The 72,089-nt window shown below is 35.5% G+C and overlaps 4 protein-coding genes across 4 annotated transcripts; 2 read left to right on the forward strand and 2 right to left on the reverse strand.

The window, feature by feature from the left end:
- Positions 1 to 20,859: 20,859 nt before the first annotated feature.
- Positions 20,860 to 21,348, reverse strand: LOC138906457 (uncharacterized). The gene has a single exon (XM_070195274.1). It carries the CDS (start codon positions 21,346 to 21,348, stop codon positions 20,860 to 20,862), a length of 489 nt encoding a protein of 162 aa, XP_070051375.1.
- A 4,456-nt stretch (positions 21,349 to 25,804) lies between these two features.
- LOC104120113 (uncharacterized) lies at positions 25,805 to 30,579 on the forward strand. The gene is made up of 6 exons (XM_009631811.4): positions 25,805 to 26,315; positions 27,349 to 27,890; positions 29,112 to 29,304; positions 29,541 to 29,605; positions 29,710 to 29,920; positions 30,084 to 30,579. The coding sequence occupies exons 1-6, from the start codon at positions 26,127 to 26,129 to the stop codon at positions 30,435 to 30,437; spliced, it is 1,554 nt and encodes a 517-aa protein (XP_009630106.1). The 5' UTR covers positions 25,805 to 26,126; the 3' UTR covers positions 30,438 to 30,579.
- Positions 30,580 to 38,333: 7,754 nt separating this feature from the next.
- On the forward strand, positions 38,334 to 41,215 carry LOC104120114 (uncharacterized). The gene is made up of 6 exons (XM_009631812.4): positions 38,334 to 38,816; positions 39,082 to 39,581; positions 39,692 to 39,884; positions 40,182 to 40,246; positions 40,377 to 40,587; positions 40,681 to 41,215. The coding sequence occupies exons 1-6, from the start codon at positions 38,688 to 38,690 to the stop codon at positions 41,023 to 41,025; spliced, it is 1,443 nt and encodes a 480-aa protein (XP_009630107.1). The 5' UTR covers positions 38,334 to 38,687; the 3' UTR covers positions 41,026 to 41,215.
- A 696-nt stretch (positions 41,216 to 41,911) lies between these two features.
- Positions 41,912 to 44,115, reverse strand: LOC104120116 (actin-depolymerizing factor 10-like). Its single transcript, XM_070182494.1, has 3 exons — positions 43,959 to 44,115; positions 43,044 to 43,303; positions 41,912 to 42,332 (listed from the first exon to the last, which is right to left on the reverse strand). Exons 1-3 carry the CDS (start codon positions 43,959 to 43,961, stop codon positions 42,182 to 42,184), a joined length of 414 nt encoding a protein of 137 aa, XP_070038595.1. The 5' UTR covers positions 43,962 to 44,115; the 3' UTR covers positions 41,912 to 42,181.
- Between the last annotated feature and the right edge of the window lie 27,974 nt (positions 44,116 to 72,089).

Genomic DNA, 72,089 nt, shown 5'->3' on the forward strand with positions numbered 1-72,089 from the left:
TCAAATCCAAATCGTGCTATAGAGCTGAGTCATAAGAGTTCGAGCCAAAGCTTATGTTTGCTAATGATATAACGATACTTTCAATTAGAAAAATTATAGCTAGCTAAATGGCTAATACAACAGCATGTAAAAGCATTAGTAGAGAGAGAATTCTTGACTACGTGGCCCTGTTTGGGACCCTATTAGATCGTGCTTACCATATGTGCGAATTTCCCATTTACCCTAAGACGGGAATATCTAACATACCCCGTGAATAGTAGGTCATGGGAGTATCAGAAGGTAAAAGTATAAGTTTCAACAGGTAACAGACGCAAGGTGAAGAAGGGTACGAGGTACCTAGTTAATAAAGACGGTCCGAATTTCAACATCAGGTAGAGAAATAAAAGGATTCTAAGTTACCTTCAACAGAAATAGAGGTATGTACAATTGGCCACACCCATCTCAGTTATGCCATATGGGAGCTAACATATATTGTTTAAGAGAAGGATGGGATATCAAGATCCAGCTTGGGTTAGAGTAACCCAAAATGGTGGATTGAGCCAAGGGAGCTAAAAGTGAAACAATGTTTTGTTGAAGTTTTCAGAATAATGCGATAAACAACAGTATTAGCAGGAGAATAAGAAGAGAGTAAATGAAGTATTATGAGTAAGATGTGATAAATAGGTGATAACAGTAAATCAAAATATGATATGATGACATAGTCTATAGTCAAGTGAAGGAAAAAAAAATAATAATAAGAGGTGGCAGGTCTTGAGACAATAAAAGAGTATAGGCCAAAAGTCATATCCTCATTTCGAGAAATGAGTTGGTGCGTCCAACGTGATTACCAAAATAAAAAAAACATTTAAACCCCCAGAGTAATAGAAATTAGCATGGGCTAGTGAACAAGATAAACTGAACATCAATTAGGGATCAAATGAGGTGATGATAGTCGACATCAAGAGAATTTCAAAGTTCGCATTCCGGCAATAATACAATAGACAACAGAAGAATAACCTTTAAAGGTCACTCAGGAAGACGCTTCCCTAAAGCAAGAACTTTGAGCAAAGTTAATCTTAAGGGACTAAGTGTTCCAGTTACACTAGGTATCTTATACCGTCGTGTGTAAGATATTTAACTATCCTTGTTACATAAGGGTTACTGCAAGGCAAGTAAGAGTCAATAAAGACGTGAAAATACGTCGAAGATGAAGAGGTAAAATATTTATAAGTAAGTTTTCATAGCATTACATGTTAATACTCTCCTAAAGGGGGGAAGATGGTGTAATATGGTATTAAGTTAGAGTTAAATGGTTCAGGTAACTATGGAATAGTAAAGGAAGAATGCAGTAAATAGTGAAAGGAATGATATTTCATTTATTCAGATCCTACAGACATGATACGAGTCCAGAACATTATGCAAGCACAACGCCGAGGGGAGGCAGTAAGGGTTCCCACACTAGATGTTATTGATAAATAAGAGCGAATGAACACTTGATGCATTAGGAGCTAGTGCAAAAGTTAAGTTAAGGTAGAAGACATAACCCAAGAGTGGTTACCCAGAAGGTAAATATGAGCATGTACTGATGAGTAGTTAGTAGTTCATTCAGGAATTCAGGAAGAGCCTAGTCATGGCTAGACAAGAGGTCTCAGATAAATCAGTAGATTATGCAAGATAAACGAAGTGAAACCCAGCATAGGAAATTTGGTCTCGTAGATACGACATCGTAATCCTTGAGGAATATTCTGATAGGAGTTGGGCAGTAAAAGGTACCGTATAAGTGTTATGGAAATAAAAGAGAGAGTGCCACTGAGGAGATAATAAAAATTTGATTGCAGAAGTAACCCTACGAGCATAAGGGCTCAGAGATAAGTAACTAAGGATAATTATTGGCGAGTCAGTACATCAAAATTTTCGTCGGGTATACGATGTAAAAAGCTCCCAGCTTTACAATTGTCAGAGGGTCTTCCCTAAGTGCTACAATGAAAGACTAGCTGAGGAAATAAGGAACAAGGCTTCAACATAAGCATAATGACCTAAAGAAGAAATGATCTTGTAACACAGTCTCACTACAATATTATATACACTCCATAAGAAAGTGGCACCTATCGTGGCTAATGAACGGGAAGTAAAAATCAAAAGTAATATTTGAGATCATATGAGTTGCACAAAATTCCAATAGGTGTGGGCACTAGGATAAGCGAAGTATTCACGCAATAAGTGGCAGAACGACCAGGAGAAGTAATTGCGCACTTTTAAAGAAAACTGAGAAGGCACGAAAGGAATTATTAAATCAATGACCCAGAGTTAGTTATGTTATGACCGCAACTTAATATTTCAGAGTATTATCATGCAGCATATATGTTGACATTCCTACAACTATAAGAGACGCCGATATAAAGTTAAAAGAAAGAATTGAGTCCACCTCACAGACAAAGGCTTGAATTGTTAGAAGATTATATATTATGGATGTTCCATGGCGTCCACCAAAGGAGAAAGTAATAATACCCTGAGCAGCAGATCAGAAGATAACTTAAGCCTACTTAAAGGCTGGGAGAGAAGAGGAAACTAACGAGTTACATCAGGTAAGTAAATCAGGAGTCTGATTATTAGACCAATATAATTATAGAAATCATAATTCTGAACATTGCAAAATCACTCTTAAGATTAGAGGTACAAGAAAGATAGTACAACGGCCATATTCTATAATGGATTTACAATAAAAACAGATTAAAAAAAAAGTACCAGTCTCATAAGGAGTAAGTATAAAGCTCCCACCGGATTATGTACGCACTAGAGGTGCAAGTTTATAGTAGAGCTTCAAGTTGTGGATGTGAATTCTACCTATGTGGAAGAGAGGTTATGAAAGAGATAGAAGATACAATGCGAGATTAAAAGCTAAGTAAGGTAAAGGTTAAGAAGGTACGAGATGCACAAGTGTAGGAGGTTGTGAATAGTCCATACATCAGATAGAGGGCTAAAAGCACCGTGATTCAGTATCCACAAATGATAGTGGTGTTGTCAGTGGAATATCTTCTAGCCTATAGTTTCCAAGTACCGAGAGGTCTAGTTAAGAGATTAAAGAAGAGTTAGAGACAGTTTGATGTCTCACTTGAAGTTCCAGAATAACATAATAAAATGTATGGTGCTAGAAAGTTAAAGGAAGGTTGTGAGTACTATAAATAAATATGTGTAGGTCGCAAGATAAAGTATGGTAGAGCAATAGGGTTTTAGGCTGACATGAGTAAGGATAAGCAGAGGTGATTGAGAAGCTGACGAGAATAGGTAAGGCCTCAAAATTAAGCCCATCAAAACAAGAGAGCTGATGGTTTCCGTAAGTTATAAAAAAAACTCAGTATAGCCTGAATGAACTCAGAGGAGTCTAAGACTATGAGCAATTTGAAGAGATAAAATGTTGCCCTAGTAGTAGAATAAGGGTGTAATTGTGATAGATAAGAGGATGACGTTAAGGGCATTGATTGGTTAATGATTCAAAAAGAAGGGATTTCATGAATTGCATGAGATTAGAATACCCCCCATAAGATGAATCACGTTGGGATGCGATGAAATACGGTTATTGAAGTATAGTATCACCCCTAGGTGGATCGAGCAAATAACTTGAGATGTTCTCTGATAAGACGTGATCCCTAAGGACAATGTATTACACAAGAGGTTTCAATTTATCAGTGGTAGATTATAGATTAACATTAAGGTGAATCAACAATAGGCAGATAAAAGTTCCAAAGTATGAGATGATATTAGGCCGTCATTCTTAAGATGAACAGTAATGAGGAAGAACTAAAGGACTTAGATTTATACATATACGATAAGCAGCGAGAGGGTAACCTGGAGTTGGGTAGCAAACCTCGACAATAATAAAACGAAGTAAGTGTGATGGTGTAGTATAACCTATCTAGATGTAGTAAAGCCATAAGGATATATTTAGAAGGCTACGAAACAAGATATCGCAACAGTCGTAAGTTTGACAATGTACCGAGCAAAGAACTTCACTACATCTATATACACCGGGAGGAACAACTTGTCATAGTTCTATATATGTTCCCAAAGTGAGGCCTAGAGATTGGATAAAAGCTGGAGGAAAAGAAACAGAAGAGTTGCATAGGCGCACATACAAGGACAAAGTCGTACATGCTGCATGACAGAATGTCGCAATAATTACGAGGTTGGAAGGATTCAGACCAAAGTCGTGGTGTAAGAAAGAGGCCTAAATGGGGGAATGCCCTGGCCTATGGATTTATTCATAGAACAGTTGCCTAGATGGAAAGGCCAGCAATAAAGTATTTATGAGAGCGATAGGTTATGAGACTGATAAGTGCACCAGTCAACATTCGAGGACGAATGTTCCAATGGGGGGAATGATGTTACAACTCATGTTTTCGTACGTATGAGTACGTCGTAAGTCAATTGATGTAAGCTCAGAAATGAAATCATGTTTGAAAAGTTTACAAAGTAAGTTAATCATATTACCTCAGAGGTTACAAATATTGAAGATCATGAACAACAAGTACAAAGATGGTCGGAAGGTTCAGAAGCTAAAGGAATTGAAAAACAATAATGTTTTGTCGAAAGTCGACAAATTGGAAATATTATAACATGTACTTTGGAGTGAGACCAGGGTGTTTAAATTGATAAGGAGGTTATGTTATGAGTTATGTTAGTCGTATGATAGTCGTGTGTTATGTTTTAAAGTCAAGCGAGTGGTGGAACAAAAGTCGATGAAAGTCATCACAAGTTACGTTCATAAGTTTTACTGAAACTTTGGGTCAAATATAAATGCTATTTTCTCCCAATATACGTAGAGTTATGGGATGTTCCACCCATCAAATGAAATATCTATGAGTCTATTTTCCAACACATTAAACCGTTTGTCAATACGATATAGGAGTAGAGAGATATGGGCATTTTTTCGAGACTGCGCAGATTGTCACCTACTTGCTTAAACGAGAATCCAAAACTGGGCCTGTTCGGGTCGTCCATAAATGGGCCATTTCAGGTCGTTCAAAGAGGCATTTTTAAAGGCCTATCCCTTTCATATATTAGGCTGATAATAGAGAAAAATAACCAGACTTAATCTCTGCAAAAATCCTCCCAAATACTTCCTACAAACCCCAATTGATTTTCTCTCCCTTTCAAGTTTTAATTGGAGGTAAAGCCTAGAGTTTAAAGAACCAAGATAGGAGCCGAGTTATCCAACAAATAAAGTAAGTTTACTGCTCTCTTTCATCCATTTGTTTCTGCTGTAGATGCATAGTAAGTCGTTCTTTATTTGTAAGAACTCAAGGGACGGTGATCGGAAGCCGTGAGTTCGAGTTATTCACTTGTAGCGAACTATTTTGTGGTGATGTTGGGCTGCGTGTTTTACTACTATTTTTGTGGAGTTTTGGAGGAGGAAGGGTGTGTATAAACACCACATAAATGCAGGATGTTGGTCTGGTCATTCGTCGAATATTTTCGGGTTGTTGACACTACTACGGTGGTCGTTTTGTGTATGAAGAGATTAGGGTGTGTTGGTCTGTTTTGTAGTATTGTGTGGTGTACATAAGGTTGGAAAATAATATATATATATATATATATATATGTGTGCATAAGGTTGGAAACTAATGTATATATGTTGTTATTGTTGTTTTTGGTGTTGTGGTGTTATCTTGAATTTGGAGGAAGTAAGGATTATAGGGGAGATGCTGTCCGTTTTAATACAAAATAAGCTTGTCGTTCGTTGTGCGTTAGTTGTACCTTTCGTAACTTAATGATAGTATTATTATCGTTGTTGTAGATTAAGGTGAGAAGAGGTGAGTTCAAGTTGGTGATTGGAAATATTGTGATAAGGTATGTTAAGGCTAAACCTTTCTTCATTTTGCCATGATCTCGTAACTACATGAGTTTGATAACGAAGCATAAAAAGAAGTTTGTATTCCTGAATTTATTCACATTATCCTAGTCTCAGAATTTATAGTATTCTCCCTTATTGGGAATTCATATTCAGTTTAGTATTGTCTTATTTTAGCCAAGAGAGCAGAGAGTGTGTGTGTATATATATATATATATATATATATATATATATATATATATATATATATATATATATATAACAGTATGTTTACCACCATCGAGCTATAATCGGTGGGCAGGCCCCTATTGGGCAACCTCTGATCATATGGTAAGTTATATACTGAGCCTACTGTGGCCGAGTACCTATGAGTGAGCCACCCAGAATGGCCGAGATACATAGCCTAGTATGGCCGAGCGCCTATGAGTGAGCCTATTACGGCAGGGCAGTTACACATACCGAGCCTTATAGGACCGGACAACTATTTTACATACTATATGGAGAGAGTTGAGTCAGTATTAGTAGGTAATTATATCTTTAGATTATTTTTGACTTCCAGTTACATTCCATTATTATATCATCAGTTCCGTTTCAGATTTCAGTTATTTTTTTGCCTTACATACTCAGTACATTATTTATACTGACGTCCCTTTGATGGAGACGCTGCATTTCATGCCTGCAGGTCCTGATAGACAGATGGATAGACCTTCCCAGTAGACAGAGCTAAATATCAGCTTGGTTGGTAAGCTCTACTTCCCCGGAGTTACCAGGTCTAGACCTTGGAGTCTGTTTTATATATACAGGTTTGATGGGTAGGTCGAGGCCTTGTCCCGACCATGATACAGTTCAACTATCTCTAGAGGCTTCTAAACAAGTCCTGTATAGTTTGTATATCAGTAGATATTCATGGCGGCCTCGTCAGCCTGCATATTTATATATAGATATATATATGAGAGAGACGATATTTTCAAATGATTCAGAATATGGCCTCATCGACTTGGTTGAGGGTTACCCCTCTAGAGTTTACAATTACATAGTGGTATGCTCGGGTCGACTATGGTACCGGGTGCCGTCCACGCCTCTTCAGGTTTGGGACGTGACAATAGGACTGAGTGAAACTGTTCTCCGGGCTGATGTATCATTGGTACAAACCTTTGACATTTGTCACATTTTCGAACAAACTCCTTCACATCTTTGTCCATATTGATCCAATAATAACCTGCCCTAATTATTTTTCGGACTAATGAATCGGCACCGGAGTGATTTCCACAAGTGCCCTCGTGCACCTCACGTAGGACGTAGTCGGTGTCTCCTGGACCTAAGTATACTGCCAATGGTCCATCGAATGTCCTTCGGTATAATGTTACATTTGCAGTCAATGTGAATCAAGCAGCTTTGGTTCGTAGGGCCCTCGAATTTTTAGGGTCCGGTGGGAGCTTTTCATTCTTTAATTATTCAATATACTTATTCCTCCAATCCCAGGTTAAGCTTGTAGAATTTATCTCGGCATGACCTTCTTCGATCACGGATCTCGAGAGTTGAACGACAGTCCCCGAGCTTATCTCGCCTTCCTCGACCGATGATCCCAAATTTGCAAGTGCATCGGCCTCACTATTTTGTTCTCGTGGAACATGTTGTAAAGTCCATTCTCTAAAATGGTGCAAAGTGACATGCAGTTTGTCCAAATACCTTTGCATTCTATCTTCTCGAATTTCGAAGGTTTTGTTTACTTGATTTACCACCAGTAAAGAGTCACATTTGGCTTCGATGACTTCCGCTCCCAATCTTTTAGCTAGTTTGAGACCTGCAATCATGGCCTCATACTCGGCCTCGTTGTTAGTCAACCTAGTAGTTTTGACAGATTGCCTAATGGTGTTACCCGTGGGAGGCTTTAAAACGATGCCTAGCCCGAACCCTTTTACGTTCGAAGCCCTGTCATAAAAAGGGTCCATACCCCCGATGATGTACCCGATTTCAATAAGAGTTCTTTTTCAACTTTGGGTACGAGGGTCGGCGTGAAATCGGCCACGAAGTCCGCTAAAATTTGAGACTTGATGGCCGTACAGGGTTGATATTCGATATCGTACCCACTGAGTTCGACGGCCCATTTGGCTAATCGGCCTGATAGTTCGGGCTTGTGCAAAACATTACGAAGTGGGTAAGTGGTCAGTACACATATGGGGTGACATTGAAAGTACGGTCTTAACTTTCTAGAGGCGCTTATCAGTGCAAGTGCTAATTTTTCTAAGTGTGGATATCTAGTCTCTACTTCTCTTAAGGTTCGACTTACATAATAAACGGGAAATTGCGTACCTTGCTCTTCTCGAACTAGGACACCACTTACCGCGATCTCCGATATTGCCAAGTACAAGCAAAGTTTTTTGTCTATTTTTGGAGTATGAAGCAGTGTTGGGCTCGATAGATATCTCTTTAATTCCTCTAACGCCTGTTGGCATTCCGGGGTCCAAGCAAAATCGTTCTTCTTTTTGAGTAGAGAGAAAAATTTGTGACTCCGATCTGACGACCTTGAAATGAATCGGCCTAAGGCAGCAATCCGCCCCGTTAGCCTCTGCACGTCTTTTACACTGTCCACGATGGCGATGTCTTCGATGGCCTTGATTTTATCGGGGTTAATCTCGATCCCCCAATTTGATACCATGAAGCTGAGGACATTTCTTGGGGTTGAGCTTCATGTTGTATTTCCTTAAAATCTCGAATGTTTCCTGCAAATGAGTCAAATGGTCCTCTATGCGCAGGGGCTTAACTAGCATGTTATCAATATAAACTTCCATTGATTTACCTATTTGTTCCTAGAATATTTTATTTACTAGGCGTTGGTAAGTAGCTCCTGTATTTTTTAGACCGAAGGGCATCACATTATAATAATATATTCCATACTTGGTGACAAATGAAGTCTTTTCCGGGTCTTCCGGGTTCATTTGGATTTGATTATACCCGGAATAGGCATCGAGAAAAGTAAGGACCCCATGGCCGGCTATGGCATCGATCATGCGATCGATGTTAGGCAGTGGAAAAGAATCTTTGGGGCATGCCTAGTTTAAATCCTTATAATCTACACACATTCTAAGTTTGTTCCCTTTTTAGGGACTACAACTACATTGGCTAGCCATTCGGGATATTTTACCTCCCGAATGGACCCTATTTTGAGAAGTTTAGTTACCTCGTCCTTTATGAATGCGTGTTTTACCTCGGACTGAGGTCTTATCTTTTGCTTCACCGGTTTGAACTTCGGGTCCAGGCTTAGCCGATGCGTCGTTATGCCCGGTGGGATCCCTGTTATATCTAAATGGGACCAAGCAAAACAGTAAATTGAATAAGTCTTTTCCTGAGTTCGGGGGTTAATCCCGTTCTCAGGTATACCTTTCACTCAGGTAAATGCTCGATTAGTATGACTTGCTCCAATTCTTCAATTGTTGATTGGGTAGCATCGGAATCATCGGAACCACGAAGGATCGAGGGATCCTTTGATCATCATCTACCTCAATCTTCTGATTTTTTTGGTTGGGTTGAAGCTAACGTCTGTTATTGCTATTTGGCATTTTGTTCCCCTTTTGAGTCTGATCCCTTTGTTGGTGAGGATATCGGAATTGCTTCTTCGACGACAAATATTTTTCTCGTGGCAGGTTGTTCTCCGTACACTGTTTTGACTCCCCCCGATGCTCGGAATTTAAGAACCTGGTGTAAGGTCGAAGGTACAGATCTCATGTTGTGGATCCATGGCCTTCCAAAAAGGGCATTGTACCTCATGTCGCCTTCGATTACGTAGAACTTCATTTCTTGGATGGTCCCGATCACGTTTATCGGTAGAATTATCTCGCCTTTGGTGGTTGCACATGCCATATTGAATCTGTTTAGAACCAGGGTTGCTTGTACAACCTAGTCCTGTAGACCGAGTTGTTCTACAACTTTCGATCTAATGATGTTGGCCGAGCTACCTGGATCAATTAACACACGCTTAAATTTAGTTTTATTCATAAGTACGGATATTACCAGTGCACCGTTATAAGGTTGTATGACTCCTTCTGCATCACCATCATTGAAGGACAAAGTTCTTATGGGTGCGTAATCCTGAGTTCGAGATCATTTTTCTCTCATAATCGATGTCTTAGTGCATTTAAGCACCGACCCTTGAGGGGTATCGACGTCGCTGATGATCATGTGGATGATGTGTTTTGATTCTTCTTGTTCACTTTGCTTGCCAAAATCCCTATTTTTGAAATAGTTCTTCGCCCTATCACGTAAAAATTCTCGAAGGTGCCCTTTATTGAATAACCGGGCTACCTCCTCTCTTAGTTGCCTGCAATCTTCCGTTCTGTGGCCATGGGTGCCATGATATTCGCACATTTGATTGGAATTCCTCTTGGCAGGATCGGTCTGCATGGGTCGAGGCCATTTAATGTCTTTGATGCGCCCGATAGCTGACACGATGGCGGATGCATCAATGCTGAAGTTATACTCCGATAGCCGAGGCACTTCCTTAGATCCGGTAGGCCTGTCGAACCCACTTCTGTTCATCAGCCCCCGAGACCCATGACCTCGATCACTTCTTTTGTTGCTTTGTCCGGGGTTATGTCTCAATTCATTGATTCTGTGGTTTCCATTATACGGTAGGTATCGATCCCTGATCGAACCTTGTTCTCGATTGATATCCCTTCGAGCAACGGGTTCAGACCCTAACTGATCATCTTCGACTCTAATTTTTGATTGGTACCGATTGTGCATATCAGCCCAAGTGATAGCTGGGTACTCAATCAGGTTATGCTTCAATCGTCGAGAAGTCATCGAATTTCGTTCGTTCAAACCTTGAGTTAAAGCCTGAACAACCCAATCGTATGTGACTGGGGTATATCCATTCGTTCCATTTGAAAACGAGACACGAACTCCCTTAGCATCTCGTTATCCTTTTGTCTTACCTTAAATAGGTCGGACTTCCTGGACTTGACTTTTATGGCCCCGGTGTGTGCTTTTACAAAGGAATCCGCAAGCATAGCAAAAGAATCGATAGAATTAGATGGCAAATTATGATACCATATCATTGCTCCCTTTGACAGGATTTCATCGAATTTCTTCAATAATACGGATTCGATCTCATCATCTTCTAGATCATTCCCTTTGATGGCACATTTGTATGAGGTGACATGTTCGTTGGGGTCGGTAGTTCCGTTATATTTAGGAATCTCGGGCATGCGGAACTTCTTTGGGATCGGCTTAGGAGCCGCGCTTTGGGGGGAAAGGCTTTTGTATGATTTTTTTGGAATCTAAGCCCTTCAATATTGGTAGTGCTCCCGGGATCTGATCAACCCTGGAGTTGTATGTTTTCACCTTTTTGTCGTTTGCTTCGATCCTCCTTTCTCCCGATTCTATTCGTTTGGTCAGTTTTTCGAACATCTTAGCAATTTCGGGATTAGTCCCCGACTCCTGCTCATTTGATTTCATTATAGCTGGTTCAGTTGTTTGGGCAATTTCTTAAGGTTGACTGGGCTCCGGTCTACTTAGTATCTGGGTTTGAATCTGCAACTGAGCTATTACTGCTTGTTGAGCTTGCAACATTTCAAAAATCATACGCAAGCTGATGCCGTTTTCCTCGACGTTATGGGTATCTCGAGCTGCAGACCGAGTGCCACCATGAATGCTATTTTCAGGTTCAGAATGTAGGTTCGCCTCAATGGCCACATGCGAATTGATGTCTATCGGCACTTCGATTCGAGCTCCAATGGCATTGACAAGTGGTCTTTCGGTACTGGGTGTCAAGTTGTTGTTCTCATCTTGAAGACCAGCTTCGTTGTCGATAGGTAAGGCCATTTGATTGATAGTTTGGTCGTTGCTAATCCGAAATCCAAGGTACTAAGCACAAAACGGTGTATTTTTGCAGATTCGTATCAAATAACCACTGTTATCCTTAGCCCTACGGTGGGCGCCAAACTGTTTACCCGAAAAATGGATAGAGTTGAATTTGTATGTAGTTCTAAGGATATGTGATATAGCTTAATACAAATCGTAAGTATAAATAGAAATATCAAATATGGATTGCAAAGAATGCAAAATAAACAAGGTTGGAAAGAAGATGATTTTTAGGACTAAACAAGATAAATCAATTTATGAATCTTAAAAGAATAACTCTTGAATATAGGAGAATATGGTGCTTGAATTATAATGTAAGCAAAGAACTGCCCTTTACAGAAATGTAGCCATCCTCTTTATAGTGGAAGATCCTACTTTTAGATATAATTAAAAATACATAGTGGGAGACCCATGATAAATCAGTTTTTTCATAATTCATGCCAGGATTCTCTCCTTTAGTGGGATTGCAACGGCTCTTGTCTATGAGCTCGATTTCGACTCGAGTTTTCGGTCTTGACTCAAGCTCTCGATCTTGACTAGAGCTCGATTCTGACTCGGATCCCTGTATTGATTCGGGGTCAGTGTTGGTCGGTCTCTGAATCATAAGATCGATAACTTTATTTTGCATCATAGTTTGACTTGGATTCGAGCTTGATAATAACATCGAGCTCGACATTGATCGGTCCTTCTGGCTCGAAGCTTGGTGACCTGATTTCGGACCTCGACCTGATACTATGAAGATGCTTCTCCGATCCAATGTATTATCATTTAAACCAGTTCGTACGAAGTACTAACCGGTTTTTACCGTATACAACGTCTCAATCCCAATAAGCTGTTGATCTATTTTATTCACGTCATTATTCAGATAAAATTCCTTCACATATAGTGTAATTGACTTAACCGTAACAATTTTGAACAAGTTATTGGAACACGTACTTTTACTCTAATTCTGATAGTATCAACTTTGACCAAACTGTCTATCGATACGTTAATTACTACAAGTAGATTGAACCCCCGAAGGATGTAGACACAGCTAAGCCTACCCTATTTGGCGTAGAGATCCCTATACGCTTTACGTGATAGTGCATATACAACCAAAACAAGTGGACTATTGTTACCAAGAAAAATGTAAAATAGATTTTAATAATACGTAATTCTTTATACCATGTCTTACCGACTAATTGAGATTCATACCGTATAAAATCAATAAAGGAAAAAATATTTTCTATTAGAAGATTTTTCATTTTTAAAGGTCTAATCCAAAACCTCTAATTAAAGGTGAAAGAATCTTATCTATTCATCAAACTCCTTGATGGTATTATACATAACTTTAAAAATATAATACTTGAGATAAGTTAAAGTTGATTTTAAGGAACTTTAAGTTCGATTCGTCGAATAGAAGTTAACACTTCTGAGTGTTGTCTTATTTTCCAAACATAATTTAAAATTCGAAGGTGTTTTCCTTTTTCTTTTCTAATCTTCACGTACAAAAATTGGGGAAAGAAAAACAGAAAAGAGAATATTATTTTATAAAAATATGAAAATCATTATCATTGTTTAAGACCACAAAAGTAATTTGTCCCTTGATGAGGATAAAACCTCTTTTTGACGACAAAGTTTCCCATAACGTTAGCTAGATATACTTTCAAAACTTGAGATATTTTAATTTTCATTTGTTTTGTTTGTTTAGATACAAAATATCTGCATTTTTATTACTACTCTAACTTCCCACAAATCTCTTACGAGACTTTTCATGTTTGGTCCTATGAAATTTCTAACTTTGTTTATTTATGCCGACTGTTCATCATTTGTTTTGTAGTAATGCCCTTTTCTTGAATTTTCCATCAAATAATTTAACCTGGTGTAGTCGTTATCAAATCACGAAGCATCCATGGTTCCCTTTACTCTTTATAAAGAACAAAATTAATATGGGCCTACTCCGAATAAATGCCAACAACATACTGTTCAAAAGTCATAAAGCAGATTAATTACCCATATAATCATTGTACTTATAAGGTAATTTTTTAAAATTAGCTTCGTAAATGATAATTCAACTGATCGTTTCATCTAACTTAATTACCTAACAATGTTTATCTAAATTACAAGTTTGGAAAGTAAGTTGTAATTGAAATATTTTGGGATTTGTTCTTTTGATTTTCAAATTATTATTGGTTGTATGTCGAAATTCGAAGCTTTGAGAGTTAAAAATAATGCAATGTTTTTTTTCCCCTTCATTTTTTGGATGAAGTAGTATTCGTGAACCGTGAAATAGAAAGAAAGTAGAAAATGGATACTTTTGAAAGTTGAAATATGCACACCACTTTTTGTTTATTTAGACATTTGATATTCAGTATTCATATAAATTTGAAATTGTGCTTGCAAGTCCAGTAAGCACTTTATATCAAAAGTTTTTCAAATTTTGTAATTTAACCCGAAAATTCGAATTAAGAGTTAAAACTATTTCGCCATCCTAAGCACCATGTACACAACTAGCTTAATGCTTTATGGGTTTTATATATTTGCCTTAGATTCTCTTATTTTGTTATTCTATTTTCATGTGCTATATCCGTTGTAAAAGGAGTATAAAAGTTCCATTCTGTCGATGCTTAGAGTTAGAGGCCCCCTTTTTGTTTCTTTCCAATTATCTATTGTTATATTTACTGGAAAACAAAGACAGAAAATCTTCATTGGGTCAAAAGTTTTTTTAATGATTAAAGAAAAACTCGGAGGAACCAATTTTCTTCCTTTTAATTTTGATAGTAAGTAAGATTAAGAAGAGACTGTCTACTTCAATCTTACAACATGACAAATTTATTTACACTCTTTAATACAGCAAAATTGTTTAATGAGTAGTCCGTAACATATTGCTCTAATTTTTTGTAGCTTATTTTTCTAGCGAAATTTCACCATTATTTAATTGGATAAAAAATCTTATTATGTGACTACAAAATTAAAGAAAAAGGAAAAAATTACTTTTATGATCATTCAAAAGCAACTTAATTGAGTGTAATTAATAGAAAGAGACGGAGAAATCCTTTTTCTTTTCTACAGTTTTTTTCTTGTAATGTCTAGACTCTAGAATTGGTTAGTACACATCCATTTGTTTTGGGGTTTTGGGGGGGGCGGGGGCACCAGTGGACCCACCATTACCTACCATATCCACATGGATAAGCAGTGAAAATAATAAAATTATGACAAAATACATAAGTTACGATCTCATGTTATACACTTTTTGTGGACGAAAATTCCTTTACACACTCAATCTTTCTGGAGTACTTTTGCTACGTGGCACGTGCTTGTTTAACAAAAATTATAAGCGCGTTAAACTGTAGAAATTTTTATCCCAAATTCTTACTTAAAAGACACGTGTCAAAATTTTAAATTTTTGCTTTTTAAAAAATATTTGTTTCCCTTCACTTTAAACCACCCCTCCCTGTTCTTCTTCCCCGGAACCCCGCCCTGTTGCTGACCTTCCCCCTTTCCCTATTTTTCTCTTCTTCCCCGTTCCTTTTCCCCATTCCACCATTTTAAGAATAACAATTATATAAAAAGACTTTGGAAGAAATTGATAAAGAAAGTTAAAAGAAATATATATCTAAGAGAATTCTATAGATCTGGATTTGAATCGTAATTTAGTAGTAGCAATTTAGGAACACAAATTTAGTGTGGCAGAATATTAATTTGGTGTTGAGGGATAACGGAGATGAGCCAAAAGAATCCGAGAGTTAACTGACTCGATCTGTTACTTACAGGCCATTTTTATGAAGTTGGTCTTTGTTGGTTGCGCTTTCATCACTTTGGTCACTTATTTCCGCTGAATAATGCCACGGATTCCGGCCATAATCAACTGTCACAACACCTTTTTTTTTTATCGGAGAAGATGATCGTGAATCGAGCAACCATGGATTTGGCCATAACCAGCTTTAATGGAGTTTTGAGTTTTACATTCTATTTTTTGTGTTAGATTTGAATCTAGACTCACAAACGCTTGACTAATGTACTTGTTCCTAATTTTGCTTTATAATAGGAAGGTGATAAATGTGAATTTTTTATCGTGGTCTCGTCAATGGAGATTAGGTGAAGAACAGAAAGAGATGGAAGGAAGAATAGTTAAGGGGTATATTTGTAATTTCGTATTAATTTATTTTATTTTAAAATTAATAACATGCGTCACTATATTATTGACGTGTGATATGCCTCACTTTTTTTAAGACGCTTAAATATAAAAGTAGTGTGTATTGGACAAATTCTAAAAGAGTTAAAGTGTGTAAAGTTATTTTTGTCCTCAAAAGTATGTAAAACTAGTTGGTGGGGCCCAATGTTTAAATGTTTATTTGTCTAACTACTATATGCAAAATATCATCATCTCTTCAGTTGAACTACCACTTCTTTCATATGATGGACCAAATCTGGCAAGTAAATGGTCCAGAACAACATAATAGTATAGACGAAAATGTTCTTATAAAAATAAAATTTCTTGAAATAAAATACAATTCCTTTTTTAATTAATTATAACAAGAAATTATTTGAAAAGTACATTTTAAAGTTGGACCCTGCCACTTTTACTTAAATGGAACACGTGCCATTACTTAATTTGTGATCATATCAATTTTTACCAAACTGCCAATTTGATACTGTTATTAGAATGAACCCATAGGAGTTAGACTCAACTAACTAATTGTACTAGTGCAAAGGAAAGAATGGAAAACTAAGACAACTGTGTATGTTATACTTGTGCTCGTTTCTCATGTTGATTCATAGCAGGAAGCTAGTCCGTCACTACTAATTGGTATTTTTTATTTACTTATTTATGATGATAGATGCATTTGCTATAGTTTTATCATAATGACAAACTGTTAAATATAGAGCCGATTTGGCCGTCCTAAGATCCTATGTTAGCAATTGCCATCTAATACATTCTAGGGCTTCGCATCCTTTTTCAATTGACATAAAATCTCAATTTGGGCTTGCAAAAAAGTTTATTCTGTTATAAATATAACTCAGAATAACAATATCGAACAAGGAAAAACAAGCTAAGAGAGAGAAAGAGAGGAAGAGAGATTCTTATTTCTTCTTCAATTGTATGTTTTTCCTATCTATTACAAGGCCTTTATATAGGCATGAAAAGTGAATAAAAATATGTCATTGAATATGTCATTAAGCATAGAAATATGTCATTGAATATGTCATTAAGCATTTGAGAAGATCATAGAGGAAGAGTAGACATCCAACATAATTTGATTTCTCTTATAACACTCGCCCTTGGATGTACATAGATAATGTGCCTCGCTAAAACCGTATTAGGAAAAAATCCTATTGAAAAAAAAAATCACAGTGAAGGAAAAAGAGTACACATGTTTAGAAATACGCCTTTTGGTTGCCTCGTTAAAAACCTTGCAAGGAAAACCCAGTGGGACAAAATCTTGTAAGGGAAAAAGAGTACAATGCGTATTAACTCCCCTGATGAGAGCATCAATTCACATCCTTGAGCTTTCGCATCCCAATCTTGTACACTAGTTTCTTGAAGGTTGACGTCGGTAGAGATTTGGTGAACAAATCAACTATATTATCACTTGAACGGATCTGTTGCACATTGATATCACCATTCTTTTGAAGATCATGTGTGAAAAATAACTTTGGTGAAATGTGCTTTGTCCTATCCCCTTTTATGAATCCTCCTTTCAATTGGGCTATGCATGCTGCATTGTCTTCGTACAAAATTGTGGGTAATTTATCACACTTCAAACCACACTTGTCTCGAATAAGGTGTATTATAGACCTCAACCATACACATTCTCGACTTGCTTCATGAATAGCAATTATCTCAGCATGATTAGATGAAGTAGCCACTATTGATTGCTTAGTCGATCGCCAAGATATGGCAGTGCCTCCATATGTAAACACATAGCCTGTTTGAGATCGAGCCTTGTGTGGGTCAGATAAATACCCAGCATCGGCATAACCAACAAGATCGGGACTGCAATCATTGCCATAAAATAACCCCATATCGATAGTCCCTTTTAGATACCGCAATATGTGTTTGATTCTATTCCAATGTCTCATTGTAAGAGCAGAGCTATATCTTGCTAAGACATTAACTGAAAAAGTTATGTCAGGCCTTGTAGTGTTAGCAAGATACATAAGTGCACCAATTGCACTAAGATATGGTACTTCAGGACCAAGAAGTTCTTCATTCTTTTCTTGAGGTCGGAACGGGTCCTTATTCACATCAAGTGATCGAACAATCATCGGAGTACTTAATGGATGTGCTCTATCCATATAAAACCGTTTCAATACCTTTTCTATGTAGGCAGATTGATGAACAAAAGTCCCGTTTGCCAAATGTTCAATTTGCAAACCAAGACATAATTTTATTTTTCAGAGATTTTTCATCTCAAATTCCTTCTTTAAATAATCAATTGCCTTTTGGAGTTCTGTAGGAGTTCCAATAAGGTTTATGTCATCAACATATACAGCAAGTACAACAAACTCTGATGTTATTTTCTTTATAAAAACACATGGATAAATGGTATCATTTATATAACCTTCCTTTAATAAATACTCATTAAGGCGGTTATACCACATTTTACCTGATTGCTTTAGACCATACAAAGATCTTTGCAGTTTGATTGAAAATATTTTCCGGGACTTCGAATTATGTGCATCAGGCATTTTAAATCCCTGGAGAATTTACATGTATATCTCATTATCAAGTGAGTCATAAAGGTAGGCTCTAACCACATCCATTAAATACATGTCAAGCTTTTCATGGACAGAAAAACTAATAAGATAACGGAACGTTATAGTATCCATAACAGGAGAATATGTCTCTTCATAATCGATACCAGGCCTTTGTGAAAATCCTTGTGCAACAAGGCGTGCCTTATATCTTTGTACCTCATTTTTCTCATTCCTTTTACGTATAAAAACCCATTTATAGCCAACAGGCTTAACACCATTTGGTGTTTGGACTACAGACCCAAAAACTTCACGTTTCGCAAGTGAAGTTAATTCTGCCTGGATAGCATCTTTCCATTTTGGCCAATCATTTCTCTGTCTACATTCATCAACAGATTTTGGTTCAAGATCCTCATCTTGTTGCATTATTTCAATAGCGACATTATAAGCAAAAACATTATCGATAACAATATTATTTCGGTTCCATCTTTTTCCCGTTAAGACATAACTTATTGAGATCTCTTCATTCTTATCATTTTCAGGTACCTGAACCTCCCTTGAGGTTTTATCATTTGTTATGTCTTTGTGCTCTTCTTGAGTCACTACCTCCGTATTATGATCACTTTGATCATTTGCTCCTTTTCTTTTTCGAGGATTTTTATCCTTAGAACCGATAGGTCTACCACGTTTCAAGCGCGGTTTAAAATTATTTGCTTTAATTAATTATCCTACCGAGATATCCACGCGAATTGGAGCATTAGCAGTTGGAATATGTGACTTAGTCACCCTTGGTAGGTCAGTGAATGCATCTGGCAGTTGATATGCAATATTTTGCAAATGAATTATCTTTTGAACCTCTTGTTCACATTGATTTGTTCGAGGATCTAAATGAGATATTGATAATACATTCCAATCTATCTCCTTTCTCAGCTGCTTATTTTCTCCCCCTAATATTGGGTATACTGATTCATCAAAATGACAATCAGAAAATCTTGCTGTAAATAAATCTCCAGTTATAGGCTCCAGATATTTTATAATAGAAGGAGATTCATACCCAACATATACTCTCAACCTTATTTGTGGACCCATCTTTGTGCGTTGTGGTGGAGTAATTGGAACATATATTGCACAACCAAAGATTCTAAGATGAGAAATATTTGGCTCCTGACCAAAAGCCAATTGCAATGGGGAGACTTTATGATAACTTGTGGGCCTTATCCGCACAAGTGCTGCTGCATGTAAAATAGCATGATCCCATATTGAAATGGGAAGTTTTGTTCTCATAAGCATTGGTCTAGCAATTAATTGGAGGCGTTTGATCAATGATTCTGCTAGACCATTTTGCGGATGCTCAATTGTTATCCCAGTTGATATACAATAATCATTAAAGGCTTGGGATGTAAACTCACCAGCATTATCAAGACGAATTGTCTTAATTGCATAATCTGGAAATTGTGCTCTTAGCTTTATTATTTGAGCCAACAATCTCGCAAGTGCCATATTGCGAGTTGATAGTAAGCACACATGTGACCATCTTGTAGATGCATCTACCAAAATCATATAATATCTGAATGGTCCACATGGAGGGTGAATGGGTCCACATATATCACCTTGTATACGTTCCAGAAATGTAGGGGATTCCATCCTAACTTTAATAGCTGATGGTCTAATAATTAATTTGCCTTGAGTACATGCAGCACAAGAGAATTCTTTAAATTAAAGAATCTTATGGTTCTTCATTGAATGTCCATGTGAATTCTCAATTATTTTACGCATCATAGTAGAACCAGGATGACCCAATCGGTCATGCCAAATAATAAAATTATCTTGATTAGTAAACTTTTCATTTACTATGGCATGCATTTCAATCTTGCTAATACTTGTGTAGTATAAGCCGGAGGAAAGAGCAGGTAACATTTCAAGCACATATTTCTTACCAGACATTATTGTAGTAATATAAAGATATTCAATCTTTTCCTCATTTGTAGTCTCAATATGGTAGCCATTTTGGCGAATATCTTTGAAACTTAATAAGTTTCTTTGAGATTTACTACAATATAGTGCTTCATCAATAGCCAAATTTGTTCCTCCTGGTAGTAATAAATTGGCTCTTCCAGAACCTTCAATTAATTTTGTACTACCGGATATTGTATTAACATTGGCTTCTTTCATTACCAAATAAGAGAAATATCTCTTATCTCTTAAAATAGTGTGTGTTGTAGCACTATCCAGAAGACATATATCATCTTTATTAATCTTGAGTCCAACTGAAGACCGGAAAATTTTTATATTCTTCATAAAAAAAATCAAAAAGTACATTATAAGAAATATGAAAGACAAATAAAATATATATTAAGAAATACATTAGGAATGTAGAAACTAGCAACACATGATACATTAGGAAAATACACTTAAGAAAAATAAACTAGTTGCAAACATAACAAAATGACAACTTTTATTATAGCTTTATTCCCAGTAAGATGATTAGTTCTTCAGTCAATATCCTCAAAGAAGTCTCCAGCTTCTAAATGAGTAATATTTGCTAGGCCTTCAAAATCATCATCTTTATATGCAAGATGTGCCTCAGAATCATATTTGTTTGAGGGACCTGCTTCATCATCATTATTTTGAAAGGTCAAGTGTGCCTCCACATTATTTTCTTTCTTTCTAAGGGAGGCTTGATAAAGTTTGACAAAATAATCTGGCGTACGACAAATGCGTGCCCAATGACCTTTCATACCACATCGGTAACACATACTAATTTTATCTTTTGAAGGATTAATTTGAGAACCCTTATTGTTCTCCTGTTTACTTCCACCATAATGACGATAATTATTTCGTCCCCTGCCACGTCCACGTCTACGACTATGTCCACGACCACGGTAGTTATTTTGTTTTCTTTCAGACTTATCATATGCTGCTACAACATTCACTTCGGGGAATGGTGCTGACCCAGTGGGACGGGCTTCATGATTTTTCATTAATAGAGTATTATTCTGCTCTGCCACAAGTAGGCATGTGATTAACTCAGAATATTTCTTAAAACTCTTTTCACGGTATTACTGTTTTAGCACCACATTTGAAGCATGAAAAGTAAAAAATATTTTTTTCTAATAAGTCCTCATCTGTGATAGTGTCTCCACATAATTTTAATAGAGAACTTACTTTAAAGATAGCCGAATTATACTCACTTACGGTTTTAAAGTCTTGCAACCTTAAATGTATCCATTCATACCGAGCTTTCGGTAATACCGTAAGTTTTAGGTGGTCATATCGATCCTTCAAATTAATCCATAACTCGAGTGGATCTTTTACAGTTAAATATTCAGTTTTTAACCTTTCATGTAGATGATGACGAAGGAAAATCATGGCCTTCGCTTTATCCTGATTTGATGCTTCATTTTCTTGTATAATAGTATTTTCAAGACCTTTAGCGTCAAGGTGAATTTCAGCATCAAGGACCCATGATAAATAATTCTTCCCGGTAATGTCTAGTGCCACAAATTCAAGCTTTGACAAGTTTGACATATTGAAACTGAAGGAGAATCGAACACAACTAGGATGTGATTGTAAAAATAAAGGTGACAATCGTGCTGATAACATGTTATAAATATAACTCAGAATAACAATATCGAACAAGGAAAAACAAGCTAAGAGATATAGAGAGAAAGAGAGGAAGAGAGATTCTTATTTCTTCTTCAATTGTATGTTTTTCCTATCTATTACAAGGCCTTTATATAGGCATGAAAAGTGAATAAAAATATGTCATTGAATATGTCATTAAGCATAGAAATATGTCATTGAATATGTCATTAAGCATTTGAGAAGATCATGGAGGAAGAGTAGACATCCAACATAATTTGATTTCTCTTATAACATATTCTTTTAAAAAATTTCAAATTAAGAGATCTTTCTCCTAATGGCAACAATTGTTAAGCTCTCTATCGCTCTCATTCTCCTCCATTAGGCATTATATATTCCTAAAGCTAACTTTTGTTATAACTTCTTGCTGAAAGTAGAATTAAAAAGACAAAAAATATTGTAACACAAATAGCCAGCCATATTCAATGTTACTTTTTGTAACCGATATACATATATTATATATACTTATACATATATTATTCATAAATTATACATATAAATTATATATTCGTCGGTTATTTTTAGTTTAAAAGATTAAGTGAGCGGTTATTTGAAAAATATTGTGCTTGTAGGGACAAAAGTTGATTTATGAATACCGGGAGAAATAAAAAAATAGCAAGATTTATAAGTGGTAATTCAAAAATAGCCAAAATTTCAAAAGTCATCGAAATTTAGTCATTTTTCATATAAAGATAAATCTGAACGAAAAAACTGTTCAAAATCCGAAAAATACTCCAGCATAATATACTGGAACTCCAATATATTATACTGGAGCTAGCATAGTATATCGGTCCAGCATAATATACTGGAAGTTCATACACGGATGCACCGAACTCCAGTATATTATGCTGGATCGGTCTCTGTTGCAGCAAAATAGTGATTATTTTTTAATGACTTGGCAAACGCCGACTATTTTTGAATGACCAGTCCGAAAACTGGCTAGCCCTTGCTATAATATGAATACTTTAGCAATTTTGAAATGCGGAAATGGGCCGAATTTGGAGTAGAGCAATTATATTGACAGGAAAAGCAGCGAACTAATGTTGCGTATGTTTGTGTAGTCTAGAACAATAGCCAAGTAGTTTAAAATTGTATGGATGTTATCATCGGATTACCTTTTTGGTTCTCTTGTCTATGTTTTTGGTTTGTTACAAAAGACTAATCAGACAATGAAAATTTATCATTGATGCATTAATTATACATGTGAAAGGATGTTATTATTGTGATGTTGCTTAACGACTAAAACTTAGCACAGTGCTTTGTCAAACTTAGATTCTAGCTTTATCTCAATTTGGTGCTTAATCACACATGTTTTGTAGTTTAGTTCCACGCTAATTATATTGAATTTCTTAGTTCTCACTAAAAGTTACTTAAGTTCAGATAGATCCTCCTAAATCTAAACTTCTCCGTATATTGACCAAGTCCTCCATCTCTATTTGCAATAAAAGATACTACCACATAGCGTTAACAACATTCTACTGCGCATGAAACTTACCTTTGGTTCACAATTATTTCGCTTCTTCTGAAAGGGAGTATATTCTGCATTTTTATTAAATTTATAGTTTGATGAAGTCATGTTATACTCACCTTCACTACAAACATGAGTTATACATAACGTTAATCCCACAAGATATTCATGGTCATCAAATAATTACATAGCTTTTAAAAGAGCTAGGATATACAATATTCACCCCTCCACCCTCCTTTGAGCGTGGGGGAGCTAGCTATATAAAGCTAATATTTGTCTTAAAGATCTATTGAATATGCATGAATTATTAATTTGGAACCCAATAACTTAAAATAACCAGAATTCTGAATACGATAAATTTCAATTTCTGACTTTATCTCTGTCTTGAGGTTACTATGATTAATTATTTGTGGCAGCTTGTTTATAAATGACATGGTTAAGCTGCAATCTAATTTAGATCACTCTGTCTAAGTTAGATGTTGACTCTAGGTAAGTAGAATAAGGTCCGTTTTTCTAACAAATGCTAGAAAATTGGTCCCCGAGTACAGACCCCACCCCCATCCCACAAAAGGGGAAAAGAAAACAATTTCAGTATGGTGAACCTTGTTTAATTAATAACCTTATCGTACGTGTTTGATGGTTCTCGGACTTCTAATTAAATGTTGTTATTCCCGCCAATATTGTTGTATTTGTAAATAATAATTCTGCAAAATATAAGTTAACGTAATGAAACAGTAATTAATTCGAACCCACTGAATTCACAGTGTTTCCTTAAGAAATTTATTCCCCTCCTAGTACCCAAGGTAATGGATTATTTCCTCCCAGGATAGAACGAATCACACACTGGTGTAGCGGTACTTCAAACCCCAGTGTTTCAGCGAACACAAAGTTCGGTAGCAAATCACACTTACAGTTGCTTTGTTTGAAGTTAAAACAATGCAGAACGAAGGAGTAGAAACTCAGAAAATCGTATGGAAATGCTGAGAGGAAGGAGTGCAATGTATAGCCAAATCTGTTGAGCGATTTTCAGTTTGTTGGTCTTGTGTATTGTGTGTTGTGTGTTGAGTGTCTTTCTTCAACATCTGCTGCACATATATATAGCAGCCAGTGTTGAAGAAGACCAAACGTCCACCCTCCATGGTGGAGCAAGCATTAGCTTGTTTGTGGAATAAGCACATTCATGTTTGTGGAGCAAGCACATTCATGGTGGGAAGAGCATTAGGCGGCTGCCAAATGGTCAATACACGGATTGAAAAATATCCGTTACAAATGCGGATAATCTAACGTTAATATTTACTATTAATAAATAAATTTGGTCCAAAAAATTAATCAATCATTTGACCGAAGCCGAAGCCGAGCCGAGCGACGACGACGACGGCGCGAGACTTGATTTCTTCTTAATTCTTTAAGAGCTACAAGAAGAGCAATTATATATATACCCACCAAAAATCTCTTCCTCTTCCAATATGGGATAATGTCTCATTGTCAAGAGAGGGAAACTTAAAATTTTACTCAAAAATTTCATTTTCCCTCCATTTCCCATTCACCCTCATTTTAAGACTATTTCATCTTAAAAATTAAAACCTCAACAAATGTATGGTTCTAATATGAGAACTAGAGCATCTAAATTTGTCAACATTAATTAATTAGTACTTACTGTTGTTATCGGTCCTTTAGGCCCCATAATCAGGGAAGGTAAGGGCTAATAAATACGAGAAGTGGGTAAAAATTATGGGATGCTAATTCGTGACAAAAAATACAATAACAACAATCCAGTATAATCTTACTAGTGGGGTCTGAGAAGGGTAGAGTGTGTACGCAGACCTTACCCCTACCCTGGGTAGAGAGGCTGTTTCCGATAGACTCTCGGCTCCCTCCCTCCAAGAACTCCCCACCACTTTGCTCTTGCGGTGACTCGAACTCACAACCTCTTGGTTGAAAGTGGAGGGTGCTCATCACTAGAGCAACCCACTCTTGTCGACAAAAAATAATATAGATTAATTGTATTTTTTTTTTGCCTAAGTTTTGATGGGCTACTTCACCACTACTTATGTTGAATGGTAATAAGAAATAATTTAAATGCACACACTGGATCAGACACCATCGCTATAAATTAAGTTTGAACAAAAGTTACATACTTTTCCTTGAGAATAAGGTGCATAGCCAAGACTTGGACTGAGTCAGACTTGGGCATATACTTGTCAATCAAGATCTGTCCTATTAGCACCCCTAGCTAGCTAACACTTATTTTCTTTGAAGTTTGGCATGGAATTTTCTTTTTAAATTGAAGACTAACTTACATTAAACGGTAAAGAAAGCAGAAAATTCCGGGTCTTAATTAAATGTGTGTTATTTAGTGTATTGTTCAACACTTGAATACGAAGATATATAGTAGCTCCACAAGGCTTTTCCATGATCAGTTTCAACTCAGAAACCCCGTAACACATGTGACAACCAAGACTATTACTTATTACTTTGTTTTCATTAATTATTTTTCTTGATTCCAGACTTTCCTCCTTAAAACCATCAATTTGGTAAGTTACTTGTATTAATACACAGTCCTTTGTGAAAAAAAATGCTCTTTCCCTCTAACCACAACTTATAAGTAGGTGTTTATAGCAATATATATATATATATATAGTTGAAGTCATGAAAGAGAGGAATGAGAAATTGATGAATGATTTCTGGCTAAGGCCAGCTTTCCAAACAAATTCAGATGTGGGAGCAAAATGGAGATATCTCAAGAAGAAAGCTACAGCAACCTTAACAACTTCATTGCTGCTTTTCTTCTTTCTACTTGCAGTTTCTATCTCGTCCTTGGCTGGATGGTTTGATCTTGTAAGTCAATATGACATCTCCCACTATATATATACATATATATATTTATCTCGACTATTTCACTGTGTATATGCTCTTGTTTGTATTTTTGCCTTATTGTTATTTTAATGCATAAACATAAATGGCGTTAAAAGACATGTAATCAAATAGTTCAGTCAACTATGCTTGTATTTTTTTTTAAAAATCTCTGCACCTCTATTTAGTAGATGAATTTGATATTGAAAGACTATGTTTATTTATTATTAATACAAAGTATGATATTTATACAAGTATAATTATACTTGGGTAAGGATGTGATATGCATGGAATATCTTACAATAAGGGAAGATAACAGTGTATACAAATAAATCAAATATTACTAAAGTTAGATATGCTAGGTCTGCATCCTTATTAATTACTACTTTATCCCGGGGAACTATCGCTCAATTCATATTTCTTTATTTTATTTCTTTTAAATGATGGTTAAAGATAAAATCACCGTATCTAGAAATTACACTAAAAAAAATTAGTACTACAATATTTGAAAATTATACATTTGAGAAAATTACCATCAAAGAAAAAAATTGACTTTTCATACGTAGTTAGAAAATATAAAAATAGATATAAGGTGCATTATCTTTTGTTGGAATGAACCGCGATTTCATGAATTTCATTAGTACCATTTTCCCCCTTCTCATTTGAAGTTTTAAATTAGGGATCTTTTAAATTAAGCTTTGTCAAAGAGAACTGGTTGCTACTCCGTATAGGTTCAAATGTAACAAAAAATTTCTTCATTTCTTCCCTCCTCATTATTAATATTATTTTCTAAAAATAAAATCCATCCACATCGCAACTCATCCTAGCTCAATCAGATGTAATTACCTGTAAAAACTTATTTGCACGGGATATTTATATGGTATTTATTTATGAAAATAAATGCATGACAGTATTTTCTGTCTTTTGATTCTTCTTAATCAGTACTACTCCTTAAATAAAAGCTGATTTAAAATTTCCACTGAGTTTGGTTAATTATAATTTCTTTAAATTTATACAGGCAAAATATACTGGTCATTCCTATCAAAAAGTAGAAGGCCCAATAATCCAGCCCCAAATTCTTGAATTTCCTTTGGATTGTGGTGCATGGAATCAGTCCAATACATGTCCCAGAAACTATCTTAAATCTTATAAACCCTTAAACCCTAATAACTCAACATGCCCTGAGTATTTTAGATGGATTTATGAAGATTTAAAGCCTTGGAAGGAGACAGGAATCACTAGGGAAATGGTGGAGAAAGCCAAAAGACATGCACATTTCAGATTAATAATATTGGATGGAAAAATTTATGTTGAGAAATACAATACAAAGAGATTTATTCAGACTAGACATTTGTACACTATGTATGGGATTATACAGCTCCTAAGGTGGTATCCTGGAAAATTGCCTAATTTGGAGATCATGTTTGACACCGATGACCGGCCGGTCATCCGATCACAGGACTACCGGCAACCTAATTCCGGTCCTCCGCCGTTGTTCCGCTACTGTTCAGATTGGCATAGTTTGGATATTGTCTTCCCAGATTGGTCATTTTGGGGCTGGTAATTACCTTGCTACTGATCCTTTTTATTTTTTGTCGTTTAAAGTTTTGACACACCCATTAAATGAATTATTTAATATCTCACTAATTGTAAGGTTTATTTGATCTTACTTAAATGAGTAACTACTGAATATGGTGCCTTGACTGGGAGTAGTAAGGGTGGAGTTAGAAATTAAAACAACTAATGCATTTTTTGTTTTCTAAAATAACAAATATTCTGGGACTATTTTCTTTTTGGCTAAAGTGACGGAGTACTTTTATGGATCCCAAAAATAATAGCCAAAAAATTATATATATATTTTTGTATATATGTGTATTATAATACAAAAATATACATATTTTATATATATTTTGGTTAGCAAATACAATTAGTTGATTTTGTATTTTGCCCTAATTTTTCTCCGAACTACTTTAGTTACCAACATACAATTATTTCATAAACCTTTGCAAACTGATAATTTTCACATCTTAAGGATTTGCTCTTCAATTTTCTTTTATATTCAAATGCGATGTGCTGTTCAAGATTTTACGCAGTAACCTCTTCAAATTGTGTAAAATGTCTCTCTTTTTTTTGTGGAAATGATTATGTTTTGCCTTTTGTTTAATAGCCGCAGATTTCCTCCTTTTTTTTTTTTTGGTAACTATGAACTTTTATTAATTACCAAGAATAATACATATCCGCAGCCTAGCTAACTCTGCTAGCTGACCAAATCAAAAATCACAAAAAAAACAAGTATAAAACTCTAGAACACAAGCTGCTGCAATTTACTCCTAATTCTAAGGGGTGCTCTGTCAATATTGAGGAATGCTACCTGGTTGATCCTAGTTTCAATTTCTTTTATCAAACTCAATTATACAGATCCTTATGGGAAGGCCAATTCTACATAACCCAATACCCCGATTTCATAAAATGATTATGTTCTTGTTAGAGGAACAAAACATTATAGTATCATCATTGACATAAAGATTGAAATATTGGTTGAAGTCTTCCAATTATTTATATGACTTTGATCATGAATGTGACATTAATATTTCTCTTTTGGCCTAACCTAGGAAAGGCTACCTAATTGTTTGCACAAAGATATTTGGAGTATAAAATTCATACAAGAAAATATTGACTTGCGTATATTCCTGTCAAGAAAAATTCACTTTCGACGCTATTAAATAAAAATTGGACACGAAGAATTTAAACATGATTATTTTTGCTTATTAAATTTTGTAGGGCAGAGACAAATATAAAGCCATGGAGAAGTGTGACTAAGGACATAAAACAAGGTAACGAAATAACCAAATGGAAGGATAGGTTACCCTTTGCTTATTGGAAGGGAAATCCCCATGTTTCTCCTATCAGAAAAGATCTAATGAAGTGTAATATTACTGACAAACAAAACTTTGATACTCTCTTATACGTCCAGGTGTGTACTGCCATTATTTTCTTCACATTTATAATTTTTATATTCCCTCTTTCCTTTTGTTTTTAAATGAAACATAAAAAGTCTTATCTAAAATCAGTTTAATTATATTACAATTGATTATCATCTATAATATTGTTTTCCTTTTTTTTTCCCCAAGAAATTGTAGTTTCATTAGTTGAATACTGATACCTAGACCATAGTAACATATACTTTATTGCTTAATGACAAATCCTCAGGACTGGAATGATCAATCCAAAAAGGGGTTCAAGGAATCAAATCTTGGAAATCAATGCACCCATAGGTATAGCCAAGTCCTCCTCCCCCCCCCCCCCCAAAATAAATAAAAAAATACATTTGTTTTTTGGTGTAGATTGGAAGTTGAAAATTTTGTTGGGTTGACTGCAGATATAAAATATATGTAGAAGGATGGGCATGGTCAGTGAGTGAAAAATACATTTTGGCCTGCGATTCTCCAACATTGTATATAAAACCTCGTTACCATGATTTCTTCACGAGAGGGATGATTCCTCAGCAACATTATTGGCCCATTAGAGATAATGATAAATGTCGGTCCCTCAAGTTTGCTGTTCAATGGGGTAACAATAACACTGACAAGGTACAATTACTAGCGGATTTACATCGACAAATTAAATATGATTTAGTCTGGTGGTTAATGTCACTTTTTGTATGTAGTATTTTTTACACCGTCATTTGATAAAACTTAAACTCAGTTATTAATGATTCATGGGAAGGCATTTTTGTTTTGAATATCTTGACAGGCAGAGGCGATAGGGAAGTCAGGAAGTAATTTTATTCAGGAAGATATGAAGATGGAATATGTGTTTGATTACATGTTCCATTTGCTGAATGAATATGCAAAGCTGCTCAAGTTTGAACCAAAAGTTACAGCAGATGCAGTTGAAATATGTTCAGAATCATTGGCATGCACTTCAGAAGGTATTTGGAAAAAGTTCATGGAAGAAGGCTTAGAAAAAACTCCTAGTTACACAAATCCATGCACTCTTCCTCCACCTTATGAACCTCAAGAAATTAAATCTTTTGTTGAACAAAAGATAAAAGCCACACAACAAGTGGAGGCTTGGGAGGATGAATACTGGAACAAGAAGCAATAGGGCGAGGTCGAGCGTAATCTCACTTGGTGAACTCTGTGTCTTCCGAAGTTGAGGTAGAGGGTTCAGATCCCGTTACTGGCGTAGCATCTCCTTCTCCTTGATCCCGCACCTCCCCCGATGTAATAAACAAAATTTAAAACAAGCAATAGGACCTTTTTAATTTTTGCAACTTAATTTCTTTCCTTTGCTAATGTATATTGATAGCACTTGTATTAGAAAATACCTTAATGTATTGTTACACTACAAAAAAATTACTAAATTGTGGCGATTAATTTATGGGAGTTATAAGAAACTCTCACTATATATTTGTTTTGTGGCGTTTGCGTCAACTCCTACAAAATAATTTTTTTTGTGGTGGTTTATTTGTGGGGTTGTAAAAGACCTCCACTATATTTTCAATTTATGGCGTTTGTTCTAACTTTCACAAAATTATTCGTATTGCGACAGTTTTGTTGTGGAAGTTTATGATACCTCCAGAAATGCAAATTTAATTGTCTGCAAAATCTTTGCCATTCGATATAAATTGGAGGCCACTAACTCATGCAATATTTAGTCATTTTTTCTACCATCTTTTGAAAATCTAATCAAATTGCACATTTTAGTTAAATTTCTACAAATTGATGCAATTTATGCCAATTTTTAACCCTTGCCATTTTTTGTCTTTTCCCCAACATTCTACCCCTACAAAAAGTAGACACAAAAACAGAGGTTTTCCATTATCTCCATATATTAGTTATTAGTTTTTCTTTTATTGTCTTCAGACATTTTTTTATTTTGTATATTCATCTTTAGCTAATGAAGGATTGAAATACCCCGACAAATAATTTAGCCATAAGTAAAAAATTCAATAAAGGCTATATAGAAAAATATTTATCAAACTAGATAGAGAACAGGGATTTTTATTCACTTATAAATTCTTGAATATCTCTATATCGAAGCTATCACGACCCAATTCCACTTATAAATCGTGATGGCGCCCAACACTACAGTTAGGCAAACTAACTAATAAATTAAACATATATCGATTATTTCCAGAATAATTTTTCCAAGAAATTTTATTATGTTATTAGCAGTCTTAAAGAAAATGAAAAGATACCGATAAATTTAAATCCAAGAAAAATAATAAGACACCAAATTCTACCAATGTGTGTGTCAAGACCCGGTGTCACAAGTGTATGATCATCTAGTAGATTATACAAAACTCCAAATATTGTCTGAAATAAAAATAGACATAATGAAAATACAAGGAGAGCCACAGGTAGCTGCAGGACGGCTCAGAAAGGCAGCTCACCACCACGCCTCTGGATAACGAGGATGTGCGATGATAGGTCTTCCACTAGTACATGTCTCTGATCCTGCACAAAAAGTGCAGCAAGTGTAGTATGAGTACGTAAACAACGTGTACCCAGTAAGTATTAAGCCTAATCTCGAAGTAGTTGAGACGAGATGGTCGACTTTGACACTCACTAAGGGTCAACAATAATAAATAGAATAAAATAAAAATTATTTAATTCATCATGATTCACAGAATTAACAATAATTTTACTAAATCAGCAGGAATAATTAAATTCTTCCAATTTCAACAACTTCCAAACCATTTATTAAATCCACAAGCTGCAAATTAAAAATATCGTGAAATCGTGTATTTATTATTATTATTATTAAGCACGATTTCTGGCGAGGTCGTACAGCCTGATCCAGAGTGTCATGTACACTGCCGAGGGACGTGCGACACGATTCATAGATGCATCTATCTTGCCGAGGCGTTCGGCGCGCTCTACAAGAAAGGAGGACATTTTCTTATGTGCCTCCAAAAGGAAAGTATATTTATTATAAGATCAATTCGAGAGGGTGAATAATTTCTTTTAACAATTAATTACTTTAAACATAAAATTAAACATACGAGATTTTCATCTTTCAATATCTTCCCTAACAATTCACAATGTGTGTGTGTGTGTATATATATATATATATATATATATATATATATATATATATATATATATATATATATGTCAAATAATTTAATTAAGTAAAGAATATACTTTACCCAAGTAATTCATGCTTTGAATCATAAACTACCCGGAGTTTAACATTTATAGTAGCTACGCACGGACTCTCGTCACCTTGTACGTACGTAGCCCCCACAATTAGCAACATTTATTAATTTTAATCACATATGGGGTAATTTTCCTCTCACAAGATTAGACAAGAGACTTACTTCAATTTGCTCCAATTTAATCCACTAGAAGGCCCTTTCCACGATCATCCAACTCTGTCTGGCTCGAATCTAGGCAAAATAAATTCGATACAATCACTAAAAATTATAAGAATCAATTTCATAAGAAAATACTATATTTTTCAATGAAATCCGAAAATTAACTCAAAAATCGTCCGTGGGGCCCGCGAACGCGATCCATTATTCGCGAACGCAGAGAGAAAATCTTGCCTGCTCCAGTTTTCCCTTCGCGAACGCGAGACCTCTCTCGCGAACGTGAAAAAGGAAACTAGAACTGGAAAATTTGGTTTCTCAAATTTAGCTCCGGGCGGTCCGAAACACACTCGAGCCTCTCGGGACCCCGTCCAAAGGCACCAACAAGTCTGTAATCATAATACGGACCTACTAGAACTCTCAAAACGAGTAAAACAATAACAAATCCAAGAATCACACCCCAAAACCAAATGGGATCAAACTTTGAACTTCAAGTTTTTCAAATTCTCCGAATGCACCGAATCATACTTAGACTACTCGGAATGTCACCAAAATTTGCATGCAAGTCTTAAATCACTATACGGAACTATTCCCAAACTTAAAATTCCAAACGGATTTCAATTACTCAAAAACCTACTCCAAACCAAATTTAAAGAACTTTAAACCTTCAAATAATTAATTTTTACTATTAAGCGCAAAAACGCTCATGGGTTATCCAAAACCCGATCCGAACATACGCCCAAGTCCGAAATCATCATACGAACCTATTTGAACCGTTAAATATCGATTCCAGGGTCGTTTTCTCAAAATATTGACCGAAGTCAAACTTGGCCTTTTAAGGCCAACTTAAAGAACCAAGTATTCCGATTTCAACCCGAACACTTTCAAATCCCAAACCAACCATCCCCACAAGTCATAAATCAATAAAAACATATACGAGGAGTTTTATTTTAGGAAATGGGGTTCTAAAGGTTAAAATGACTGGTTAGGTCATTACATAAGCTACATCTCCACCTTAGAAAATATGTAGCTACACCCCTTTTTACACAAATAGCCGTTCATATTCTTTGTTTAAGCACATGCAAAAAATTCAACAACGGCTATATGGAAGAAATTTATCAAACTAAAGAGAAAACATGGTAGGAGGCCTTTTTATTTATTTATAAACTTTTGAATCTCTCTATATCGATGATACCTCTCCACCTTAGAAATTGTGTAGCTACACCCCTATTTATAATACTACAAATCAAATTTGACTGGAATTTAGAAAATCTATTCCTACATGATTCCGACCGTGAATCCTAATTAGACAAATTTAAATAAACTAACTAATATCATAGACAATTTAGGAATACTATTTAATCTTAGTTTAATTTTCAACTTCTAAAAACTCAAAGGTATTTTTTCCTCTCTTTATTTATCACTTCTCAATATTAAGATATTGATTTTATTGTGGATGAATTTTTTTTCACAATTATGAAGAATATGACACCAGTAGCTAAATAGTAGAATGAAAAAAAAATATTGTTAAACCTCTTTATAACAGCCTCATATATCCATATGTTTTGGCCTATTATAATGATTAGTTGTTATACACCTATATTAAAATTTAAAATTTAGATCTTATTTGGTTGTTATAAACAAAATTACCCAAAAATAGGTTTTTCAATTTTTTTATATTTAAAAGATAAAAAAATATATTTAGATTTAACATCTAAAAAGATATTCATATTTCATTAATTAAAATTTTAAATAATTAGTACGATATTAATACATCCGTAACTAGTTGTTACATTTATTTTATCTAGGGATTTTAGCAATTTTATTATGTTCAAAAATATTATTTTTATTGTTGGAAAAATACTTAATTTTCTCAAAAACTTATTTGTTGCCTTAATTTCCCTTTTTGTTTTTGCTCGAAAAGTAAACGCGGTAAGTTCTCCCTCCTTTTCCAAAATATTTCCCGAATCTTTCCCTCTTTTAATTCCATTATGCCTCTAGCCCTAGGTTTTTCCTTTTTCAACACCTCGGCTGAACTGCTTCTTCTCTAGTGCATTGCTTCCCTTCATATGCGCTTTATCTCAATTTTCTATCCATATTAGTTACATTTTGTAAGTATTATTCTTCATATCAATTTATGGCTCCTGCTCTGATTTTTGAATCACGAATTATGTCTTTTGTGTTGCTCCATTATTTCAATTTAAGTAATTTTTTATTAAGGTATTTTCAGGTTAGGAATACGATTTATTGGTATTGCATTGTGTCTTGGGAATTTCTAAAGTGAAGTATCCATTTGGGCGAATCAACTTCAGAATGTCACTGCTCATCTAAAGGTGATTTTTTTTCTTTTTTTCTTTTCCTCTTAATTTTTTTTTTATTATCTCAGTAGCAGTAGAATTTGGGTTTTTCAGTTGTAGTTATTGCTTGAACCAGTAATGAAACCCTTATGGACAATCTAGCTTGAAATTTATTCTCTTTTTTAAAGAGTGTTGACATTCGAAGTAAGACCATTAGATGTTTTGCTTCTGGCTACAGATTACTCAGTGTTATAGTAAGAAGCTCCTTTATTTAACGTTAAGTTTTTTCCAGATTTCAATTAGAATTTAGTTCTGTTGTGTGATGTTGAAATTGATTGACCCACAAATTAATATAATATGGGAATTGGGAGAGCATAAATGCATTTTATTCTGCAGATTATTCAGTCAGGGAACTTGCTAATGTTTTTCTCACTTCTACATTGAGGAATATCAAGACAGTACATGGTCTTCAATGAATGCATCTCTTTTACTTGCTATGGTGATAAATTTATTCTTCTCTAGCTCATACTTTAGTAGTTTAGTTTTTCACTTTCCTTAAAAAATGAATTACTGCAGATGAAAACTTCCTCTAGTAATATGTCTTGCATCATATCATTATTGCAGATGTGCACGTTTCTAAGAGTACTAGATATGGTGTAATTTCAAACCCGCTATCAGGTAAGTTGACTCATTTTATTATAAAAACTAGCTTATCTACGGCTCGCATAAGTTTTTGAACTTATTTTATATATGCCTTCAAATTTGAATATTTCTAGCAGACAAAGTTCATTAGGCAGGTAAATTATTTATATGCTACTGATGTTTTATTTATTTGGAAAAAGAAAATGAACTCCAACTTTCTATATAATAACTCGAGATTGAGGGTGAAGAACATGAGCCTTACATCGAAGTATCTCAAGCATAAATATGGTATACTACGTAGATGATGTTTTCAATTAAGGATAGAGTGCTTTTTGTAAACCTAAAGCCAAGAAATTTGTATGATACAGAAGAAGTTGTGAAAGATGAAAGTTATGAGAATGAGCTATACTAAGAGTTAGGATATAACTAGCTACAGACCATCTAATTGATGATGTAGTCGAGGCAAATACTGCTACTTATTTAGCAACAAATACATACAAATCCGAATAAACTTTTTATTTATTATGGTGTTTTATCTAAAGGTAACAATATTGCATCTTTAAGTAGTGCTTATTTATTTCGTCTATAGGTATGTTTAGAGATGACATTCATATTTGATTTAAAGGTATGTTCAGAAATAGTATTCACATTTGATTCACCTTATTTTTTATATCTTGTATTCGTATGTGTTCCCCATAAGAGGATCTCTTACTGTGGAGTAATTCTATGGACAAACTTTGATGAAGCCAACTTGATTGAATGCTAATCTATGCATATTTTGGTTTAACAGATTGATATGCTGTTATGATGGCATTGAGTGGTAAGTTATGCTTGTTAACTTATCTCCTAAATCTTTTCACATCTTTTTTCCAGGTCACATTAAGTAACTAAGAGTCATTTGGTATATATTCTCTTGTAGTTTTTGCGGATAATACAGATACTAGTGAAATTCATGCCTTAGAAAAAGTTTTGCGCGTTTTAATTTGTTGCTTCTTTTGTTTGAAGTTGGATCCAACAGATTTTAACATGCTTGGTTTGTTTAACTAACTACTCCTATCAGACCACTCCTATTTTATTCAGTTCATTTCTTCTACTTCAATTTTCTAGTGTTATTAGCCTTCAGTTTCGATGCAAGTTTGTTAATCATTGGGATAGATTACAGCTTATAATTTATTTGTTTGATTCTAATGTTAGAAAGCCTATAGTGGTTAATTTATATTTTATTAGTTATATTATGATTTTCGTGAATATATGGCAAGAATTTATGCTATCAAGTAAAATAGTTTGTGGATGTAAGTGTTGTGATGATATCCAAGGAAATAACTTTGTACTTTAGCTCTTATTCATGTGAGTATCTAACAACTTCAGTTCAATGCTATTGTTAGATCAAGTAACAGATTTACTTGTAAGAAGAATCAGACCTTTCGTTTATTTATATACCAAGATCTTCCTTTTAGCTTGTTGGCAAAATTTTATTCCTTTAAAAGTTTTTGATCAAAATTCTCTGTTTCAGCATGTGATATGTAGAGTGAGCCTGCTTCATTCGGTGGATGTGAGAATATGATTAGGTGACAACAATACAAATCACCAAGCAAATATTTAGCACATCTGCATATTTACTTATTATGGACAGCTATAGAATGTATAATGTTTAAATTATCAAATGTGTTTTTATAACTTTAGTGTGATATGAATTTGAATGTGTTGATTTTTGTTACTATAGATATTCTTAATGGAATGGATTTATGTTGTATGACTTATTGAGTTTATTTATTGAATCCTTAATTTAAAATTTTTCACTATTGTGGCTGTTATAAGCTGCCACTGATTATTTTTTTAAAAGATTGAGATCAAATTGTGGGGGTTTATAACCCTCTCACATTATTTTTTAAAAACTATTGAGATCATATTTTGGGTGTTATAAACCGTCGCTAATTGCCTTTAAAAATTATCACAAATTAAAAATTTATATTGTGGCGGTCGTTGTGGAGGTTTTACAAAATTGCCACAGAAATGCTCGTGACGAAGGTAATTGTGACGTTTTTTGAAACCGCTACAATTCATTTTGTTGGGGTCAAAAACCGCCACAAAACTTAAAAATACCCCCCACAAAATGAGCCTTTTCTTGTTTATTTAGACCTTCTTCAACCTCTCACCTTAATGCATAATATATGGACTTCCAAATAGAGTTTAGTAGCTTTTACAAACTCAAACAATAAGCTCTATGTGTGTGGGTGTTTTCTTAGACTATCTTTACATGATTCTCTCTTTTCTTTCTTACTATTATCTTTTCCTATTACTAACTTTTACATTTTGTTGGTTAAAATGTGGACCTTGAAAGTTGGGAAACTACTGAACTAATTTAAGAAAAAACCTTATTGAGATACAAATTAAAAGGGATATCTTTTTCCTTTCAATTTTAGGAGGTGCGTTAAAAGTTACATAGGAGTTTGGTTACTTAAAATAATCATTTCATCTTAGATTTTAATTCATATAATTTTATACGAAGTTTACACAGGAGATTACGACCGATCCATTGGAGAGCTTTGGAAATATATTTCAAATATATTTAAATCAGTCTAAAGTTATGGAACACAACCTTTAAATTATAAAAAATTAAGTATGAATATTTACTCGCATTAAGGGGTAAAAAAAGACTTTGCTAAAGAAATTCCCTATTTCTATGAATTCCAAAATATCCACAATTAAGTAAATCCTTACTTTTTTACTAATCATAAATATTCTGGAGCCACTTATTGTCCACCAAATTTTGCTCTTCTTATGGAGCAAACAATACACTTAAATTTAAAGAAATCAAGTTTCAGCACATGGCTTCAAATGCCAAAACTTCGCAACCATTCATGAAGTTTTACACGCTAGAGGTTACAAGTTTAATAAATCTCAACCAACCATTAATTTCTTCTTGAACCAATTTTATCAGGAAAAGCAACAAATCTCAGCTTTCAATCTCTTTCACTAGTGAAAAGCACTACTTAGTTGTTATTTTCTTTAGTAATTAAAGATGAGATTATGGCTTAAATATAGTTTGGTATTCTAGCAGGGAATTGAAGAAACATAGCTAAAGTGCTGTAAATTTCCATGCGGATTTCAGCGTTTGGAATGATTGAAAGGCAGCGCAGGACTTCTTGGATTAAAAGCACTATTGGATTCTTTCTTATTCTTATATCTATTACAATTGTAGCACTAACAATTGAATGGAACGACATTGTAAGTACATGCTTGCTCTGTCTCTCTTAACAACTTTTCTAAAATGTTTGCTCAAGTGTCATAATCCGACCCTAACTTTGTTTGGGACTGAAGCCTAGTTGTTGTTATTGTCATAATCTGACACTGGAATTTACATTCCAATCATTTGTACTTTCTAAACAATTTATACAAAAAATAGTTTTCTGACTTTATTACATGATAAAATTCAGTGATGATATGCGATATTAATCTTTTTCTCATGTATAGCGACATTTTCCTTTTTTAGTCTCTCCATACAGATTCCTTGCAGAAGAATAAAGTTGATCTTTTCCCTGAAGTTTCTTGCTCAATAAAGTGTCCACGAACTTCACCAAACAAACCTAAATTCAGTTCATCATCCGAATCATGCCCTGAATACTTTCGATGGATTCATGAAGATTTAAGGCCATGGAAGGACACAGGGATAACGCGAAAAATGGTAGAAAGAGCTCGAGAAGTAGCCCATTTTAGAATAGTCATAGTAAATGGAAGAGTGTATTTTGAGAAGTATAAACCAACTTTCCAAAAAAGGGACATGGTCACATTGTGGGGGGTATTGCAACTTCTTAGTTTTTATCCTGGCATGCTACCGGATTTAGATTTTGTTTTCGAATGTGGCGATCAACCAGTGACACAAAAAAGTGATTATGGAAAATCAAAGGATTCAATTCCACCACCATTGTTTCATTACTGTGGAAATGACTCGAGTTTTGACATTGTTTTCCCTGATTGGTCCTTTTGGGGTTGGTAAACATTCTTATCTTTTCAAGTTCAAGCCAATGTTAAGTTGAAATATTTACTAGTAGCATTTTGGGTGGTTGTATTAGAAATGGTTCTTTATTTTGGTACTACTGCAGGCCAGAAATCAACATAAAGCATTGGGATATCTTGAAAAAAGATTTGCAGCAAAGCAATGAGATGATTAAGTGGACAGAAAGGGAGCCTTATGCTTATTGGAAAGGGAATGTATTATTAAGCCAATCAAGACGTGACCTTTTGAAGTGCAATGCCTCTAAGAATCAGGACTGGAACGCGCGAATTTATGACATGGTAGGTCTCAACCTTCAGTTTCTTCACACTTAGGTGCTGTGGGATCCCTTAATAGATGCAAACACTAGGTTCACAATAAAAGGGTTGCCCCGTGCACAAAGATGTGCTAAGTGCGGGGTCCAGGGAAGGGCCAGACTACATTGGGTCTATTGTACGCAGTCTTACCTTGCATTTCAGCAAGAAGTTGTTTCCATGGAGACAAGTCTTACTTCGCAAACTTTAGGTTCACAATGCTGAAAATTTAAACACCATTTCATAATTTGCAATTTTTGATATGCTGATATTAGCCCTTTTCAGCAATGGGCTCGTGAACGAAGACAAGGCTATAAAACTTCAGATTTAGCTACACAGTGCACTCATAGGTATGCAGTCAATCTCAGAATACCTTCAAACTAGACCTTTTTCTCTGAATCTTTCGTATCTTCTAACCTCTTAATTGTTCTTTAATCATTTTTGTTTGACCAATTTTTTCTTGGAATTATGATGAGACAGATACAAGATTTATGTTGAAGGGCTTGCATGGTCAGTGAGTCAAAAGTACATTCTAGCCTGTGATTCTGTGGCTCTTCTCATAAATCCCCACTATTATGATTTCTTCACAAGGAGTTTGCTGCCAACAATCCATTACTGGCCAATAAATGAGAATGACAAATGCAAATCCATCAAGTTTGCAGTAGACTGGGGCAATAAGAATGCAGAAAAGGTAACATTCTATGTATATGACAATACTAATTAATCTTCTGCTACCTTAATCGTTTTATAAATTTAATGTTTGAGCACCAATGACCCTCAACAGGCACAAGAAATTGGAAAATCAGGGAGCAAATTTGTACATGAGGAGCTACAAATGAAGTACATTTACGACTACATGTTTCATCTCTTGTCCGAATATGCCAAGCTTTTGCAGTATCGACCCACTGTGCCTAGAGAAGCAGTTGAAGTATGCTCAGACACATTGATTTGCTCGACGAAAGGAATAAGAAAGAAGTCTAGGGTACATTCCAGGGTTAATTATGCTTCATCTTCAAAACCATGTAGCATGCCCCCTCCCTGGAGCCCTGTGGATCTCCAAGATTTTCTCGAGAGAAAAGAGAATCTCACAAAGCAAGTTGAACAGTGGGAAGAAACTCAAAGTGTTTGAAACTTTCCACATCAGGGACGTAGTATTTGCTTAACCTATCTTTCTTTCAATTTTGCCTAAATTCACAAGTGAGAAAAGAAGACACTTTTGAATCACTGTATATCAGTTTCCATGAGATATATCTGGCAGAAAATTATTGTTCTTTATCATGTCAATCTATATAGAAAAATGCTCATTTGTTCCACTTCCATAGATATTGTGCAATCAACTTTCATTTAGTTGAAGGATTACTAAACATTGGATTAAATTTCTATAGTGAAGCATCTGGAACTATATTGATCCTTCTATGAAGTATTCCCTAGTCCGAGAGAAAATTGCAAAAGAAACATTCCTCAGTATATTTGATAAATTTATAAAATTATTTCTCTTAATCCGAGTTTTAAGGATTAAGTGGAGTTGAGAAAAGTTCCAGTAAGTTCATCAAATCAACCTTCTGTTTATTTGATTTTGATATAACAATCATAGGTTTGCTTTTCGATCTGTATATAAATACTGTATCTCCTTCTGCAATACACAGCAGATAAAATATGTTGGAGTGGAATTTTTAAAAGAAACTAATACTCTCCTCCCTGGTTTCCAAATTCTTTACTTAATCAAGAAAGAAACTTTCTTATGATTAGGATCAAACCTAAATAACCTGAACTTGGTTTAGTCAAGTCCTGGACTTGGCACTATTTTCTTGACAATGTAAAAGGACTTTTGATCTTCTAATCGTGGATACTTGATATCTTCCGAAACAGGATCAAGGTGAAAAAAAGGGGGTCATTAGCTTAATAATCTAATGGAAATTCTTTTCTGGATTACATTTTTTAGACTTAAATATTTGACAGCATGCAAAAACGACGATCAAATGAACAAGGGGAAAGGAAAGAGCAAAACAGGAACGAGAATTGAATTGAATTGAATATAATTAGAAATTAGGATCCCATCACTTTGCCACACATGATCGTGTTTATAGTATATTACAGACAAAAATCACAAAGAAAAAATATACTGAACGTCTTAGACAAGAACGTATAAACGAACAAAAAATTCCACAACCCCCCCCCCCCCCCCCCCCCCCAATTAGAAAGGGCATATAGCATATGCTTGTAGTAGTGACTGAATAAAAAGGCCCGACAGTATATGTAGAGGGGAAATTAAAGACAAATTTCGATCAGCGAGCTCTGCCAATGAAGGTATCCAAGCTCATTTCACTTGGATCAGTAGCTTGCAACTCAACTTGGACACCATCAAATTCTCTCCTGAATCTATCTTTGGAACTTGCATACAGCATCTTACTTCTTACTCTTGCTGTTTCTGGTGACCTACATCCCACACAGCAGTTTTATCAAGTCACATGAATAATGGCTCAAGTATATCTTTCAATATTAAATAAACTTCTTATCATAGAAGCTTTTAGCCCCATCTAAATGTAACCAAAAAAGCAGCTCAGTGCACAAGGCATCCTGCGTTCACGCAGAATTTGGGGAAGGGCCACACCCCAAGGGGTGTGATGTAGACACAACCTACCCTAATGCAAGCATTAATGGCTACTTCCACGGCTCGAACCCGTGACCTATAGGTCACATGGAGACCAACTTTACCGTCGCTCCAAGGCTCCCAATGACCATAAACCTATGTTGCACAAATTCCTCCAAAAATGCCGTCAGGTATGTGTTGGATCCTCTAAATGTTATGCATCATTAGAGAATTTGACACCGGTGCTGCTGCATTTTTAGAGGATTCGAGCAGTATATATAATCATAAATCACAGCCAGCAAAAAGATTCGTGCAATGCAGCATTCTATGTTAGCATGCATACTTATGAAGAAGCTAGATTAATTCGTATAATGCAACACTCATATGTGAAATTACGTGCACTGAACATTGTTCCAAAGATAAATTGAAAACCAGAGATTCATTAAAAGGATGATACATACGCACAAACTTGAAAATAGGCCATCAATTAATGTTAACCTACAACAACAAGTAAGAATTCTTTATATTGCGAGTGTAAAAATAATAGTAGGACGTACCAAGCAACGAAGAAGATCTTGCTTTTCTGGACATTTTCATCAGTAGTGTAATCATAGTCAAAAACAGCATAGCGGCATTCATTGGAAGGCAAGCTGTTGGAAAAATCTTGATGAGTCTCTCCTTGTTCGCCAACCTTGTCAACAACAACTTGCTGACCCTCAATCTTGAACACTATGTATCTGTAGTTCCTTTTTGCTTTCAACTCCATGAATTTCAGCTTGCACTCATCACTCACTGCTATCCCTGATGCCGAATTCGCCTATTTTTCAAATATATCACACAGTTACATGCACACACATGCAACGAAAAAACACGGTTGATTAGTTTTAAAAAGGGATATTAAGAACCATCAAATGTTATGGCGAGGTGGTAAGTCTCTTTCATCTTTAACCACAAACCAGAATTAGTCAGGCCCTAAATCGGTACCGGACATCCGATAAAAGGAAATCAAGAAAAACCGTAATTTTGAGACAAACACTAGGCATAGGACCTGTAGCAGCTAACCTCCTCTGCTTTTCTCATTACCCACCTATTTTCAGGTAAATAGTTACCCATATGTACCTTATAAATAATTTGATATGTGAGGGATTGAGCTTTAATTATATTGAGAGGAATATGAACAAATAATTTATAGTAATCCCTTTCAAGAAATTATATTAAGTGTCATCAGTCTTACAACAAGATACAGTACAAATTACTACGCATTTCAATATCTGATCATAGGATTAGATTTGTCCCTAAATCAAAATGAGATATTTTGTTCTCATGTTTTTTTCTAAGACATTTGCCTTTCATTTATATGTTCAAAATGTCCGTGCATGACGAGAAAATACAGAAAACTGAAAAAAAAGAAGAAAAAACAAGAACAAAATATATCTCTACAATAGAGAAGAAATTAAATGCATGCAACATACCATTTGGATAAGCGGCGAACAATGGAATTAGCTTCTGCAAACAATGAAAAGGAAGCAAAGTTAGGAAAAAACAGGAGAAGGAAAGAGGGCAAAAGTGTGTGTTGTAGAAATATTCAAAGGGCTGAGAGCTCTTGTAGCGCTGTTTTGGACAAAAACACAAGTGTTTGTTGCTTGCTATACATCTCGTTCGTCATTCATCCTATAATTTTGGATCGTATAATTTCTTGGAATTAATTTTGTTAACCAACAAAAGGATATACAAGTTTTTAAATTGGGTTATATCATCTCATGATGAAGAGTCGCAAGAAGCAGTTTAGTGGTTAAAATTTTAGTGTCACAACTGAACACATAACTTTTGATACATAATATAATTAATATATATAAATCTATTAAATCTCAATAAATATTAAATTTGAACCTATAATTTTAACAGTATAATAAATTCAATGTTGAGAATCTTAGAAATTGAACTCACTTATCATTTGCATTCTTGCGTTACTGTTTCTAATTTGATTTAGACCTTTTAAATGTATAATTGCTTCGGTTTCAATATATTTCGATTTTGTTATTGTATTAGCTCTAATTTCCAACTATGCAAATGAAGAACGTTACTTTAAATTTTACATTAATTATTACCGATTCATTAAATGCATTAATTTGAAGTAGAAATTACACAATTTTTTTCCTTTCAAAATAGTTTGAGATAATTTTAGAGATCTCCCCTCACGTTTCACTTCATCACATGTCCTCCGTTATCATTTACGATATTTACGCTTACCTCCCTTATTGCGATATTACCTCACAGGTAAACATAATATCGTAAACCACAAAGGAGATTAGTGTGATGGAGTAAAATATAAAGGAAAGTCTCTAAAATTATTTCAAATAGTTTATAACCTACATGCTACAAATAACACTTGTCAAAAAGAGTTCTGGGAATAAATATCTGAAACAAAACGTTGCTTGTTCCATTCCGTCAGTGAGAGGATCTAATGTTAGTATTCTAATAGTCTCTAAGTACTAACGTCACGTTTGTCCATAAAAAAAATGTTTGCCCATGAAATTTTACAAATTTTTTTAAAAAAATCGAAAATAAGTTTCTTAAATGACCACCTTTTCAAAATTTCAAGAAAAACTCTTTTCCCCGCTCACAAAAAGTGCAATATTTTTTCAAGTAAAATGCATGTTCAAACATAATTTCAATTTTCAAATACCATTTTTTAACTTAACACCAAATATTACTTGTTTTTTAAAAATTATAATTTTTATGTCCAAACGCGTACTAAAACGAATATATATGTCACGACCTAAAATCTCACCTGTCGTGATGGCGCCTATCTCAATACTAGGCAAGCCGACAATCTCAATAAACTACCATATCTTTTAAATTTGAAAACATAATAATTAAATTCAGCGGCAGAAATCTCACAAATAAAAATATAACACTCCCAAAAACCCGCTGTCACTGAGTACATGAGCATCTAATATAAATACAAGGTCATACTGATAAAACACTGTCTGAAAATATAGAACATTACAATAACTGGAAGGAAAGAGAGTCAAGGTCTGCGGACGCCAAGCAGCTACCTTGATAGTCTCCAGCAGATAAATCCTCAAATATGGCAACCACCGTATCCGGAAGTACCTGGATCTGCACACGAGATGCAGAGTGTAGTATGAGTACAACCAACTCAATAAGTAATAAGACTAACCTCTGGGCTGAAAGTAGTGATGAGCTCCGCAGATACACTCCAGTACATAAATAATGGTACAGAAATATAGGCATGCTTGCAAGTTCCACAGTTAAACTCAGTACAAGCAAAATAGCTAAATACTGCATGATATGAGAAATGTGACATCTCAGTGGAAAGACTTCATGTACTGCTGGTCACAAATTATTCGGTCACTCGGTACTGTTTATGGCCAATCCAACCCAGGGATATTCCATCCCGTATATATATTCACATCGACTGACAGTGAGTCCGTCAATACCGTGTAAGGCTAATCCAGCCCTGGGGTAATTTACTCCCACTTGTAAATGATACGGACAAGATCCATGTCCAGGAAAAATTCATCACAATATAAATAAATAAGACAAGTCCATGCCCTGAGAAGTTCATCCCGAATATATATATATATATATATATATATATATATATATATATATATATATATATATATATAAAATCATCTACGCTTATTAGGGGTGTGTACAGACTCCAGAGGGACTTCTTCAGCCCAAGCGTGGTATAAAGCCGATATGGCCTACTGCAGGCGGGCAGTCCCGATCCGTATAATAATAAAGCTTATAAGGCCTGCTGCAGGCGGGCAACCCCGATCCATATACTGATAAAGCCTATAAGGCCTGCTGCAGGCGGGCAGCCCCGTTTCATATAATAATAATATATATAAAGCCAATATGGCCTGTTGCGGCGCGCAGCTCGATCCCATAAATATCCTCACAATGGACGAATATGACTCAATGTGAAATGTATATTTTTGTAACAGTTAATTCAACAGCAACACGACCCCATGGGTCCCAAAATATTGTCATGTAGCCTAAACATTATCTTTAATAAGAGCATCAGCTCAAATTCTCTAACACGTGGAAAAATATTCAGATAATAACATGATTCTTTAATTTGACAACTTCACAGGAATTATTCAAGTTACAATTTCTATGGTGCACGTCCACACGCTCATCACCTATCGTGTGCGTCATCTCCAAACAATTTATATAACACCAAATTCGGGGATTCATACCCTCAGAACCAAGTTTAGAAATGTTACTTACCTCAAACCATGTAATTCTTTATTCTGAAATGCCTTTGCCTCGCAAATTTGCCTCTGAAAGCCTCGTATCTAGTCGCAATTAATTCGATTCAGTCAATACAAATCCTAGGAATTTATTCCATATGAAAATACTAATTTTCCAACAAAATCCGAAATTTAACTCAAAAATCGTTCGTGGGGCCCACGTCTCGGAACCCGACAAAAATTATAAAATATGAACGCATGTTCAACCACGAGTCTAACCATATAAATTTTACCAAATTTCGACATCAACTCGACTTCCAAATCATCAAATCTTATTTCCAAATCCCTAAGCCCAAATTCCCGATTTACACCTCAAAAATACGTAATCTAGTCGGATTATTCGATGATAATTCAATATTATGGAGTAAAAGTGATCACAAGTGACTTATCTCAAGATTTCCCATGTTTTCTCGCTCAAAAATCGCCTCAACCCGTGTTGGAAATGTTAGAAATGACAAAAATCTCGGACTCATCTGTTTTTAACATTCTGCCCAGGACTTTTGCATCTGCGGTCGCATAGTCGCATTTGCGACATCAGCTTCTGCGGCTGCTTTGTCGCTTCTGCGACTATTTTGTCGCTCCTGCGATCATCGCACCTGAGAGCCAATTTTCACAGGTGCGAAGATACCAGCAACAGAAAAATTCCAGCCTTAGCAAAAACTTCCAAAATGCTACGAACCTCATCCGAAACTCACCCGAGTCACTCGGGATCTCGTCTCAATATATCAACAAGTTCCGTAACATAACACGGACCTTCTCGAGGCCTCAAATCATATCAAACAACATCAAACGACAAATCACACCTCAAATCAAAATCTATGAACTTTGAACTTTCAAATTCTATATCTTGTGCCAACACACATCAAATCAATCCGGAATGACTTCAAATTTTGCACACAAATCATAAATGACATAACAGTACTATAAAAATTTTCAGAACTAGATTCGGACTCCGATATCAAAAAGTCATCCCCCGGGCAAACTTCCCAAAAATTCAACTTTCGCCATTTCAAGCCTAATTACACTACGGACCTCCAAATAATTTTTCGGATACTGTCCTAAGTCCAAAATCACCATACGGGGATATTAAAATCATCAGAATTCAAATCTGAGGTCGTTTACACATAAGTCAACATTCGATCACCTTTTCCCATTTAAGTTTTCAATTATGAGACTAAGTGTCTCATTTTACTCCGAAATCCTTTCGGATCCGATTAATTATCCCGGTAAGTCATACAACAACTGTAGAGCATAAATTGAGCCGTAAATAATGGAACATGATTGTAATACTCAAAACGAACGGTCGGATCGTTACAATATATCATTCTAGAAACTGAAGGTTCAAAGTGTAAATAAAAAATTGTTACGTTGAGGACATACAGGTGGTTTGGCAAAATATACAGGTCGCTCTCTCTAAAGGCGACCTGCTTTTGCGCTTTTTCTGGTCGCATATAAGTATAACACAAGCCTTCCTTTATCTTTCTAACTTCTATTGATTATTAGAGTAAAATCACATTTTATGTTTAATTAAAGGATAGATGCAATTAGTCAAATTTCATAGGGACTAAAGCTGGAATAAAACAATAATTAACTCATGTTAAGATTTCTATTTTCCCTAATTCGACGAAATTTCATTTGTGTTAGATTTTCATTATAAAAGAGGGTTATTTATAGTTTCAATTTATCTTTTAATAATTATAATTTAATATAGTTAGTTATAGATAGATCTCATAGGGAATGAGAGTGTAGGATATTTATAATATAAGGGGTACGGGTTTCAGTGTACGCGCATTCCGCGTGTATCTATATCAATGAGTATATAATTTGAAAATAATAAAATATTATTAAATAATGTAATTGAGTTACAAAATAAAAAAAATAAAAAGTGTAAGTTCTTGAAATAAATAATACTAATGATATTTAGATAGATCGATAAAGAAAAAAGTCTTGCTATACAAAATTCTCGGACATATAATACAAATACTAATAGGATAAAATTCTAAATAAATTATTAATATAAAATATAAATCCAATAGCATATACATTTTAATCTCAACTCATTGTTTCTTCCTTCGCATCTCAAAGAATTCTATAATCAATTTGAATACGAAGAATATAGTCCATCATTGATTTATCAAAATTTTAGTAGAATTAATAAGATAACATTAATTATTCCTCGCCTAATAATTATATAGATCTTTTCAAATATACTTTTTTATTTATTGTGGTTAATGAACTATTATCATCATTCACAAAAGGGCTCTAACTTTGGTTTATCTTTGAGCTTGTCACCTATCTCTTTATCAAACCTTAAGGAAACGATTATATCTCCGTATTTAAATTTCTGGCCTTTGACCAAATTTATCTTTCTATAGCATCTTTTTCTCTTACTTTTAAATATCCTCTCAAGTATTTCTTCATATCAAAGTTCCAAAAAATATGCTCTTTTTATTTTTTTTAAAAATGCAAATTCTCTTTTGTGTTTTTGGTTATTAACTAATATTATGATAAATTTTAAAATTATTAGCGCTAATGATTGTCACATCTAAAAGGATATTTATACATTATATATATTTATAGAGCAAAAAGCATAGATCCTGAGAACCTAGAATTCATTGAATATAGAAGGAATATCGACTAATATTTTTAATTTAAGTAACAATTAGTTCTAACTTATTCTTTGTGAACTTTTTCATTTTAAGTATTCTTGTTCGTCATTAATTATATCCACACTCATTTCTCTTATTTGAATTGGTAACATAGTACTTTTGATTGGATTTATCATTCGAAACACGAGATAATATACCTTAATATTCTCATCCTTAAATTCAAAAATATTGTTAAAATAGGGTGCAATTAGTTCGTTTATATTAATATTCATGATTGTTATTAGATCTTGACAAACAAGGAATTAAAATTAAAATTTCAGTTTTTCTTCTTTCGATATGAATTAGATCAAGGAGTTATATAGTTATTTTATGCAATTTAAATGAGAAAATAATTCATATAAGTTAATATCATTCGATTTTGAATTTCTAAATATCAGGAGCTCCTGTTATATGAATTTTTTAGTTAATTTTAAAGTATAAATATTAATAACAATTAAATGATAAAATTATGTTTAGTGTATAATATAATATACGTGTTATCCATTATTAATTATTAAATATTTTTTATTAAAAATAATAAATTTATAAATCACCTTGAGACTTCGTGCACATGTGAAACATTAGAATTACAAAAAATTAACATGGTTCAAAAACGAAATCGAAAAATGGATTTTGACATGCTTAATGATTCTTATGTGGTTAGTACTATAAAATTAAAATGAAGACAAAATTCCTTACATGATAAAAACTTGGAAACATTTAAGGAAAATACTAACATAATTTAAATATGGAAAAAAGTTATATAAGTAAAAGCAAGCTCAATTTTAGATTCCTAAATATTAGGAGTTTTTACCTAGGTCAATAAGGAAGAATTTAATAAATAAAATTTAATTAATTTTTAAAGTCTTAAATATTAGAAAAATAAGTAAATTACAATTACAAATTTGTCCAATGTGAAATCAAAATTTAAAGGGTAAAAAAGGCGAACGATATTTCGCTAAGGGAAGTCGTGCTTTTAAAACTCTAAAATAAAATATATGATGTGTATTCGAAATTGAGTCATATTAGGGTATTTACTATAATGGAATCATTAGTGAAGGAGGTCTTGAATACGTACATATGTAGCAAGATCCGATTTTACTAATTTTGTTACGATAGATGACTTTTTTTAATATTTAGACTGTAATATTTTTTTTTCTTTAATAGTCAAGGTGGGGAGTTCTTGGAAGGAGGGAGCCGAGGGTCTATCGGAAACAATCTCTCTACCTCAGGGAAGGGGTAAGGTCTACATACACACTACCCTCCCCAGATCCCACTAGTGAAATTATACTGGGTTGTTGTTATTGTTATTGTTGTTGTGTTATAATTAATATACTAGTATTAGTATCCGCGCTATACGCGAACATTGTTAAATAATATTAAACATATCAAAGTTTATATGATATAATTTGTTTGAGCACATTAATTATATATTTTAACAGAATCATAAATCTTGTCTTATCTTAATGCACGTATACCAATAATAAAATTTTATGTAATTAAATTAAACGAATCATATAATTATCACATAACTTTTGAATAAAGATCAAATATCATAGTGATATAGTTTGTGCAACAAACAATCTGAAAATATTGTCACGACCCAAAATTCATTAAAGGTCGTGATGGCGCCGGACACCGCTGTCAGGCAAGCCAAAAATAAATACTTAATTTGGTTCTCATTTTTAATATTTTAAAAATCATATTTTTCTTCGATTAAACAGTAAAAGATGGAATATACAGTGTAAATAATATATTTTTTTTTACAATTTCAATATAGGTCAACCCATAATCACCCCAAATTCCGGTGTCACAAGTGCATGAGCCTCAACTAGAAATATAAAATAAAATACAATATCTGTCCTGAATACAAATTTGGACAGGAGAAATATAAATACTCTGAAGGAGACTCTGCTGGTTGCGGATCGTAGTATAGAATGCAGCTTACCTAATTCCCCGCCATAACCGCGCCTCTGTGCCGACAAGGACACTAAACATATATGTACTTGCACAAAAATATGCATCAAGTGTAGTATGAGTACGTAAATCAACGCGTACCCAATAAGTATTCAGCCTAACCTCGAAGAAGTAGTGACGAGGGGTCGACTTCGACACTTACTATGGGCTATAAATAAAATATCAATGATATAATTAAGCATGGATTACGTAGAACGGCTATAAGCTCAATATCATGAAATAAGTAAACAATTCTTTTGTTAATAAGAAATTTCTAAATTTATTTTCATCATTTAACTTTTTTGGATCTCGGGCCAATGAAAGCAATATCAATTATTATCAATTCCAAAGATATATCATGCGCTACGGCCCGCTCCAACATAAATATTTAAACTGTGCACTGCCGAGGGTCGAACGGCGCGAACCATAGATGCATCTATTTAACTTGTCGAGGCGTTCGACCCGTTCCACAAAAGAGAAAATACAATTTAAAATAACCAAATTCAAGATTTATTAAGGGCAACTATTCAAGAAAAATACAAATTTTCATTTACGGTCAAGAAGAATGAAGTTTAACCTTTTAAAGTTCCATTACCAAGTTTCGGTATGATTTAAGTAATTTAAATTAACAAGTAGGATGCAAGCATCACAATTATAACATGATCTGGGTCCTAGACTACCCGAACATAAGCATATTAATAGCTACGCACGGACTCTCGTCACCTTGTGCGTACGTAGCCCCCACAAATAGAAGCACATATTGAATTATTTCACCTATGGGGTTAATTCCCTCTTACAAGGTTAGAAAGGAGACTTACCTCACTCCGAAATTTCATAACCGACTCCAAAGCCTTTCCAACAACTCAAACCAATTCTCATCGCTCCAAAACTAGTCAATAAAGGTGTAAATCCATAAATATATACTCTAATACTCTTAATAATTCAATTTATAATAATTTCCAACTCCACTCGAAAAATCGATAAGGCAACCCTAGGGCCCATGTGCCCGGATTCCGAAAATTTTCGAAGACAAACACTACCCATAACACTACGAAGTCAAATATATAATTTATTCTTAATTCCTGCCCAAATTCATCAAAATCCGAGAATACCAATTTCTAGGTTTTTCTTCAAAATCCCAAATTTCTACAAATTTTCATGCTAAAATCCATGTATAAATCTTGTATTTAACTCACAATATGCGGGAATCACTTACCTTGACATAGATGATGAAAATTTCTCCTTGAAGCTCTCCAAAATCGCCCCAACCAAGTGAAAAATGGGGGGAAAATGATCCAAGTCCCGTTCTTAAATCAATCTGCCTAGCGACTTCTCGCACCTGCGGTCACTTGACCGTTTCTGCGGTTTCGCAGGTGCGGCAAATATTCTACTTATCCGGATATGCCCCCAGCTGCCCGCTTCCGCTTCTGCGCCTTTCATTCCACATCTGCGCCTTCGCAGGTGCGGACATTCTCTCGCACCTGCGCTCCTACCCAGCATCGCTCCTGCGACCCTCATGGCCGTTTTTGCGGCTCCGCACCTGCGGCCCTAACCTCGCAGGTGCGGTTACACCAGGAGACAGCAGCCTCAACATTTCTTCCAAGTCTAAACTTGATCCGTTAACCATCCAAAATCCACCCAAGGCCCTCGGGACCCCAACCAAATATACCAACACGTCCCAAAATACATTACGAACTTAGTCGAGCCTTTAAATCACATCAAGCAACGCTAAAAACGCGAATTGCCCTCCAATTCAAATTTAATGAACTTTGAAACTCCAAACTTCTACCTTCGATACCGAAACCTATCAAATTATGTCCGATTGATCTCAAATTTTATACACAAGTTATAATTGACATTACGGACCTATTTCAACTCCCAGAATCGGATTCCGACCCCGATATCAAAAGTCCACTCCCGGTCAAACTTCTCAAAACCTTCGAATTTCTAGCTTTCGCCAAATGACCCCAAAATGACCTACGAACCTCTAAATCCACATCTGGACGCGCTCCCAATACTGGAATCACCTTACGGGACTATTCCCAAACTCGAAATCCCAAAGGACATCAATAACGTTGAAATGCACTTCAACCCAAATTTTTGAAATTCTTCCAAAATGCCGACTTCACAATAGGCGTCGAAACATTCCCGGATCATCCAAAACCCGATCCGGACATACGCCCAAGTCCAAAATCATCATACGAACCTGTTGGAACCTTCAAATCCTGATTCCGAGGTCGTTTACTCAAAAATCCCCTTTAGTCAATTCCTCCAACTTAAAGCTTCCGAAATTAGAATTTTCTTTTCAAATCAACTTCGAACTTCCCAAAATTAAATTCCGACCACGCGTACAAGTCATAATACCTTAAGTGAAGCTGCTCAGGATCTCAAATCGCTGAATAAAAAATGACCGGTCGGGTCATTACATTCTCTCCCACTTAAACATACGTTCGTCCGTGAACGTGCTAAGAACTGCTCTGGAGTTGTCTGAAATCACTGTTTAACACCTCGTGCACCTACCCGTGCTACCACAATCCAGTTGAGCACATTAGCTCAAGCCAATCTGAAGATCTTCCTCTTTATTTAGTCAAGTAAGTCTTAGAGTGAAATTCCAATATCCGAAATTCTCCACCAGGCCTGTTTCCAACATACGAACACCGTATCAATTACTACACACTGCACCTAACATGATTGTGTACCCTTACTAAATTCTTACCATGCACCGCATAATTCACATGACCTTAATAACATCCTCCGATAACAATGGCTGAAATTCTACGAATCTGATGCCTACAATACACTTCGTGACACGTATAAGTCTTGTTCATACTCTTGAAATGCTGCCACGACGGAAGAGATGTGCAGAAATTCATAACTAACTGCCGAGTCAACAAATTGTTGGGTTTCTTCTCTTGACAAGAACTATTACCTCATTATGAACCAAATGACAATATTTGCTCTTTAATATGCTTCATATAAATCGGATCGCACAGATCCCAAGTCCAAAAATCTCGTCTCACCCTGTATAAGCTATTCCGGCAATAAGCCACCACAAACACTACCAAAGGTCTCATATGATGCCACCATGTGCCAACAATCCACAAAATCGCATGTGATACATAAGGAAAACGAACTCTGGAAAGAACTTCTCAACCCACGTAACTAATTAAACAACCGAAAAGGTGTCATGAATCTTTCAAAAAAAATGCGGGACAAAACACACAGGAATAGATATAGGAAATTGTGCTCAACATCACACTGTTGCGGCATGCAACCCGATCCACACATGGTACTGTTGCGGCGCGCAACCCGATCCAACCATGATACCTGTGGCGGCGTGCCACCCGATCCAATCAACATATCTGTGGTGGCGTGCCACCCGATCCACACATAATAATCTAAAGAAAACACACCTCGAGCCGTAACGCTCATACTCACGAAATGCCCGAATATCAACCATAAGCACGTCAAGTGCATAATACAAATCCTGGGGAGGCGGGTAGCGTCATACGCTATAAAACTCAAGCACAACAAAGGTGCGATATATAATATGCATCTCGAGAGCCATCCTGCTCACATAACACCACCGCTACGCGGGACCTCAACACATTGTACAAATAATCAATCTGTCTCACAACCCACACTGCACAATAGAGTATTACATGAAGTAGATGACGACGAAAATGACATCCAATGCCTGAATACTCCTCCATAAGGAATGCTATGCTGAATGAACACACCCAGGCCAGTGTAGAGTACACATCTACATTTGGACCCATCAACGGACCCCAAACTAATTCTGATCGTACCGCACTGGGCTAATAACCTTTCAAGGATCCACAACACCCCATTTCCTATGGCACACAAGAACAACTGTCAAATCCGGAACAAACTTCCCACATTTCACAATCAACTGAATAGAGCGCCTTTCAGGCCTAAACTCTCACATTAGCGATAGTACCAAATCCCCATACTTGGTTTCAAATCTTTAATCAATCAAGTAACTACATGTCACTCTTATACAATCTTACCGTGGGATACGCTCCCACGACCTTCCACACCAGGTAACAAGTCTGCATATCTATACCACCGGCCACACTAATGTTGTAAAGCAAATCAAGAAGCCACAAATCAGTACACCAAGTCGCTTACACAGGACACCGATCTCAGGTGACGCTAAAGACAATACCAGCTTACTCTAAACATCTGAATTCTTCCCTGATCATTCGAACTCGTGATATTCTTGCCAACACCGAACCGCAACCTTGATCCTCAACTTCTAATTTCCCATGCTGCTCACTGCACCTAACATGCTAATACGTGAGAGTATCAGAATTCCATGATAACCCCTGATCCACTAATAGAATAAACACTTCATCATATAGAAATCTTTTACTTAGCTCATTTCAGAAGAACCAATGCAATATGCAACTAAATTCCCAAATCGCAGAAAATACAACCTCATATCGTGGTTTAAACTGCCATAACTATTCCGGAAATCCCTTTACACAACAAAGCCATATGAATCGAATACCCCCCAAATCAACGAAGTTGTGGTGGCTCTCAAGCTCAAGTGTACAACCACAAACTACATATATAACTTCATGCTGTAGAAACTGGTCACTGCCATAACCGTGCTGATTCAGCTATTACCAACCGAGCCACTTCTTCTAATTTACTCGGGACTTGCCCTAGAAATAATAATAGCTCCAGTCAAAACATCATGAACCCAAATCCGCACTCATCCTGAGTGACCTTATTTCACAAGACCACGTGGTCTCCAAAACCCACGAACCATCTCATACCCTCCTTATGCGCATATTCGCATCTTCAACTGGTACACCAATTCTGAAAATCCCTCTATGAATCCGAAGTTAATTTTATCACATTCCTCCAATGCCACACTGCATACCGAAGATAATGTAGAACACTTCAAGACACTTTTCATAATCCACTGCAAAAGCTCAATACTTAACCATACTACTGGCTCGAAATCCTTAGGCACCGCACTTTGAACCCACTAGAACCATTGTTGAGAGTCACCCACTTTGACTTGTTCAAAATTATGATCAAACTCCAAGGCCCTGCTGGCACATGAACACCCTCTCAAAGAAGCACCCGGCTGAATCACGTTCCTTGTAACTCACATCTACACGAAGGATAAATCTTGAGTCTTCCCAAAGCCTGAACATGAATCGATAAGGCCAATTATAGCGTACATTCCTCAAATCCTTGGCTCAATCACCACTGATGTTCTCTTTCCTTAGTCGTTGCAATCCACCAATATGTCGATAACCAGAAACCTCACAAGTAGACAACCACGCAATCCAATCGTAGGTGGTGGGGCTCTCCCACTTAAGCTTGAAGCTACCATTACATGACCCTGGAACCTACCAAGATTCCTTATCCCCCATTGACATGATTTTGCACAATCAACCAACCAAATTCCTCAAAATCCTTATGTTAAACATTTCATAAACATTCTGAATCACTAGCCACATTAACATATTCGACCTCTTACTGGATAGTCAGTAAACTCCTTCATAGAGGCTTCGTCAACACCACACGACCGCTAACATGCTCACAGGAGATAACCTACCTGTGAAATTACATGCTGACATCTTCCAACAGCGCTGCACCGAGTACAACTACTACGAAATCAATAAATCACCCTGAGCCAGTGCTCATTCACCAGCTGTACAAGTCCGTCCACTCCCCATCAACATTGACTAAAGGTGCGACGATACATTCCAATCCAAAGTCATGTTGTATCCCTCTTCATATTAAGCAACTCCCTCCTGTCGCACCCAATCTTTCTTAATATAGCAGTCAATATTCCAAATCAAGCACGTAGACCTAGTCACTGTCCACCATAAATCCCAATTCACTCTAACTTCCTCCAAGGCGTGTGGCTATCCCACCACAGAACCCGTATGCTGCCCTACCACTCTCCCACTTTGGTCAAATCCTCTCTTTTAAGCAACTACTCGAATTCTGTTTCCTTACACTTGGCCTTCTAGAAGTTTAACCACCGCAAGACACCTCCCACATGTCCTTCCTCACCCTTCGTTGCCCAGTTGTTGCCTTAACTCAAAATTCATCTCTTTAGCACCCGAACCAATAGATCCCGCCAACTCTAAACCTCCCCGAAGATCATCCTCCTTGAGCCACCAACATTAGGATTACCGATTCGATTTTGAACCACAGCCCACTACGACATCTGACAACCATTTCCCCCGCATCATTCATACTGCTCTGCCCTAAAGGCGATTTGAAGAAGGCCATAACACTGGCGAACCTAACACATTCAATCAAGGATGATGACACCACATCTCGGATGAAGAATCCACCACACTCAAAAATACTAAATCTAGTTACTCCATCAATCCAACCTGAACATTCTTAGTTCGATTGCCTTTCCTTCGCCGGAAATAAAATACTGGATCTCTGAATCATGCACTGAGTAAACCTCCTTCCAAATCATTAACTGCTTCGACGCATAGACAAGCATCCTACCATTACACAAACACGGTGCGATAGCAACGCACGAATCATCGTAACAATCAATGCCAAACCTCAAAACCTTAGGTAATACTGATACTGAGTTGCAACGAGAGAACGGCCTTCCGCAAGGCGACGACAATAGCCCATCAAATACGCAGGGAGAAATATCCTGCACCACATCTGTAGTACTATTAAAATTCTTCGATTCCCAATTTATAACAAGCGCTTCACGTCGCATAAGACTGAATAGGAAGGGAATGAAGGCATACGCCTCAAAGGAATCGAATCACACGATGAGGAATCAAGAAGGAAAGTGCTCCTAACAGTCCTGTAGCCTCTCGAAGATAAGTACAGACGTCTCCGTACCGATCCGCAAGACTCGCTCATGACTCGTGAGACCTAAGTGAACATAGTGCTCTGATACCATGTTGTCACGATCCAAAATCCATTAAAGGTCGTGATGGCGCCAGACACCGCTATCAGGCAAGCCAAAAATAAATACTTAATTTGGTTCTCATTTTTAATATTTTAGAAATCATATTTTTTTTCGATTAAATAGTAAAAGATGGAATCTACAGTGTAAATAATAATTTTTTTTTTTACAATTTTAATATAGGGCAACCCATAATCACCCCAAAACCCGGTGTCACAAGTGCATGAGCCTCAACTAGGAATGTAAAATAAAACACAATATCTGTCCGGAATACAAATTTGGACAGGAGAAATATAAATACTCTGAAGGAGACTTTGCTGGCTGCGGATCGTAGTATAGAATGCAGCTCACCTAAGTCTCCGCCATAACCGCACCTCTGTGCCCACAAGGCCACTAAACATATATGTACCTGCACAAAAATATGCAGCAAGTGTAGTATGAATACGTAAATCAATGCGTACCCAGTAAGTATCCCGCCTAACCTCGAAGAAGTGGTGACGAGGGGTCGACTTCAACACTTACTAAGGGCTATAAATAAAATATCAATGATATAATTAAGCATAGATTACGTAGAACGGTTGTAAGCTCAATATCATGAAATAAGTATACAATTATTTTGTTAATACAAAATTTCTAAATTTATTTTCGTTATTTAACATTTTTGGACCTCGGGCCAATGAAAGCAATGTCAATTATTATCACTTCCAAAGATATATCATGCGCAAATCATGCCGAGGTCGTATGGCCCGCTCCAACATAAATATTTAAACTGTGCACTGCCAAGGGTCGAACGACGTGAACCATAGAGGCATCTATTTAACCTGTCGAGGTATTCGGCCCGCTCCACAAAAGAGAAAATACAATTTAAAATAACCAAATTCAAGATTTATTAAGGGCAGCTATTCAAGAAAAATACAAATTTCCATTTACGGTCAAGAAGAATGAAGTTTAACCTTTTAAAGTTCCTTTACCAAGTTTCGATATGATTTAAGCAATTTAAATTAACAAGTAGGATGCAAGCATCGCTATTATAACATGATCTGGGTCCTAGACTACCCGGACATAAGCATATTAGTAGCTACGCACGGACTCTCATCACCTCATGCGTACGTAGCTCCCACAAATAGAAGCACATATTGAATTATTTCACCTATGGTGTTAATTCCCTTTTACAAGGTTAGAAAGGAGACTTACCTCGCTCCGAAATTCTATAACCGACTTCAAAGCCTTTCCAACAACTCAAACCAATTCTCATCACTCCAAAACTAGTCAATAAATGTGCAAATCCATAAATATATACTCTAATACTCATAATAATTCAATTTATAATAATTTCCAACTCCGATCGAAAAATTGATAAGGCAACTCTAGGGTTCAAGTGCCTGGATTCCGAAAATATTCGAAGACAAACACTACCCATAGCACTACGAAGTCAAATATATAATTTATTCTTAATTTCATGCCCAAATTCTTGATCAAAATCCAAGAATATCAATTTCTAGGTTTTTCTTTAAAATCCCAAATTTCTATAAATTTTCATGCTTGAATCCATATATAAATCTTGTATTTAACTCACAATATGCGGGAATCACTTACCTTGACATAGATGATGAAAATCCCTCCTTGAAGCTCTCCAAAATCGCCCCGACCAAGTAAAAAATGGGGGAAAATGAGCCAAGTCCCGTTCTTAAATCAATCTGCCCAGCGACTTTTCGCACCTGCGGTCACTTGGCCGCTTCTGCGGTTCCGCAGGTGCGGCAAATATTCCGCTTCTGCGGAGATGCCCCTAGCTGCCGGCTTCCGCTTCTGCGCCTTGCCTTCCGCATCTGCGCCTTCATAGGTGCGGGCATTCCCTCGCACCTGCGCTACTGCCTATCTCGCCCAGCATCGCTCCTGCGACCCTCTGCGGCTCCGCACCTGCGGCCATAACCTCGCAGGTGCGGTTACACCAGGAAACAGTAGCCTCAACATTTCTTCCAAGTCCAAACTCGATCAGTTAATCATACGAAATCCACCTGAGGCCCTCGGGACCCCAACCAAATATACCAACACGTCCCAAAACATATTACGAACTTAGTCGAGCCTTTAAATCATATCAAACAACGTTAAAAACATGAATCACCCTCCAATTCAAATTTAATGAACTTTGAAACTTTAAACTTCTACCTTCGATGCCGAAACCTATCAAATCATGTCCGATTGACCTCAAATTTTGCACACAAGTCATAGTTGACATTACGGACCTACTCCAACTCCCGGAATCAGATTCCTACCCCGATATCAAAAAGTTCACTCCCGGTCAAACTTCTCAAAACCTTCGAATTTTTAACTTTCGCCAAATGACCCCAAAATGACCTACGAACCTCCAAATCCACATCTGGACACGCTCCCAATACAGAAATCACCTTACGGAGTTATTCCCAAACTCGGAATCCCAAACGGATATCAATAACATTGAAATGCACTTCAAACCAAATTTATGAAATTCTTCCAAAATGCCGACTTCCACAATAGGCGTCGAAACATTCCCGAGTCATCCAAAACCTGATTCAGACATACGCCCAAGTCCAAAATCATCATACGAACATGTTGGAACCTTCAAATCTCGATTCCGATGTCGTTTACTCAAAAATCACCCTTTAGTCAATTACTCCAACTTAAAGCTTTCGAAATTAGAATTGTTTTTCCAAATCAACTCCGAACTTCCCGAAATTAAATTCCGACCACGCGTACAAGTCATAATACCTGAAGTGAAGCTGCTCAGGGTCTCAAACCGCTGAATAACGCGCTAGAGCTCAAAACGACCGTTCGGGTCGTTACAAATATGATATAATTCAAAACGAATAAGACTACATTATAATTAAATGAATCTAAAAATTCTTTATTTAGTATTTTCTAACTTAATTTGTTAGTGTTCATCATCATCATTAAAATCTTCAACTCCTTCCGACTTGTTACTCGTGATAAAGATCATAAAGTGATTTATTTGAAAACAAATATTTATTTAGGAGTAGTTCAATATGAGATAATGATACATCTTGACTTTTAATAATGACAAACGAATAATGCGATTAAAATTTGTCTTTACTTGGATTTAAAACGTATTTTGACTCGAACGGAGTCAACAGTATATTGGGATGATAACTTTTTATTTAAATTATTTTTGATAAAATCTTAATTTCAATAACTTTATTTATAAGTCTTATAAAGATCAAACACATGCTATTATCCAATACAATATTTTACATATATACTCATATTTATAATAAAAATCACGTCCTATTTACAGCTTGTTTGGATTGTTGTTACATATCGTTTTATAATGTATCGTATCATATTGTATTGTATTGTATTGTTTGGTGAATATAATGTTTGGATTGATTGTATCTTTTGCCGTTGTTTCATGATATCACACACCAACTATAAACTTGCAATATTATAAAAAAAAATTATAATACGGGATAAATTATTATATAAAAAGATAGAGTAAATAATAAAATAAAATAATTTAATAATAATGAAGGATGAGATGAGAAAAAGATAAGGTAACGACGCGACCACACCAAATCGGTCGTTACATAAAGTGGCACATACGTATTTAACGATACGATACAATAAAATTTAAGTAACAATTAAAACAAACATCGTATTTAAAGTAACAATAAGATACAATACAATAGGTAACAACCATCCAAACAAGTTGTTAGCAGACTATTACATCATTTGTTCATTTTATTATATGCAAATGACTTATATCATTTTATATCTTTGTTTATCCTTTTCTTCCAATAAAATAATAGTTCCTACCTTTATAAATCCAGAGATCTAGAACTTAGACCTAATAATTTTTCTAGTGTTCTATTCACGAGATAATAGCGGGTGAAGTCTTTCATGAATTTTCCTATCATTATTTTTATTTTAAAAGTACATATAATTAGTAATTAAATATTTCTTTTGTGTTATTTTAACATAATATTTTATGTTTTAATTTCAATTATCATTAAAATAACCTGTATTAGAAATATTAATTTCAAATAAGTTTGTAAATTTATTTTAAGCTGACTTTTGTGATATTTAAAATTGTTTTCTTTTTTTTGTTCCTTGTTTATCGCTATTGTATTATTTATTTACTTAATATTTTTACATGATCATGCGAAGTCAAATAACTTAATACAGCTAAATATGAATTTGTCTTACTCATATTTCTTTTTGCTTAGACTTTTAGTCTAGTTCTCAAAATTCTTCCATTATTTGAAGTTATCAATAATATTGTTTAGTATTTATTTTTAAAATAATTTAAAATATAATTAGCCTCACTATTTATATTTTTCTCTTTTTATGCATTATTATTCCTACTTTACTATTTTTAATTTGATTTTTTATTTAGTATTTTACCTATTACTCAATGAGTGACATATTTTTATTCTAACTTGTAAACGAGGTTGTACTTGATTTCCATTTGTTGTTGCACTTAGTTGCTATCTATCATTGTTGTGAAATCTCTGAAAGATTGTTGATATACGGATTACATGAACAAAAACTGTATAAAAATTGATTTGACATTAAACTGCCATATTTGATAGCATATCTATTCTTTGCTGGAATTACTGGAAATGAACCATAACTATGTAGCTCGTTACTATCTTCAGTTCCTTATTTATTATTGTTACTTGCTGAGTTGGTTGTACTCATACTAAACCCTACACTTCGTATGCAGATCCAGGTGTTCCCGGACATAGCGGGTGTTGATCCTTTCGCGCGATTGATTTTCAGGAGATTTTGAGGTAGTTGCCGTATTCCGCAGACCTTGTCTCTCCTTCTCTATCTCTTTGTTTACTGTATTTGGTCTCAGACTATTATAGACTATATTTTTCAGACTTATATTCATATTAGATGCTCATGTACTCAGTGGCACCAGGTTTTGGGGAGTGTTTGTATTGTATTTAAATATAAATATTATATTTTCAACCTTAAAGAGACGTTTTGGTTTATTGAGATTATCGGCTTGCCTAGTATCGAGATAGGCGCCATCACGACAGGTTGGGATTTTGGGTCGTGACAATACCTTAGGGATTTTCAGGAGGGACACGTGTCATCGTCATGTTGGTCAATTCTAAATATCTTCTAATTAATTAAAAAGACTCATTACCCATACCTGAAAAGTAATTTTTTAAAGCAATTTTTTTTTTTGTAAAAACTGAAAAAAACTGAAATTATTTTTACTAAAAACTGAAAAAAACGAAAATATTTTTTTTCAATTTTTACAAAAAAACTGCTTTAGAAAAAACTGAAAAATATTTTCTAAAACAATGTTGTTGTAAAAACTGAAAAACAAAAGATGAAAAGCAATTTTTTAAAGCAATATTTTTTGTAAAAACTGGAAAAAAAAACTGAATTGTTTATTTACTAAAAACTGAAAAAAACGAAAATATATTTTTTTTTCCAGTTTTTATAAAAAAAACTACTTTAAAAAAAGCTGAAAAATATTTTCTAAAACAATATTTTTGAAAAAACTGAAAACAAATCTGAAAAATAATTTTCTAAAGCAATATTTTTGTAAAAACTGAAAAAATAAAAAAAAATTTCCAGTTTTTAGTTAAAAATATTTTAGTTTTTTCCAGTTTTTAATTGCTTTAGAAAATTATTTTTGAGTTTTTTTTTCAGTTTTTACAAAAACATTGTTTTAGAAAATATTTTTCAGTTTTTTTAAAACAGGTTTTTTGTAAAAACTGGAAAAAAAATATTTTTATTTTTTTCAGTTTTTAGTAAAAAACAAAATTCAGTTTTTTTCGGTTTTCACAAAAAAAATTATTTTTCGGGTATGGATAATGAGTTTTTTTAATTAATTAGGACATATTTAGAATTGTCCAACAGGAAGATGATACGTGTCCCTCCGTTTAAATGAGGGGTATATTTGAACCCAAAGTATTGTTGAGGTTTTGTTTTTAAGATGAAATATTCTTAAAATGAGGGTGAATGGGAAATGGAGGAAAAATGAAATTTTAAGTAAAATTTTAAGTTTCCCCTCTTGACAATGAGACATTGTCCCATATTGGAAGAGGAAGACATTTTTGGTGGGTATATATATAATTGCTCTTCTTGTAGCTCTTAAAGAGTTAAGAAGAAAGCAAGCCTCGCGCCGTCGTCGTCGTCGCTCGCTCGGCTCGGCTACGGCTACGGCTTCGGCTTCGGCTTCGGCTTCGGATTTAGATTTGGATTTGGTCAAATGATCGATTGATTGATTAATTTATTATCCGTATTTATAACGGATATTTTCCAATCCTTGTATTGACCATTTGGCAGCCGCCTAATGCTCTTCCCACCATGAAGTGCTTGCTCCACAAACATGTAATGCTTGCTCCACCATGGAGGGTGGACGTTTGGTCTTCTTCAACATTTTTGCTGCTATATATATGTGCAGCAGATGTTGAAGAAAGACACTCAACACACAACACACAATTCGCTCAACAAATTGGCTATACATTTGCACTCCTTCCTCTCAGCATTTCCATACGATTTTCTGAGTTTATACTCCTTCGTTCTGCATTGTTTTTAACTTCAAACAAAGCAACTGTAAGTGTGATTTGCTACCGAACTTTGTGTTCGCTGAAACACTGGGGTTTGAAGTACCGCTACACCAGTGTGTTATTCGTTCTATCCTGGGAGGAAATAATCCATTACCTTGGGTACTAGGAGGGGATTAAATTCCTTAAGGAAACACTGTGAATTCAGTGGGCTCGAATTTATTATTGTTTCATTACGTTAACTTATATTTTGCAGAATTATTATTTACAAATACAGCAATATTGGCGGGAATAACAATCTTAAGGAATTTAATATTAATTTCTGTATTTGTGTTATTCTTATTATTCTGCAAACTAAAACCTTTGTGGTTTGTGTACTCCCGTTTTGGAGAGTTAAGCCTTCGTGGCATTTTGTTGGATATTAAAATCTACGTGATTTTTACTCCAGTTTGAAAACGTGTATTAAACGTTTGTTTGTGTCATTCTTTTACAGAAAAAATGATGACTGAAAGCGAAAATCAAGTTGTTCCGATGGTAACTGCCAACACATCGACAAGCCGAACACCGGCGTTGGCACCGGCAGAAAAACTCGGAAAATTTTCCGGGATTGATTTCAAGCGCTGGCAGCAGAAGATGTTCTTCTACTTAACTACGGTATGTCTACAGAAGTTCATCAAGGAAGATGTTCCTGATCTGCCAGATAAAACTCCAGATAATGAATGCTTTCTCGTGATTGAAGCGTGGAAGCATTCTAATTTTTTATGCAAGAATTATATTCTTAGCGGACTGGATGATAATCTGTATAATGTATACAGTAGCGTGGAGACGTCAAAAGAATTGTGGAATGCGCTTGAAAAGAAATATAAAACTGAAGATGCCGGAATGAAGAAATTCGTTGCCGCAAAATTTTTGGACTACAAAATGGTAGATAGCAAATCTGTTATTACCCAAGTCCAGGAATTGCAAGTGATTATTCATGATCTACTTGCTGAAGGTCTTGTCATCAACGAAGTATTTCAAGTAGCAACAATGATTGAGAAGTTGCCTCCGTTGTGGAAGGACTTTAAAAATTATTTGAAACACAAACGAAAGGAAATGTCCCTTGAAGATCTCATTGTTCGGTTGAGAATCGAAGAGGACAATAAAGCTGCGGAAAGGAGAGGCCGTGGAAATTCAACAATAATGGGAGCAAATATTGTTGAAGCTAACAAAAAGAGGAAGAAGGCTTCTGGTCCGAAATACAACTCAAGCAAGAAGCGGTTCAGTGGAAACTGCTACAACTATGGGAAAATCAGACACAAATCTACAGAGTGTCGTGCTCCGAAGAAAGACAAGAAAAGAGGTCAAGCAAACATGGTAGTAAACCATGATGATGTTGATAACTTGTGTGCGATGCTTTCTGAATGTAACTTGGTGGGAAATCCTAAACTGTGGTGGTTTGATTCAGGAGCCACTCGCCATGTTTGTGCAGTTAGAGAGGCTTTTGCTACCTATGCTCTTGCTGAACCCGGAGAGACAGTTTATATGGAAAATGCTTCAACAGCAAAAGTTGAAGGATATGGAAAGATATTTCTGAAAATGACTTCTGGCAAGGTCATGACTTTGAACAATGTCCTTCATGTTCCCGAAATGAGAAAGAATTTAGTCTCTACTGGACTTCTTGTTAAGCACGGTTTTAAGTGCGTTTTTGTGTCAAACAAGGTTGTAATTAGTAAGAATGAAATATTTGTAGGAAAAGGTTACCTCACCGAGGGCCTTTTCAACCTAAATGTAATGGTTGTGGAAAATAATAATAATATTTCAGCTTCTTCTTACTTACTTGAGTCAAATAATTTATGGCATGTACGTTTGGGACATGTCAATTATAAAACCTTGCGGAAAATGATTAACTTGGAAGTACTGCCCAAGTTTGAATGCGAAAAATCAAAATGTCAAACATGTGTGGAATCTAAGTATGTTAAACATCCTTATAAGTCAGTTGAAAGGAATTCAAATCCTTTAGACTTAATTCACACAGATATTTGTGACATGAAGTCAATACCATCTCGCGGTGGAAAGAAGTATTTCATAACTTTTATTGACGATGGTACTCGATATTGCTATGTTTACTTACTGAATAGTAAAGATGAAGCAATAGACGCATTCAGGCAATACAAAAATGAAGTTGAAACGCAACTTAACAAGAAAGTAAAAATGATAAGAAGTGATAGGGGTGGTGAATATGAATCTCCTTTTGAAGAAATATGTTTAGAATATGGAATTATTCATCAGACAACAGCCCCTTACACGCCCCAATCTAATGGGATTGCGGAAAGAAAGAATCGCACATTAAAGGAGATGATGAATGCGTTGTTGATAAGTTCTGGTTTGCCACAGAACTTGTGGGGGAAGCCATTCTTACGGCTAATCGAATATTAAATCGAGTGCCCCATAGCAAAACACAATCCATTCCATATGAAAAATGGAAAGGAAGGAAGCCCAACTTGAATTACTTTAAAGTGTGGGGGTGTTTGGCAAAAGTGCAAGTTCCTAAACCCAAAAGGGTAAAGATAGGACCGAAAACCGTTGATTGTGTTTTCATAGGATATGCGACAAATAGTAAAGCATATCGATTTCTGGTTCATAAATCAGAAAATCCCGACATTCATAATAATACGGTTATAGAATCAGATAATGCTGAGTTCTTTGAAAATATATATATCCGTATAAAAAGGAATGTGAGTCGTTTGATGAAGGATCTAAACGACCTCGGGAAGAAACAAAAGAAAGTACATGTAATCAGGAGAATCCAAGACGTAATAAACGTCAAAGAACGTCTACTTCATTTGGACCAGATTTTGTGACTTTCTTATTGGAGAATGAGCCTCAAACATTTAAAGAAGCTATGACTTCTTCGGAATCATTATTTTGGAAAGAGGCAGTCAATAGTGAAATAGAATCCATATTGAACAACCATATATGGGAATTGGTTGATCTTCCTCCTGGAAATAAACCTTTGGGTTCTAAATGAATTTTTAAGAGAAAAATCAAAGATGATGGCATTATTGATAAATTCTAGGCAAGGCTCGTAGTCAAAGGGTATAGACAACGAGAAGGTCTAGACTACTTTGATACATACTCTCCAGTTACAAGAATTACGTCCATACGAATGTTGGTAGCATTAGCTGCAGTGTATGGTCTTGAAATTCATCAAATGGATGTTAAGACTGCCTTCTTGAATGGAGAGTTGGAGGAAGAAATTTACATGGAACAACCTGAAGGGTTTGTGGTTCCAGGTAAAGAAAAGAAGGTATGTAGACTTGTTAAGTCTCTTTACGGACTAAAACAAGCACCCAAACAATGGCATGCGAAATTTGACCAAACAATGTTGTCAAATGGTTTTAAGATAAATGAATGTGATAAATGTGTGTACATTAAAAATGTTCCAAATCACATAGTCATTGTTTGCCTATATGTGGATGATATGCTGATAATGAGTAATGATATTGCCAACATAAATGCTACTAAGCGTATGCTCAATAACAAGTTTGATATGAAAGACTTGGGAGTTGCTGATTTAATTCTGGGAATTAAGATCCATAAGACTCCTCAAGGTCTGGCATTGTCACAATCTCATTATATTAAGACAGTACTTGAAAAATTCAAGCACTTGGGCTTTAAAGTTGCAAAGTCTCCAATTGACGTGAATCTTGCATTAGCAAAGAACAAAGGCCAAAGCATATCACAATTGGATTATGCTCGTGTATTGGGATGCTTAATGTATATCATGAATTGTACACGACCAGATATAGCTTGTGCTATAAGTAAACTGAGTCGATATACGAGCAATCCAGGCCAATCTCATTGGATGGCAATGAAACGAGTTTTGGGATATTTAGAACATACCCAGAACTTTGAATTGCACTACAGTAATTTTCCTGCGGTGATTGAGGGATACTGTGATGCAAATTGGATCACCGGTTCAACTGATTCTAAGTCCACGAGTGGATATGTATTCACTATTGGTGGAGGAGCGGTATCTTGGAAGTCGTCCAAACAAACATGTATTGCCCGCTCTACAATGGAGGCTGAATTCATAGCCTTAGATAAAGCCGGTGAAGAAGCTGAATGGCTCCGGAATTTCTTGGAAGACATTCCATTTTGGCCCAAACCGTTGGCACCAATATGCATACATTGTGATAGTCAAGCGGCAATTGGAAGGGCTGGGAGCGTTATGTATAACGGTAAATCTCGTCATATACGACAAAGACATAAAACCGTTAGGCAATTACTCTCTAGAGGAATTATCATGATTGACTATGTAAAGTCAAGTGATAATATGTCGGATCCACTTACAAAAGGCCTAACTAGAGAGGTAGTTGAGAAATCATCAAGGGGAATAGGGCTATGGCCGAGAACAAGTCATTGTGGCGGTAACTCTACCTAGAAGACTGGAGATCCCAAGATCTAGGTTCAAGGAGATCAAACAAAGTCATTAATGACGGTTCAACATTGTCAAATAAAATTTTAGTCCGTTCTCGTGATGAGACAATGTTCAGTACCAAGGATAAAGCATTAAGGCTTTTTAATAATTTCTAAATTTGATACGGGGTATATCAAATAGTGTATCTACAGGATGACACGTTTAGGAATCACCTATGTAAGTGTGAAGTGTTAGCCGCTTCAAGAAGAACTTTGTAAGGCCAGTTCTCTACGCACTTATGAAACCAGGCGGTGTTAAACACAACAATGAGAACCAAAGATGATTAAGGGTTGATTGTGTGACTTATGGTTGTCTAGGTATACACCAAAGATCGACGGTTCAAAGATATCAAATCTACCGATTGACCGAGTATATCCGACATAAGTTTACTACGGAAAGTTCAAAGGGAAACCTACTTATCCAGATGCGATTAATCCTTACTTGTAAATCACACAGTTTTTTCATGCATACTTCTGTGATATAGCCATTCCCCATTCATGTGGGGGATTGTTGAGGTTTTGTTTTTAAGATGAAATATTCTTAAAATGAGGGTGAATGGGAAATGGAGGGAAAATAAAATTTTGAGTAAAATTTTAAGTTTCCCCCTCTTGACAATGAGACATTGTCCCATATTGGAAGAGGAAGACATTTTTAGTGGGTATATATATAATTGCTCTTCTTGTAGCTCTTAAAGAGTTAAGAAGAAAGTAAGCCTCGCGCCGTCGTCGTCGTCGCTCGCTCGGCTCGGATTCGGCTTCGGCTTCGGCTTCGGCTTCGGCTTTGGATTTGGATTTGGATTTGGATTTGGATTTGGTCAAATGATCGATTGATTGATTAATTTTTTGGACCAAATTTATTTGTTAATAGTAAATATTAACGTAAGATTATCCGCATTTGTAACGGATATTTTTCAATCCGTGTATTGACCATTTGGCAGCCGCCTAATGCTCTTCCCACCATGAAGTGCTTGCTCCACAAACATGTAATGCTTGCTCCACCATGGAGGGTGGACGTTTGGTCTTCTTCAACATTTTTGCTGCTATATATATGTGCAGCAGATGTTGAAGAAAGACACTCAACACACAACACACAATTCGCTCAACAAATTGGCTATACATTTGCACTCCTTCCTCTCAGCATTTCCATACGATTTTCTGAGTTTATACTCCTTCGTTCTGCATTGTTTTTAACTTCAAACAAAGCAACTGTAAGTGTGATTTGCTACCGAACTTTGTATTCGCTGAAACACTGGGGTTTGAAGTACCGCTACACCAGTGTGTTATTCGTTCTATCCTGGGAGGAAATAATCCATTACCTTGGGTACTAGGAGGGGATTAAATTCCTTAAGGAAATACTGTGAATTCAGTGGGATCGAATTTATTATTGTTTCATTACGTTAACTTATATTTTGCAGAATTATTATTTACAAATACAGCAATATTGGCGGGAATAACAATCTTAAGGAATTTAATATTAATTTCTGTATTTGTGTTATTCTTATTATTCTGCAAACTAAAACCTTTGTGGTTTGTGTACTCCCGTTTTGGAGAGTTAAGCCTTCGTGGCATTTTGTTGGATATTAAAATCTACGTGATTTTTACTCCAGTTTGAAAACGTGTATTAAACGTTTGTTTGTGTCATTCTTTTACAGAAAAAATGATGACTGAAAGCGAAAATCAAGTTGTTCCGATGGTAACTGCCAACGCATCGACAAGCCGAACACCGGCGTTGGCACCGGCAGAAAAACTCGGAAAATTTTCCGGGATTGATTTCAAGCGCTGGCAGCAGAAGATGTTCTTCTACTTAACTACGGTATGTCTACAGAAGTTCATCAAGGAAGATGTTCCTGATCTGCCAGATAAAACTCCAGATAATGAATGCTTTCTCGTGATTGAAGCGTGGAAGCATTCTAATTTTTTATGCAAGAATTATATTCTTAGCGGACTGGATGATAATCTGTATAATGTATACAGTAGCGTGGAGACGTCAAAAGAATTGTGGAATGCGCTTGAAAAGAAATATAAAACTGAAGATGCCGGAATGAAGAAATTCGTTGCCGCAAAATTTTTGGACTACAAAATGGTAGATAGCAAATCTGTTATTACCCAAGTCCAGGAATTGCAAGTGATTATTCATGATCTACTTGCTGAAGGTCTTGTCATCAACGAAGTATTTCAAGTAGCAACAATGATTGAGAAGTTGCCTCCGTTGTGGAAGGACTTTAAAAATTATTTGAAACACAAACGAAAGGAAATGTCCCTTGAAGATCTCATTGTTCGGTTGAGAATCGAAGAGGACAATAAAGATGCGGAAAGGAGAGGCCGTGGAAATTCAAAAATAATGGGAGCAAATATTGTTGAAGCTAACAAAAAGAGGAAGAAGGCTTCTGGTCCGAAATACAACTCAAGCAAGAAGCGGTTCAGTGGAAACTGCTACAACTATGGGAAAATCAGACACAAATCTACAGAGTGTCGTGCTCCGAAGAAAGACAAGAAAAGAGGTCAAGCAAACATGGTAGTAAACCATGATGATGTTGATAACTTGTGTGCGATGCTTTCTGAATGTAACTTGGTGGGAAATCCTAAACTGTGGTGGTTTGATTCAGGAGCCACTCGCCATGTTTGTGCAGTTAGAGAGGCTTTTGCTACCTATGCTCTTGCTGAACCCGGAGAGACAGTTTATATGGAAAATGCTTCAACATCAAAAGTTGAAGGATATGGAAAGATATTTCTGAAAATGACTTCTGGCAAGGTCATGACTTTGAACAATGTCCTTCATGTTCCCGAA

Source organism: Nicotiana tomentosiformis, chromosome 1 (assembly GCF_000390325.3).
Source record: "Nicotiana tomentosiformis chromosome 1, ASM39032v3, whole genome shotgun sequence".
NCBI lineage: Eukaryota > Viridiplantae > Streptophyta > Magnoliopsida > Solanales > Solanaceae > Nicotiana > Nicotiana tomentosiformis.

Excerpts from the sequence above, each read along its gene's own strand:
- LOC138906457 (XM_070195274.1), bottom strand. The coding sequence starts at position 21,348 with ATGAAAAATCATGAAGCCCGTCCCACTGGGTCAGCACCATTCCCCGAA.
- LOC104120113 (XM_009631811.4), top strand. The coding sequence starts at position 26,127 with ATGAAAGAGAGGAATGAGAAATTGATGAATGATTTCTGGCTAAGGCCA. Across the intron at positions 26,316-27,348 it reads TGGCTGGATGGTTTGATCTT|GCAAAATATACTGGTCATTC; the intron begins GTAAGTCAATAT and ends AAATTTATACAG. Across the intron at positions 27,891-29,111 it reads GATTGGTCATTTTGGGGCTG|GGCAGAGACAAATATAAAGC; the intron begins GTAATTACCTTG and ends TAAATTTTGTAG.
- LOC104120114 (XM_009631812.4), top strand. The coding sequence starts at position 38,688 with ATGCGGATTTCAGCGTTTGGAATGATTGAAAGGCAGCGCAGGACTTCT. Across the intron at positions 39,582-39,691 it reads GATTGGTCCTTTTGGGGTTG|GCCAGAAATCAACATAAAGC; the intron begins GTAAACATTCTT and ends GTACTACTGCAG. Across the intron at positions 40,588-40,680 it reads GCAATAAGAATGCAGAAAAG|GCACAAGAAATTGGAAAATC; the intron begins GTAACATTCTAT and ends GACCCTCAACAG.
- LOC104120116 (XM_070182494.1), bottom strand. Across the intron at positions 42,333-43,043 it reads AAGATCTTCTTCGTTGCTTG|GTCACCAGAAACAGCAAGAG; the intron begins GTACGTCCTACT and ends TGTGGGATGTAG.